General features: G+C 50.0%; 1 protein-coding gene across 1 annotated transcript; it reads left to right on the forward strand.

The window, feature by feature from the left end:
* Positions 1-18,835: 18,835 nt before the first annotated feature.
* RSPO4 (R-spondin 4) lies at positions 18,836-58,522 on the forward strand. Its single transcript, XM_065893274.1, has 5 exons — positions 18,836-18,914; positions 51,231-51,419; positions 52,121-52,261; positions 54,866-55,051; positions 58,419-58,522. The coding sequence occupies exons 1-5, from the start codon at positions 18,836-18,838 to the stop codon at positions 58,520-58,522; spliced, it is 699 nt and encodes a 232-aa protein (XP_065749346.1).
* Positions 58,523-71,260: the final 12,738 nt, after the last annotated feature.

The raw sequence follows: 71,260 nt of genomic DNA on the forward strand, positions 1-71,260 counted from the left end.
CGATGCAGGGGACACGGGTTCGTGTCCCGGTCCGGGAAGATCCCACATACCGCAGAGCGGCTGGGCCCGTGAGCCATGGCCGCTGAGCCTGCGCGTCCGGAGCCTGTGCTCCGCAGCGGGAGAGACCACAACAGTGAGAGGCCCGTGTACCGAAAAACAAAAAACAGGGCGTCCTCCTATCCCTCTCAGAGATATGGTGGAGAGAGGCATTGCAGTCCCATGGGGTCTGGCAGAGTCACTGATGTGATTGGTCACTTTGCCAGACAGCATCGAAATAAACACCCCCCAGGGAAGGATGAGGTGGCTTCAGGGTGTCCACAGTCTCGTGGGAGTGGCTCCCCACATCAGTGGGGTATGAGAAGTGGGGACAAAGGGCAGCCCCTCTCCCTCCAGATCCAATCACTGAAAACACTCTGTAATCACCGCGCAAATGAGGCGTCACACCCCTCAGACCTTACAAGGAACTAGCACGGATTCACTCACTCATTCATTTACTCATTCATTCATTCCCTCATCTATCCAACAGCTATTTTTTGAGCACCTTACCTCAAGGAGCTTCTTAATTTAATGTAGCCCAATGTATCAATCTTTTCTTTTATGATAGGGCCATATTCTTGGAGCTGGGGAGATGATGGTGGACCAGGCTGCCTCACAGAGCTAACAGTCAAAGGCGAGAGAACTTAGTCCCATCAATAACATGCGAAGTGAGGATAACACTAAAGGGAACAGTGTAGAGACAGACAAAACCAGATTTATTTGGCAGGGGCGAGGTGTGAGAGGGTGTCTCACTATGGGTCCCTGGCATCCTTTTTTTTAAATCAAATTGAATCAAATATTCTAAAATGTACCTACACTAAATATATTTTTAGCCATAACATAACTTGAAAGAGTTTAAACCTTTTACTGGCTATGAATAATTTATTTCATTAGCAGTTGTCTAAACTTTATGGCAGTTGGCATGCACCCCTGGGAATGCTTGCAAAGTGAAAAAAATTAGAACCTACAAAGGTTTTTCAACTCTAACTTGAGATGTTAAATGAACTGGAGTTTTGAGTAGGATTTTATGTGAGCAGAGATCTGTGGCCAAAATGCCTTGGAAACTTTCCTCTCCTGGGGCCACTCCTGGGCTTTCTCCTGGGTGGGAAAGGTGGTATGGGACAGTCTGGAGTAGTAGGGGCAGTACTGGGAGCCTGAGGCCAACACAACATTGGTGGAGGGGGGGGGCACCATTCTGGAGCAAAGTTCAGCATCCAGAGGATGCAATGGGTAGAGGGACTTCCCCTGGACTGGGGATCGGGGGATGGTTAGGGGGTGATAACTGTAGGACTAGGGCTGGCTCTCAGGGCAAGCTGTAATCTTGGCCGGGGCCACCTCTGACCTACAGCCTATGACAGCTGCAGTCCCTGGGAACAGCAGGAGGCATTTCTCTGCCCCTTCCTGCAGCAAAGATTGCCTCTGGCTGTCATCAGGAAGGGCGAGGCATGCCAGGCCCATCCCTCGGCCTGAGACCCAGATGACTTTTGGAAAGCAATCCTACTTGCATGTGCTAGAGAAATAAGGATTTTAAAAAAATTATTAGTATCATCGTGGATCAAGAGCTATAGGGCTAAGCTCAAACCATGCAGGTTTTTAAAAATAAATAGAATAAGTAAAGTAAATTTTAAATTAAATAAAATCTAAATTTAAGAAAAGAAAATCATTATCAAAATTTAATAAAAAGGAAACCCAATGGTTCCTAAATACAGGAGCAAATGCTCCCCATCACTCCCAATGAAGAAATTTACATTTGAAATGTACAATGGGTTTGACAAGGACAGCTATTTAATAAAGCTATTAAAGTACATCCCTAAAAGTTAATTACAAAAGGAAAAGTAATACCTTTATGGTGGAGAAAGGACACCACCTTCACCCAGTGATCAAAGTTAACACTAATAAGGGGACAAATTGACACCATGAATTTGCTGATGTAATACACGGGAAAGGATACACCACCACTTCTAAGGCATTCTGCCAAAGAGGCATAACCTGAGTCTGATCACGAGGAACAGTGCACAGACCCAAAGTGAGGGATGTGACATTCTATAAAACAACATATTTATATTCTTCAAAAATGTCAAAGTCATAAAACACAAAGGAAGGTCAGAAACTGTTCCAGATTAAAGAAGACTAAAGAGGCACAACAACTAATACAATGGGTAACGACTGCAGCTTGCACTGGAAAAAAAAAAATTATAAGGGACATAATCGGAACAGCTGACAAAGTTGGAATACAGACTGCAGATTAGATGAAAAGTACTGGGTGAGAGACTGGCCAGTGGGGAACAGGAATTCTGCTACACTGGTTGGAGTGTCAGGCCATTTGGCAACATTTAGCAGGTTACAAACACATATCCCCTTTGCCGCGCTGATTCCAGTTCTAGTTTATTCTGCACATACTCATATTTGCAAAATGATGTCTGCATAAGGACAGGCATTGCAGCCTTTGCAATAACAAAAGACAAGAAACAACTTAAACATTCATCCAATTAAATAAGTGATGGCACATCTAAACCATGGAATTCATGCAGCTGTGAAAAAGAAAAAAGGCGGATCTCTAAGTACTGCTGGCCAGGGTGTGTCGCAGCAGGTGAAATGCAAAACACTGAAAAGTAAGGTACCATTTGGTAAAGAAAAAAGGGGAGGAGGGAATGTATGTGCGTATGCTCACAAGTGCATAAACCACTTCTGAGTGGAAACACAAGAAAGAAGCTGAAAACAGTTACCACTTAAATCTTAATTTACAGACAAAAGGAACTGGTGCTCAGAGAGGTGAAGTGGCTCACCCAAGATCACACAGCCAGTGAGCGACTCACAGAGCTCGAATCTGACTTGTCTAACGGTCCTGTCCCCTTCCCACCCATTCCCTAATAAATACACCCCCCTTATTAAGTGATGACTCACATTACAGAAACGTCTTCTAATTAAATTTGAAAATAGGAAAAGCATTTGGAATGTACTCTGAGGAGGCTAGCCTTAGCAGAATTACTTCCATACCAAGAATTTGTTCCCCCGCTATGTAGCAGCTGGATTTTTTTTTTTATTCCTTGATGAGTGGGATGTAAGAAGCACAGAAGATGACCAGTTTCCACCCTTGGCTTTCTTCCTAAGCTGCCTCGAACCCTTTGTACAATAAGGACATAGAAATCAATTGATCGATCAATTAAGAAACCTATTGATGAATTAATCCCCATTTTCACCAGATGTGCTTATTTGGGAGAGTTATTGACCCAGTATGGACACAGCAAAGTCCTAGGCTCTATTCCCCAAAACACAATGACAATCAGGGGGGAAAGCTGGTTCGTTTTACAGCCAACAGTCTGAGAACACATCTGTTGTCAAGCTCCAAGTCAAGTTACTAAAATTGTGGAGGAAAAGATGGGCTCTTTCCCTTTCCTACCATGCAGAGATGTAGTAAAATAAGCTGAATGTCACTATCCCAGCTCCCTCCTCTGTATGCTGTGTGCAGGATGTACCTTCACAGAGCCTCTTGTTTCCCCATCAAGAGAATAGTGGATTTTGCCGGGCGGTTGTGGAGTTCGCCTCCAGAATTGGCCATAAGCCTACAAGTGTCTCTCACGCTGAGTCCAGCACCCAGTAAGAACTCAAACTAATTTTTTGAAAGATTTAACTGAGTAGAGTTGAAAAGGTAGAATATGGGTGAGTTTGGTGCCATGTGACCTCAAGCAAGCTCATGACCTCTCTGAGCCTCGACTTCCTCTTCTGTAAAATGGATTCGATGATGCCAGCTTCGGAAAGTGGTGAAGATGGAACAGGTTAAGGGATGTGAACAGTGCTCAGGAATGGTTGGCCCCTCCCCTTCATTAACCAGCGAAGGACAGACTCGTCTCCTGTGGAAGCTGATGCCCAGGTCTCAGCCTCGTAGGCCCCCATCTCTGGCACCAGCTCCAGTGGCAGTTGTGAAAAGCACTGGCTGGTTGCTTGAGGGAGAGATCTAAATCAAACCAAAATGGTCCTGGATCCCCAGCCACGGATTCTTTGTTGGAACTTTGTGATGATTCAGAGAGGCAGCCCAGTAGTTAGAAGTAGCACTCTGGAGCCAGAGGGACCAGAAGCTGAGCCCTAGCTCTGTGCCTGACTTGAGCAAGTTGCCTCCTCTCTCTGAACTCCGGTTTCCTCATCTGAGAAATGTAGATAATAATCATTTCTGGCCCTTAAGGGTGTTGTGGGGGTTAAATGAGACTGTGTGTAAAGTGCTTAGTGTGGAACCCTTCACTGGGGAAATCAGCTGCCATGTAGTGAGGAGACTCAAGCAGCCCTGCAGAGGGGCCCACGTGGAGAGGAACTGAGATGCCCAGCCGACAGCCAGCACCAGCTTGCTGGCTATGTGAGTGAGCCACCTTGGAGGCAGACCCCCTGGTCCCAGCCAAATCTTCAGGTGAGTGCCGTCCCAGCTGACATCTGGACAACAACTTCCTGAGAGACCCTGAGCCAGAGCCGCCCAGCCAAGCCATTTGCAAGTTCCTGGCCCTTAGGAACTGTGTGAAATAATAATTGTTGGTGTTTTAAGCCAGGGGTCAGTGAACTTTTTCCGTAAATGTCCAAATAGTAAATATTTTAGTCTTTGTGGGCCATGTGGTCACTGTCATAACTACTCTGTTATTCGAGAGCAAAATCAGCCATAGATAAATGTGGCTGTTTTCCAATGAAACTTTATTTATAATAAAAAGTAGTGGGTCGGTTTCAGTCTCTGATCCATAGTTTGCCAACCCCTGCTTTAAGCCACTAAAATAAATGATTCATGCATTTCTCACGGTGTATAAAAATGGTCCCTTTCTTCTTAGAGTTGATGGTCTTACCTGGAATGCCATCTCCTGTACATCCTCTCCACTGGATTGCTCAGACCTCAAGGGAGGGTCTGTGCTGATTCACTTCCATTCTTGGCTCTCCCAGCTCTCAGAGAAAGCGCTTACCTAACTATTTGCTGGAGAAACAAACCACGTAAAACTCAAGACACTATCTGTGCCACAAGTAGGAAGCAGACACTTAGGGCTGTGGGAACACTCCAAGGACTAATGTAGTCTGCAAGGCTTCCTGGAGGAGGTGATTTGAGCTGAATCTTGAGGGTAGATACAACTCATTAAGCAAAGGACAATCATTTCAGACCAGAGGGAACAGCATGAGCCCAGTGTGGAAAGGCAGACACGTGTGGTGGGGTCAGTGCATTGAGGGCCTTAAAGGCCAGGCTTGGATGTCATCCTGGAGACCAGGGCTTCTCAAATAGGGGCTCCACAGATGGGCTCTGGGGAGAGATGCTGTCACTTTCATAAAATTCTGTGACCCAGAGACAATGGGTCCACTGGGGGAAGCCACTGAAGCCACTGAAGATTTGTGTTTTATTTTTAAACAGAAGAGGGTGAGTTGTTTTGGGTTTCCCGTGAAGCAGACACAGAGATGGGGAACCAAGCAAATGGTTAATTTGGGAGGTGACTCCAGGAAGCACTGTGAAGAGAGGGAAGTGAGGCCTGGAAGGAAAGACAACCAAAATAATCCAGCAGGTTGCTGATGTGGGCTATGAGAGCTCAACCCCAACTGGTCCTCAGCCGGGGACCTCTGGGAGACAGTGAGAGACACAACAAAGAGGCATCCCAACTGAGGGCTGGGAGCTGCATATCTACCCATCAAATCCTATTAGTCATTGGCCAAAGGTGCGGGGGGACCCTTGATTCCCCAGCACCTCTGGCCTCGGGCAGAGAGTTGCAGATGTTTTGGGAAGCCTCCTTGGGCATGGAAAGGCGAGCACCAAGGGCACACTGACACCAAAGGGACAACGACAGCTTGTGATACAGGCGGGGTGACACACGCACAGTAGTGTGTTAGAAAGAGTAACTGAGCAGCTGTGGAAGGCAGGCAGGCGCTGACGGGAGGAAGTCAGAGGCTGAGGCCCGGGGAAGTGGCCACAGCAGACACTGCAGCCCAGCCCTGCTGGGGCTGGGGATGGAGGAGGGGGTACCAAGGACCAGGCCTGGCCCCACAGACCCAGTGAAGAGGTGGATCGGCCCTTCCCAGGGTCGGAAGCCAGGAGGGGAGGAGGCTGAGTCAGGTTCCAGACACCCCAGGTTTGACATGCCCACAGGGCTTCAAGTGGAGAGGACCAGCCGGGCAGACGGAGCCTCATGTCACAGCTGGGGACGGGGTTTGGGAGCCCCCCGGAGGCAGAGATAGGAGAACAGAGCTGAAAACTGACTCAGGAATGTAGCTAGGTGAGGGAAGAGCAAGAGGAGTTAGAAAAGAAGGAGAAAAGAGCACAGAAGGGCCATGGGAAGGGCAGCGTGTCTGACCTGATGCGTGGGAAGAGTTTGGTCCCTGAGTAAACAGGGAGTGGAGGGGCCAGACCTCCAGAGAGGGTGGAGAGAGAAGAGGATGAGAAAGCAGCCACCACACAGGTGGGCAGAACTTCTAAGATGTTTCATGACAAGAGGGAGAGGTGAAGTGAAGATCAGAGCAAAGGGGAGAGAGAGGACAGAGACCAGAGACAGGCAGATGGAGGTGGGGGAGGGGGAGGGCCCAGCTGGAAACGCTGAGAAAGGACCAAGGGAAGGAGGGAACTAGCAGAGGGGGTGGGATCCCAGAGGTGGGATTCAGGCTCCTTCAGGACCACGAGCAGCCACCTTTCCCTCCTCCTCACACAAAGAAGGACCAAGAGACAGACATGCAGAATACAGGCAAGCCGGGGCTGGTGGCTTCCTGCTGGTGCCTGAGGCAAGGACCACCAGGCAGCCTCCATACCCAATCTCCCTTTCTCTTGGAGAATAATATTTCCCCTGATTTTTAGCTGAGCGCATGGCTGCCCTGCATGATATCACATTTGCCAGCCTCCCTTGTGGCTGGACATAGCCATGTGGTTGTGGGCTGACCTGTCCCACCCGCTGGAGGATAGATGTGTTGGGGGCTCTCTCGGGCAGCCCCCGGGGAGCCGCGCACCATGCAGACCCCGCACCAGGCTGTGCTGCTCACATCCAGGCTGCTGTGGGAGGAGTTACACTTGCACCTTATCTAAATCATTCTTATCCCAGCTCTCTGTTCTCACACAGGATCTAGGCACCCACTGCTCCCCCAGCTGTCTGCTTTCCCTCTCCAAGTTCTCTTCCTCTGTGGCATTTTCCACAACTGGTGCATCATCTGCCTTCCTCCCCCCAGCCCCTGTCCAACCAGATTATCAACTCCAGGAGGGCAGGGACATCACCAAACCCACAGCAATCACAGAGGTGATGGACAGAAGGGGCTGGTTTGAGAGCTATTTCACAGGCGAATCTGACGAGTCATGGTCATTGTCTTAGCAGACCTGGAAATAAGAATTCAAGTGCACATTGGTTACTTGGGAGTGGACCCCAGAAAGCAAGGAAGTGAAGGAAGACAGGGAAGGAAAGGAAGTGAATGGAAGGAGTGAAGATCAAGTTGGGCAACCCGGCTTCAATCCCACTGGGAAGTCTGGAGACAGAGTCATCCCACCCAAGGGGTGAGGAAGCTGTGGGCTTATCCACAACTCCCAGTATCATCCTGGAGCGGGGCGAGGAGGAGGTGTGTTAACTTACCAGCACTCCCAGCCTGCCCGGTGGGTGGCTGGAGCCCTGGGTTCTGGACAGCAAGTACCTGAATGATGAACACCAAATGGAATGGGCAGGGCACCCAATGACAGAGCCGGAGAAATGGCAGGACGGAGAGACTTGGGACTGGATGCCTTTGCCAAGAATTCTCAGGAGCTGAACTGGTCAGAAGTCATGAGGGATTGGTGGGGGACCATTGAGGCCCAGGTAGGGACTGGGATTAAGGGGCTGAGGAAGATCAGAAGGTTTCCTCCTCAGCCCAATTTTGGCTGAGCTGGCTGAGAAGGAGGTGGCTGAGGACTCTGTAGGCTGGGGGAGGCTGTGGGTCCTGAGGACCCTTAGGGCTGGGAGTCAGACACCAGAGAAGACAGTGGGGAGCTCTGGGAACCAGGGCTCGGAAGCTAGAGGCAGCCAGATCTGTGTTCTCTCCGTGTGACTCTCTGGGGCCTCCATTTCCCCACCTGTGAAATGGGTCATTATGAGAACTAAGGACAGAGTGTGGAAGGACCCAGAACTCCAGCCTTTCTAAGGCCACTGTCTGATCTTGTCCCTCCCCAGTCCTCCTCGAGGGCAGCAGCTCCTACTTCCTCTCTTCCCACCCACCCCCAGCCACCCGCCCCCTCCCCATCTCCTTGGGAATACACTCAGACAAGGCCACGCCTGCCCGAATCCCACCATCCTTGCCACTGCTCCACTCCCCTTCCTGCACACCCCCTCGCTCCCTCCATCCTAGTCACTCTACTTCCCTTCACTGCCTTGACCCCAAGTTCATTCCCACCTCCGACCCTTTGCATCTGCTGTTCCCTCTGCCTGGAATGCTCTCCCCAGATCTCCACACAACTCGCTCCCTCACTTCATTCAGGTCTCCGGCCAGTGTCACCTCTCAGAGAAGCTCTCCCTGACTACCCCTTGTCGCTCTCTGCCTCCTCACGCCACTCGTTTTCTTCACAGCACTCGCCTTCACCCCTGCTGGACTGTAAGCCCCAGGAGGGCGGGATCTGGACCTGTCGTGTTGTTGGTTGAGTCCTCAGCGTGTGGACCAGTGCTCAGTAAATATTTGTTGAATAGATGAATGTTTAACTTCTGGGAGCCGTTTAAGACTCAGTTCAGATATCAGCTCTTGCAGGCCTCCTTCCAGCACCTTCCCGGGGTCTCCACCACCCCTGCAACATGCCTGCGCTTTAGAATTTATCCAATTTTGTTGTAATTGCCTGCTTTCCCTCTCTGCTCCCCACCAGGCCATGAGGACCTTGTGTCTTTAACTCTCACCGCTCCCTGGCACACAGTTGGTGTTAGGTAATGAATGAATCAATCAATCAATCAATTATCCGACTCCTAAAGGTTGGAATCGAGACAGGGGATAGGGGTCAAGAAAACTTGGGGGCCCAGTGTCCCTCACTGCACTTCATGTGAAGTAATTTTTCTATCCCTAAAAGCGGCACATAATAGGGCTGCATGAAATATTTTTTGAACAAATAGTAATAGCTAACACTTATTAGGCACTTACGATGTGCCAGGCACATTTCTAAGTGCTTTGCAGGTATTAACTCATTTAATCCTCACAATAACTTGATTACCATCCCCACTTTACAGATGAGGAAACTGAGGCACAGAGGAGTTCAGCAACTTGCCCAAGGTTACATGAGTAGTAAGTAATAGAATCAGGACTGGAACCCAGGCAGTTGGATGCCAGCCTCCATGTGTCACCAAGCTCTACCGCCTCTCAGCTGACAAACAATGGATATAAATAATACTGATGGCACCACCTGCTATAATTTGCACCTTCCCAGGGTCAGCACTTGTCTGGGTGCTCTGCAGTTATCTGTTGGTCTCCAGAGTCCTCCCTGGGCATGTATTATCTCCATTTCATAGATGAGAAAAGTGAGGCTCAGATTTAAGAGTGCACAGAAAGTAAGAGGCTCTGGCTCTCAGCTCCTCCCAGAGTGGGAAAGTTCAGAGGCCTGAACCTTGGCTTTTTCCTCCACCTTTCTGCATTCAGTTCTCCCTCATCTTCCCAGAGCCAAGGCTGGTCCCAGCACCCCTGCCCCCAGCCCACCAGAGACCTGCTGCCCCCAACTATGCAAAACTTCTCTTTGTCCTTCCCTTCTCTCCCCCAGCCAATTACTGAGAGATCAACTTGATCGTGAACATGTTTTAGAAATATTTTCACTATTGTTTGAAACATTTTCCCTTTGTTTGAAAACGTGTTACAACTTCAACCGCAGGAACAAGAAAAACCCTATCCTAGCGGACAAAGGCTGTGAGTGTAAAACCAGGAACGACTGTATTAAATAATCAGAACTGAAAACCACCCAAACAATAGAACTCCTCAGAGTTCTGGCATCAGGAGGACTTGGGTCTTTGAGGCTGCCCCCAGGTGGGGTTTACAGGGTTTGCAAACACAGGAGAGGATATGGGGATCTTGCCTCCAGTAATAGGTTGTAAATCCTGCTCTGATGCCTGCACCTTCTCCAAAGGGTGCTGAGAGCAGTTTTCTTTTCCACCCTTTTCTGGGAGATGGACTGAAGCCTGGGGAAGATGGGAAATTGGATTCATACAGCAGATCCAGGATGAGGCTAGATCTGGAGTCCCAGGTTAGAGACCCCACTGGGGGCTTTGCCTGGGACCAAAGCAGGGGGTCAGTATGGGACCAAAGCAGGGGGTCAGTATGAAACCAAGATCATAAGTCAGTATGGGGCCCGGGGTATGAGTCAGTCTATAAGAAGGATCAGGGCTCAGCGTGTCACAGGATCAGGCTCAGTCGGAGGCTGGAGTCAGGGTCTACTGTGAAACAACATTCAAGGTTCTGACCAAATCCAAGATGGTAGCTTAGTCTGGGACTCAGTCCATGATCAAGAATGGGGTCAGGACTTCCCTGGTGGCACACTGGTTAAGAATCCACCTGTCAATGCAGGGGACACGGGTTCAAGCCCTGATCCGGGAAGATCCCACATGCCACGGAGCAGCTAAGCCCATGCGCCACAGCTACTGAGCCTGCGCTCTAGAGCCCACGAGCCACAACTACTGAGTCTGCGAGCCACAACTACTGAAGCCCGTGTGCCTAGAACCCGTGCTCCTCAACAAGAGAAACCACTGCAATGAGAAGCCCGTGCACTGCAACGAGGAGTAGCCCCCGCTCGCCACAACTAGAGAAAAGTGCGTGCGCAGCATCGAAGACCCAATGCAGCCAAAAATAAACAAATAAAATAAATAAATTTATATAAAAAAAGAATGGGGTCAAAGCCCCACCTGGGACCAGGATTATGATTCAGTCTAAGATCAGGGTCAAGTATCGGTGTGTGATGAAGGACCAAGGCTCAGTCTATGATGAGAGAATCAGGGTTCAATGTTACGACCAGGATCAGGATTTATCTTGGGTCCCTGAACGACCAAATAGGAGTCTATCACTTCCTGAGACCTTGGGTGAGTCAGTCCACCTACGAGGCCTCACTTTCCTCTTCTGTAACCTGGGCTAACCATAACCCGTGTCCTGAATCCTTCCATAGTTAAATGTCAGGCCAGATGAAATAGTAGATGTCAGCAAGCTTTGCAAACTGTAGGGCACTGGGCAGATGTTTATATAAACACCCCAGAGGAAACCCCAAACAAGGCTTATTGTGGAAAAATCTAAATGTCACTAAGCCTCCTACTCCATCTTCTATCCCAGTTTCTCTTCTGTCTGTAAAACTAATAATAGCTAACAGTTACACAGCATGGCCTTGTGCCAGGCACTGTTTTAAGAGCTTCATGTATATTTAATCTAATCCTCAAACAACCCTAAGAAGTAGGTATTAATATCATCCCTATTTTCAGAGGAGGAAACTGAGGCAGAAATAAGTAATTTGCTTAAAGTCACACTTAATACACAGGAAATCTCTGGTTCAAACCCAGGCAGTTTGGCTCCCAAGTCTATGCTGTGTATGGGAACTAGGGTGGGGGATGAGTCCGGGGGATTCTTCATGGAACAGACAGGGGTAAGAGATGCAGGTCAGCAAAAGGCCTAAGGATGACCCATGGCCCCCAGCAGCCTGCCTGTGCCCAGGAGGCTGAGCCAGCAGACCCCACTCCTACACAGGGACATAAAAGGCTGGGGGGAGGAGTTGGTGGGCGGCATTAAGGCATCTCTTTAAACTTGTTTGTTTATGGAAAGAAATTTCGGGCCAGCTGCTGAAAACCCTTATTTTATGGGTAATTTTTCAATTTATTTCACACTGGTATTAAAAACAACAACCCAGCCTACCATGGAGGCTGTGCTTCCACTGGGGTTGGTGAGGGAGGGGTGGCTGACTTGAAGCAGCTCCTTTGTTTGCCTGAGCATCCCAGGGCCAAGGCTGCTTGTCTTCCCTTGGGAAAAACCAGACAAAGTGAAGAAGGAAGACAGGGGTTGCAGAGGTTGTGATTTAAGAGGAGAACAAGACGAAGTCCGGTGGAGGAAGGTGGGGGGTTCAATGCCTCTCTTTTACAGATGATGAAACTGAGGTATAGACAATGGAAATTATTAGTGAAGATTTACTCTGGATTAGGCATTGCTTTTACCTGCACTACCTCAGAAGCAGTCAGGACAGAATTAGTAAAATACTGTCTTGGTTTGGGGTTGCTGAGAAGCAGACCCTGAGACACAGATTGGAGTTCAGGAAGTTTATCTGGGAATTGATCTTGAGAAACACAAGAATGAGAATAAGGAGTGAAAGAGGACCGAAAGGCAGCCCATGAAGGATGGCTCATCAAGACAGTTACCACTGGGCACAACTGGAGCTCAACCGTGCTGGAGAGTTCTGGGAGACAGCATAGAACGTGCCTCAGGCTCTCTCACTTACTGAAGGAGGGAGTGGGGGTATTTGTCCATCACTGGGTATCTCCACTCTGCTATTGAGTCTATTAGCAAAGTTTTTGTTTCAATTACTGTATTTTTCAGTTTTATAATTTCTTTTGGGTTCTTTTTTGTAACTGCTATTTCTTTTTTTTTGTGTGTGTGTTACGCGGGCCTCTCACTGCCGTGGCCTCTCCCGTTGCGGAGCACAGGCTCCCGACGCGCAGGCCCAGCGACCATGGCTCACGGGCCCAGCTGCTCCATGGCATGTGGGATCTTCCCAGACCAGGGCACGAATCCGCGTCCTCTGCATCGGCAGGCGGACTCCCAACCACTGCGCCACCAGGGAAGCCCATGTAACTGCTATTTCTTTGTTGAGATTTTCTCCTTCCATTTTTTTCAAAAGACTGTATAATTTCTTCTCAAAGGATTTTTTTTTTTGATGGCTGCTTTAAAATCCTTGTCAGATAATTCCAACATCAGAATCATCATGGTTTAGCATTGGCAATGTTAGCAAGGATCACTCTTGTTCAGCCAGTGCTGGAAGTTCCAGCCAATGCAATAAGGTAGGAAAAGGAAATAAAAGGAACATAAATCAGAGAGAAAGAAATAATAACTTTTATTTTATTTGCAAGTGACATGACGCCTAGAATTAATAAGTATTAATAAATACTTATTAATTAATAAGTAATTAATAAGACATGCAAATCAAAACTACAATGAGGTATCACCTCACACCAGTCAGAATGGCCATCACTAAAAAGTCTACAAACAATAAATGCTGGAGAGAGTGTGGAGAAAAGAGAACCCTCCTACACTGTTGGTGGGAATGTAAGTTGGTGCAGCCACTATGGAAAACAGTATGGAGGTTCCTTAAAAAACTGAAAATAGAGTTACCATATGACCCAGCAGTTCCACTCCTGGGCATATGTCCAGAGAAAACTCTAATTCGAAAAGATACATGCACCCCAATGTTCATAGCAGCACTATTTACAATATCCAAGACATGGAAACAACCTAAATGTCCATCAACAGATGAATGGATAAAGAATATGTGATATATATATATATATATATATATATATATATATGAATTTGCCATAAAAAAGAATGAAATAATGCCATTTGCAGCAACATGGATGGACCTAGATTTTATCATACTAAGTGAAGTAAGTCAGACAGAGAAAGAGAAACATCATATGATATCACTTATATGTGAAATCTAAAATATGATACAAATGAACTTATTTACAAAACAGAATCAGACTCACAGACATAGAAAACAAAACTTATGGTTACCAAAGGTTAACCAAAGGTTACCTAAAGGGGAAATGGTTACCAAAGGTTAACCAAAGGTTACCAAAGGGGAAATGGGGGTGGGAGGGATAAATTAGGAGTTTGGGATTAGCAGATTAGCCTTTATATATATATAAAACAGATAAACAACAAGGTCCTACTGTATAGCACAGGGAACTAAATTCAATATCTTGTAATAACCTATAATCAAAAAGAATATGAAAAAGAATACATATATGTAACTGAATCACTTTGCTGTACATCAGAAACTAACACAACATTGTAACTCAACTATACTTCAGTTTTTAAAAAATCAGTTGCATTTCTATATACTAGGAATGAACACGTGAGGCAGCAAAACTAAAACTACAGTACCATTCACAATTGCTTTTAAAAAAAGGAAAAGAAATACTTAGGTGTAAATCTAATAAAACATAGGCATATGCTGAAAATGACCAAACATTGATTTTTTTAAAAATCAAAGAAGATCTTAATAAATGGAGAGACATATCATGTTCATGGATTGGAAGACGCAACATAGTCAAGATGTCAATTCTCCCCAAATAGATATACATACTTAATGCAATTCTGATCAAATTCCCAACAAGATTTTTTGGAGACATAGACAAAATTACTATAGAATTTATATTGAAAGGCAAAGGAACTAGAATAGCTAAAACAGTTTTGAAAAAGAATAAAATGGGTAGGATCAGTCTTCCCAATTTCAAGATTTCTTATGAAACTACCATAATCAAGACAATGTGGTACTGGCAGCCAGAACAACGCATAGTTCATGGAACAAAATGGATAACCTAGAAATAGATCCATACAAATATACCCAGTTAATTTTTGACAGAAGAGCAAAAGCAATTCAATAGAGGTAATACAGTGTTTTCAACAAATAATACTGGAGTAACTGGACATCCACAGGCAAAAAAAGAACCTGACTTACACCTCACCCTTTATACAAAAATTAATTTGAAATAGATCATCGACTTAAATGTAAAACAATATAACTTCTAGAAGAAAATAGAAGAAAATATTTGAGACTTGGGACCAGGCAAATGTTCTTAGATTTTACACCAAAATCATGATCCATAAAAGGAAAGATTGATAAAGTGGACCTCATCAAAAGTAAAACCTCTGCTCTATGAAAGACACTGGTAAGAGAATGAAAGGACAAATTATGGACTAGGAGAAAATATTAGCAAATAACATATAGAATAAAGAAGTCTTAAAATGCAACAATAAAAAAATCTAATTAAAAATGTGCAGAAAGACATGCACAGACGTTTTTGACGAAGAGGATACACAGAAACTTGTATACAAACGTCCACAGTTGCTTTAGATTTAATAACCAAAACCCTGAAATTATTCAAATGCCTTTTGGTGGATGAATGGTTAAACAAACGATAATACATCCATATCATGGAATACTACTCAGCAATGAAAAGCAACTATTAATACATGCAATAACTTGGACAAATCTCAAGGAAATTATGCTAAGTGAAGAAAGTCTCAAAAGGACACACACTGCATGATTCTATTATATAACATAAGAGTAACAACATCATTATAGAAATGGAGAACAGATTAGTGGTTGTTAGGGTTTAGGGTGGAGGGGAGGGAGTGGGTGGGATCCTAAAGGAAAGCACGAGAGAGCAAGTCTTGTGATGGTCCAGTTAGGCATCTTGATGTGGTAGTGGCTACATGAAACTATACATGAGATAACATTACATCCCAGGAAACTCTTCAATCCCTGGCAAACCAGGAAAGTTGGTCACTCTAGCAGGGGCCATCCAGCAGCCCCTGTAGCTCTGAGGAGGAGTTTGCGCTTCACCTGGAAGAAAAGCCAGGTCCTCTTGGCTGCTTAGGAAGAAGAGCTTGTAGGGGCCAGAACTGACACAGCCAGGAGCTACTACATCAATGGGGCCAGAGTGGCAGACTGGCCAGATGTTCACCAAATGTTTGTTTTCCCCCTGAGCACATGGCTAGACTATATTTCCCAGACACCTTTGCAGACAGATGTGGCACATGACTGAGTTCTGGCCAGTGAGATGCGGGGGGACATGATCTTCGCCTCCAATATGTGGTCCTCCATGCCCTGCCCCTTCCTCAGTGAGCTTTAAGCCATGTACCAGAGAGCAGAGCACAAGCTGGAAGGAACCTCGGTCCTGGCTGTCCCACAGAGAAGGATCTGCTGATCAGGAGCCCACACTGTGAGCATAATGCATTGCAGCCATCATACCCATCTTCATTTATTTGTGACGGTGTCCGGTAGGTCCTTAACTGATGGCCCCTGGTGTGTACACCGCCTATTCTGCCATCAGCACCACCGGTCTTGATGTCCTCCCTGTGTACCTATGTTGGGGGAAGGCGACTGGATGGCAGGCTGGGATTCCCAGACAGCCCTCTACAGCTACAGAGAACCCAAGACCCTCTGAGCAGCTCAAGGTTGGGTGGGGGCCTGAGTTCTGGCTCTTAGAACCCTGGAAATACCAAATTCTGAAAGGATTGGAAGGGCCCTTGGAGAACACAAAATCCCATCCGTACCACTGAATGAATGGGGAAACTGAGGCCCTGAGAGAGAATAGGAGGTAGTTGACGTCCCACAATGAATGAAGGGATGAGTGAACATTCATTCATTCTTTTATTCATTCCACAGATATTTATTTAGCACTTTATGTGTCAGGCACAAGGATAAAACAGAAGATTCCTGCCCTCATGGAATTCACAAACAGGCAAATTACAAACATGAACAGACCTGGTGGTGCTCGGTGCTATGGACAATAAAGCAGGACCAGGGGATAAAGGGCCCAGGCATCCATTTTGTCTGGAGTGATCAGAGAGGGCCCCTCAGAGGAGGTAACCTTGAGTGGAGACAGGCCCTGAGGATATGCGAGGAAGAATTTTCCAAGCAGAGGTAACAGCAAAAAGCCATGCTGGGGACACATGGCAGAGTTTGAGAAGCAGAAAAAGGCGGTGGGGGGGGGGGGGGGGGCGGGGCGGTGTAGGTGGAGCAGAGGGAGTGGAGGGGAGAAGAGGCGAGAGGCTACAGGCTGCAGAGCTCTGTGGCTACTAAGTGGCCCCAGCCTCTGCCTGACTCCTATGCACTCTGCCCTTCCCCAGCCCTGCTCACCTGGGGGATGACCTGCTCTAGACTCTGGAGACTTCAGGACCGGTGGTGGCTGGGTAGAGGCTGACTTTCAAACTTCTTAAAGTTTGAACTTCTAGGGTCACCTCATTTCTCCAAGTACCCAAATTCCATGTATAACCTGGGAGACTCCTGCATCTGGAGAACTCATTCATTCATTCATTCTACAAACATGTTGCATACCTGCTCTGTGTCCAGCATGAGCTAGGCTCCAGGCATCCCAATATGACCTCATCTCTGGCCTTAAAGAGTTGACAGTTCAGAGGAAGGGACAGACAAATCCATAGTTACCACCTGCTGTGATACAAGCTGTAATAAAGAGACTGTGGGAGCCCAGAGGAGACACTGGACCTGGACCTGGCCTGAGAATCAGGGAAGGCTTTCTGGCTGAGGGGCATATTCAGGACTGGGTCCTGAATGAGTCAGTGGGGATGGGAATGGGAAGTAGACCTACATTCCATGGAGAGGCCACTCATGAAAGGCTCAGGGGTGTGAGAGGCTTGGAGGTGTCTGTGAAATACTGCAAGGAGTTGAGATCTGGGATTAAAGGGGTGAAAGGTGGGGTAGAGGGGAAGACAGAGATCAAAGAAGTCAGAACAAGAGGGCTTTGTAGGGTCTGGTGGATGGGGACCATGCTGGGACACCTGGGTGCCCATCCCACCTCTGCCTTAGACTTGCTGGGCTGCCTGAGCTAGGCACCTCCAATCCCGAGGTCTCAGTAGCCCCATCTGTGGAATGGAGCCATTTTGGGGGGGTGGCTCTGACATTCCACCAAGACCCCTAGGATGTTGTTTGTCAGTATTCGTGGAGCCCTACAGTAGAACAGCCAGGGCAGAGCTGCCTCACTCTCTGTGTTTCCCTCCCCCGACATGTCCTCAAATGTCCTCATTATACTGGGGACTTTACTAAGGATGAGGTCAAGGGGCTGGAGAAGGAGATGCCGGCATTTACCTCCCTTTTTTTTAAAAATCAAACTACACACACAGGATAAAGGAAGGATAATTAGTCAGCAAGAGACTGTCAAGGGTAAGTTCCTCTGTGCCCCAAGCAGTGGCTAAAAGGGTGGACACTGGACCCAGACAAACCACTGACTTGCTGTGTGGCCTTAGGCAAGTCACTTGGCCACTCTGAGCTTCCCTTTCCTCCCCTGTAAAGTGGAGCTAATCAGAATAGAACCTCGCTGGGTTATTTTGAAGATTATATTATGTGTAAAGTGCTTAGAACACCACCAAGCACATAGGCCTCAAAGTGATAGGCAGTATTATTCTTACTCTTACTGTTTTTAGTGGGCAAGGCGGCCGGAGGCAGGAGTGCACCGTTTGTTGGGGAGAAGGAGGGATTTGTCTCTGAAAGCGTTAAAATTGTACCAGCTGCTCCCATCCTGTAGACAAGGCTGGAGGAAACACAGTTCAGGTCCTGGGCCCCTTCACTGGCTAATTTATCAGGTGCTGGTCACTTCGGGGCTTAGGAGAAAGAGGAAACAGACAAAGCGGAAAAAGAAAATCCGAGGCGGAGAGTGGGGTGGAGGGAGATGCTGAGAGGAGGGGATCACCTGGCGTCCGCGCGTCTGTACCTCTGTGTGTGGCGTGGAGGACCGTACCTGTGTATGCCACGGGACAGTGCCGGGCGCGGGAACGACGCCAGAGCGCGCACGGCGTGACAGACCGACCTGGCCGGGCGACCCCCTCCAACCCCACCGCGCGCCTTCTCCAAGCGGGTTAATGCACCGCCCCCGCCTCGCTGGCTCCTCCCCGCCCGCCCCTCCCAGCCCCGCCGACGCCCTCACTAGACCTGGAGGTCGGCCCCTGGGCTGACTGCGGGTCCCTGGCGGCGGGACCGACCCCGCACTCGCGGACGCTCCCGGCGCGCCCCGAGCAGCCCCCGCGCCCGCTGTGCCGCCGCCGCCGGTAGCCGCTGGGCCATCGGGCCTCCCAGGGAGCCCCGCGCCCCCGCCCAGACCAGGCTGCCCAGATGCGGGCGCCACTCTGCCTGTTGCTGCTCGTCGCCCACGCCGTGGACATGCTCCCCCTGAACCGAAGGAAGAAGCAAGGTAGGAGGGGCAGCCGGCAGGGTGGCCGGGAAGACGCCGCGGGATAGTCAGGGGGGTCGCCCTTGGGGCATCTGCCTGCTGCCCGACGCCCGGGGCTGTTAACTCTTCCAGACTGCTGTCAATCCCACTTTACAGATGGGGAAACTGAGGCCCCAGGGCACCCGTGGGGCAAGCTGGACCAAAAGGCTCTCCAGGGAGGGAAGGAGCTGCCAGGGCTCTCTCATTGCCCCGCTCCCTATAATCACAGCATTGCTGGGCGAGGGGTGGGGGGAGTGACTTTTGCAGAGACAGGAAGCCTCAGGTGGCAGGCTAGAGGTTGCAGGGCCTAAGGGACAGAGTTAGTGGCTCAGAAATCATCCCAAGCATCCATACTGAGCCAGGAGGTGACATAAAGGGTCCTGAGCTGGGAGTCCAGATGCCCCGGTCTCAGCCCCATTATAGACCCTGATCCCCCACATCACTTTCAAGAAGCCAGTAATTTTTGGTGGGTTCCCCTCTGGTGAGGGCATGAGCTGCGTGAGCTCAGAGAGACCTGAGCTTGAAGACGTTTATTCTGGGATGACCTGGAAGACGTCCAGCCCCTCTAAGACCCTCAGTTTTTCCATCTTGACCTCCTAGGGCCACTAGGAGGATGTACCAAGGTTCAGACCATAAATGTACCTGGGGCACAAAGCCAGGGGCTCCTTGCACTCTCACCTCGGGGGTCCTGTGCCACAGCCCCTCCCTGAAGGAGTCAAAACATCCTCAGGAGGTGGATTTGAGGCTGTCCCTGCAGAGCCAGGGTTGGAAGAGCCTGGGGGACCGAGGAAGGTGAGCGAGTCCCATACCTGAGCCGGCAGCCCTTTGGCCTCCGGGTGGCAGTCTGAGAATCAACAGCCAGCCACTGTGCCCAGGGTTTTCTACTCATGGAGGGAATCCCCACTACATCCTCATGACGTAGGGCTTATCCCATTCTAAAATCCAGGTGCCAAGGCTCAGACAGGCTAAGTAACTTTGCTAAGTTGACCAGCAGGTGAATGAAGACCCTGTGTCTTCTTTCTTTGCAGCTCTGGTGTGAGGTCTGAGCTTGTATACGTGTGAAAGAGAACGAGGGTCTTCCCTCTGGGGGATTCTAATCCACCTGAGTGAAAAAGCCCTAAATGGACACAGTCACTCCTGGAGTGAAACAGGAGGCAGAGAGAGGCTGTGGGAGAATTGGGGGTGGGATTGGGTGGGACAGAGAGACTGTGGCGTGAAGGACTCCGGCTCCAGGTGTGACTGGACAGAGGGATCCAGGGAGAGGAGAGGTGGGTGGGCTTCACATGAGCTGGGGGGCATCTGGGACCTCATGGGGACACTGTTCTGTGAATGGCCCTTGTATAGTAGTTACGGTCATGGGCTCTGGAGTCAGCCTGCCTTGTTCAAATCCCTGCTTCCCCAGTTACCAGCTGAGTGACCTTGGGGAAGTCACTTTGCCTCTCTGAGCCTCAGTTTACCCATCTGACGGTCTTTTAGAAGCTCTCTAAAATCTTTCTCAGTTCTTAAAAAGACCAAAAAAAATAGATAAATAAAAACTGTCTCCTCAGCGACTCCTCTTTAAAATAGAAATAATAATCTTCAGTATCCAACTCACAGGGCAGATGTGGGTAAGACTGGATGAGTTAGTGTGTATGTTACATGAGTAGTCAAGTACAATAGTCATTCTCCTTTCCTGTCCATTGCGTCCTTTGCCTCTCATAACAGCCTAGTGGGGCTGGGGGGATGCTTATTTCCTAGACAAGGAAACAGAGATTCAGAGAGGAAAATTGATTTGTCCAGCGTTGCACAGAGGGTTAGTAGCAAAGCAGGCTTGAATCTCAATCCGTCTGACATGACGCTGAGAAGATATCTCCTGAGCTGTGTTGGTCTTCTCTTCTCAGAGCCTCACTTTCCCCATCTGAAGAGGAGCTGGTTTAGAAGATCTTTAAGATGCTTCTCAGTCAGTTCTAAAAGACACACACACACAAAGAATAAAGAAAAAGAAAACTTCCAGTCCCTCCCCCCATCCCCAGTTGCTCAGTGAGGTCGGGCATGGCTGCGCCTTACCCATTTGGTGAGGGGGCTCTTGGCACCCCTCCCCACGGCAGGTGATCTCTTGCGTCTGGGACACATGCATGTCCAGCGCCGCATCTTCAGAAAGAGGCTTGTGGCTCCATTTATCAGTCAGGTGCAATGGAGATAGCCTTGGATTTCAGTCCAACCGCCAACCCCTTTGGGTAAGTGGATTCCCCACCACCACCTGCCCGCTGCCCACAGCCTTGGTTTCCCCATTGGCACTGGGGTGGAGGTGGGGGAGGGGTAGCAGAAGGCTTCCTGTAGCATCTTCTGCAAGGTGGTCAAAGGAGTCCTGGCCAAATAGGTATGAGAGATGCTGGCTTTAGCAGATTTCTTAACTGTGGGACTTATCAGAGGATTCATAGTGAAGAGGCTGAGGGTAGAAAGTGGGACCTTTCCCAAACCAGTTACAGATTAGAGACCATTTTCCTAAGACAGCTGCTTGGAGAATTGCACATGAGACCCCTGAGGGTCTTATCAGGTTTGACATTCTGGTCTAACTGCGGCAGGAGAATGTGTTCTGAAGGCACCTATGTATTGGCAGTGTCTTTTCCTTCCTTTCCTTTCCTTTTCTTTTCTTTTTTCTCCCTCCCTTCCCCCTTCCTTCCTTCCTTCCTCCCTTCCTCCCTTCCTTTCTCTCTCCCTCTTCCCCTTGTTCATTCAACAAGCATTACAGGGCAGACCGTGCGCCGGGCTCTGTGCTGGGAACTTTGGGAGTGCCAAGGTGAACAGACCTGGGGCCTGTCCTTGAGGAGCTGCCAGTGTGGAGAGATGCCCTTCCCTGGCCCTCTCCTACCTCCCCTGCGTGCCCGAGTGCTTGGCCCAGCCTTTGGCCTCCTCTTCAAGGTCAAGAGGAACACTCGCTGGGCCCAGCAGCCGCCCAGGCTGAGCTGTCACACTCGGGGCCTGGTTCCCACAGACCCATGCTTCCTCAAGCTCCAGCATCACTGTTTTTTGATGAAACCTAATTTTTCTGTTTCCAAGACAAGAAAGACTAAAAGAAAAGGCTTGAGAATGGTTCTTGGATCTCAAGTGACTCTTACAAAACAACATGTTGATTTATTAAGTATAAATGAATCAGAACCAGATGAGGACGTTTCTCTTGAAACATGCTGGGGTGTCCCCGCAATAGGACAGTCGGGCAGGGTGAGGGGGCCCTGGTCTGTACCCCTACCTCAATACGGAGCTTCATTTAGGCAATGAGGAGAGGACAGGCCATGACTGACTTTCCCAGCGTCCAAGGCCTTCTGGGGAGGGGGCTCGGTAGAGGCAATTGTCACCCACATTCACATGGTGCCTTTAGATCCTTCTAGACCTGAGGCAGCAAAGGGCAGAGGGAGGAGCTCTGAAATTCAGGGCCCTCTCCTTCCCTGGATGTGTGATTTGGGGCAGTCCGTGTACCTTCTGCATTGGTTCCACATCTGTGAAATGGGAACAGTTGTACCTACGTCTTTGGCGTTTGGGACGCTTCACCACAGCCCCAGAGGGAAGGTGTCCAAAGGCATAGAGTAGGTGCTTCATGAGGACTCAGCCACTCCCCCTCCCATTTTACAGCAGAGCTGGATGCTCCCTGGGCTGGGGGAGGGGAGTTTCATGCAGGTTGAATCTCACCTCTGCCCTTCTCCCCTCTCTGAGCCTCTTTTTCTTTATCTGTAAAAGGACTGTGGCAGCGCCCACTCCAGAGTCCTGTTAGCGGGACTGAATATAATAATTCTCTGTAAACTGAAAAGCCCTATGCGGATGGCCAGGCCAGCAGCACCGTCCCCTGTACACAGACAGAGAAGCTGAGACACGGCAAGCAAGTACCTGAGGCAGGGGTGGCGATCGGGGACGACCCAGGTTTCTAGTCTCCGGGTCAGGGCCATAGCTGGGCCCAGAACAAGGTGTATCCCACAGACCACCCCACCCCTGCCCAGCCACCAGAGGAGACCCTTGAGGCCACTTGGGGCCAGCCACGTGCCGGGGGCTCTGTATGTGGGTTTCGACATCTGACTGACTATGGCGCTACCTGTGTTACACCTATTTCCTAGACAAGGGGTCTGAGGCTCCAAAAGGGGCAGGGACCTGCCCAGGACCTCCCAGAAGCTGAGCTGGTACGTGGACCCAGAGTTTTGGAGGCTCCAAAGCCTGTGCATAGAAAAATAAATGAATTCTGCTAGAGACTTGCCAGGGGCTGCGAGGAGGAGGCATCTGAGAAGAGCCCCATCAGAGGGCTGCAGAGGTGGCAGCCGCATAGGAGCTGGGGACTCTGGCAGGAGGAGGGGAGGGTCTGGCCGGATGGGAAGGGCCGAAGGGGCTGTGTGGCAGAGGGGGTGGAGGTCCGATGGCAGACAGGCCAGAGCCCAGCATCTCCTAGGGATGTCAGGAATGGATCCATCAGAAAAACTGACATGGACAGGATCCCTCAGCGCAGCCTAGAGAGACTGGTCAGCGGCAGTCCTGGTCTCAGCTGAGGAATCTGAGACTCAGAGGTGGGACGTTACTTGGCTGAGGTGTCACAGGATAAGGGGACCTTCTTCCCTTTGTTCCCCTGCCTCCTCTAGTCCATCTGTCAGTCCACTGTCTCTTCATCCATCTTTCCATCCTTTCATCTAGTGAAAAAACTGAAGCTCACGTCGATGCAGAGTTTTTCCATCAGCAGATGAGGGAGATAAATTTAGTAAATGCAGCTAGCGTTTAGAATGCGGAGAGGGAGTAGAATGGATAAAACAGAACAGAACAGTATAGAGGGGTCGGCAAACTGGTTTTGCAAGAGGCCAGATAGTTACTATTCTAGACTTCATGGGATATATTCTTCCTGTTACGTTTGTTTTTTACAAGCCTTTAAAAATATTAAACCAGGGCTTCCCTGGTGGCGCAGTGGTTGAGAGTCCGCCTGCCGATGCAGGGGACGCGGGTTCGTGCCCTGGTCTGGGAAGATCCCACATGCCGCGGAGCGGCTGGGCCCGTGAGCCATGGCCGCTGAGCCTGCGCGTCCGGAGCCTGTGCTCCGCAACGGGAGAGGCCACAACAGTGAGAGGCCCGCGTACCGCAAAAAAATAAATAAATACATAAATAAATAAAAGAAGATTTATTAAAAATATATATATATTAAACCATTCTTAGCCTACAGGCCATACAAAAAGAGGCCATAGCCCAAAGTTAGCCCATGGGCCATAGTTTGCCATCCCCCTTTTTAGAAGATATCAGAGTGCATTGCAAGTGTTAAGATTAATTATCATTTTGGGAAATGGGTTTCGGCTTACATATGTATGTGAATGTATGAGTGGGCGCATGTGTGTGCACATGGATGTGGGTGTGTGTGGGAGTGTGTGAATGAATGTGTGTGTACTCCGTGTACTGTGTGTGTACTGATGTAAAAATGTAATTTTTACCATTCCCCCAAAAGTGCGGAACTTTTGGCCGAGCCCAATGCAGTGCTCCTGACAGCTCCGAGAGGCGGGTTCCAGGGGATCCCAGTATTGCAGATGGGGAGACGAAGGCCCCATGCGTCACACAGCCATAGGCGTGTGAACCCAGAGAGTCTGGCTCTGGAGCCCCAAACAGGACACCGAACTGCCTTTATAAGTAGCAACTACCCTCGACACATTTTGCAAACCTCTGTTTCTTATGCTTGTTTCTAAAGGCCCAGGATCTGGCAGCCGCATCCTTCCCAAGGTGTTTTCTTTTCCCAAGGTAGATTTTAGCCGTAGGACCCATTGGGGGCCTAAGTATCCCTCCTGCATTAGACACCCTCAAGCAGCCAGTGAGCACCGGACATTACATGCTCCTTTCTCACCGACCCTCCCCCAACCCTGCCAGGTGGATGTGGTTGCCTCTCTTCCTTTACAGAAGAAGCAGGCTGGTTCAGAGAGAGAAACTGGCTTGTCCAAGGTCACGTAGCCAGTGTTCCTGATTCCAGAACCACAGGAGCAAATCCCGCCTACTATAGACTGCTCCAGAAAGTCATCTAATGCTGCCATTAACCATCCTGTCATTTATATAGCACTTTATTGTTTGCAGAGCAGTTCAACTTTCATTTTCTCTCTGGAGTTCTGGAGCACGTAGAATAATGGAATGTTAGGACTGAAAAGGCCAGTTGAGACCTTTGAGACCCCACGCTTGTAAAAATGGAGCCTCAAGTGAGGAAGTACCTCGCCCAGGATCATCTAGCCAGGAGTGGAGGTGAGGATGCAGGAAGGCAAACGTGGGTGGTGAGGGTGGCCTTGGATAGGCAGAGGAAGGCAGCTTACTCCAGGGCCTGGAATCTGGTTTAGAGCCTCAGTTTCCCCTGTGTGACTTGGCCATACTCAGTCTGCTTTGCCTTTCTCCCAGGCCTAGGAGAAATGCTAGATGAGAGGACGGAACCAAGAGGGCTTTCACAGCTTGAAGGCTGTCTGCAGAGGTTTCTTAATAACCAGAGGCCAGCCTGTGGTCCAGGAGCCTCGTAAGGCCTCCAGAGTTACCTGAGTGCCACATGGGATCTGTGGCCTGGCTGTGTGGTTCCATAAGAGGGACCTGGTGGAGGCCTGGGCCCCACACAGAGCCACCATGGCCTGGAGGGCAGTCCTTCCATCAGAGCCCCAGGCTGTGGACACTGTCAGGACGTAGATCAGCCCCAGACCCTGTGGACACCCAGGAGCATATGCCTCACGTATATATCCACACACATATATGTTCCTAAAAACATTTATTTGTTTTTTTTAAAGTACTTAATTTTCATTGGCACCAAAGGTTTAGAAAAGTCTCCTTTTGATTTAGTTTTATGGTTGAGCATTTACTCTATGCCAGATGTTACCTGTGTTGTTTTATTTTATTTGTCAATGTCAGGTACTATGCATATAAACTGACTAAATTCTCCTAATAAACCTGTGATGTGGGTACTATTATTATCCCTGTTTTACATATGAGAAAACCGAGGCACAGAGGGGTTAAGTGACTTTCCCCAGGACACACAGCCAAGTTCAAATCCTTCCTAGTCCCAGAGCCAAGCTCCAACTACTGAGCTCAGTTGCCTCCCACCCTTATTTAGTCCTCAGATCAACTTGCGAAGGGACTGTTATTATCCACGTTTTACAGAAGAGGAAACTGAACTAGGAAGAGAGGAGCATTAGTTGAAGTATGTGAAGCTGCCATTTCTGTAGGTTGGAAACAGCCAAATATTAGCGATTTCATACGTTCCCAGTACATTGGCAAGTAAGTTTGGCAAAGTCAGGATTTAAACCCAGACAATTGATTCCAAAGGTTGGGTGCATAGCCGTCCTGCCTGGCCTCCTCCCAATTCATCCAGGTGATAGCCCACGAGGTGATTTGATCCTTTTATTCTCCAGAGGCCGTCCAAGCGTAGAGAGGGCAATCGACTTGCCAGGGTCACACAGCCAGGATGGGGAGAGGTTGGAATGTGCCCCCCAGGTCTCCATAGCCAGAACCTCCTTTTCTCAACCCTGTGCAGCAGTCAGCGCCACTCGGGACACATGAGCCCTGGGGATTCCTCCAGGGTCCCGAAGGGAATGGTTTGTTCCCATTGCCTGGGTGAAGCTCACTCATCTTGAGCACTGCTGCCTCAGGCTAGGCCACTACTGCCTGCCCCTGGGATGGTTTCTTGTAATGCCGCGTGACTCATAGGGCCCCTGCTCTGTGTCCCGTGGTGGGGACTCCTCTGTGCTGCTGTGGGTGGGGGGTTCTGTTTCAGCAGCTCAGAAGAAAGGCATTCTCAAGCCTGGGGGACCCAGACTACATAGGGAAACCACTCCCTTTCCCTGCAGCCTGACTGCAGTACCCACATCCGCAGGGGTGGAGACACCCAGAAAGGAATGTCACAACTGCCCTTCTGCAGCCTGCTCTGGTGTTGGCAGGCAGGCACAGCTGTCTCTAGCAAGTGCCAGATGAGCAGTGGGAGGCTGGCTGGCTGTCACGAAGGCCACGGCCTCTACTGCTCACCAGCTGAGTGACCTTGAGCAGGTCACCTCTCCCCTCTGGGCCTCAGCTGGCTAATTTGCAAAATGGGGCATGAAACGCATCCCTAGCACATAGTGAGTGCTCAGTTAGTGACTATGAAGAGTGTCCAGTGCCAGGCAGTGGGTGTGGGATTTGGGCTGTGACAGGCCTGGGCTCAGCTCCCAGCTCTGCTACTGCCGTGATTGGGTGAAAATATTTCACTCCTGAATCTCATTGTTGTCTGTCGATACAATGGGGACGATAATAGCATCTACATCATAGGATTGCCTTGAAGGTCAAAATTGTGCATATAACCCACCCGGGAGACAGTAGATGCTAATAAATGGTGATCACAGTAATGCGTCATAGGAAGGTTGGCTCCTTCTAGCATCCAGGACATTCCAGCCTGATGTCAGACGTGCCCCCGCCTGTGTCTGAAAGTCCTCTGTAGACCTAACTCTCCAAAAGAAGGTTATTTTGGGGAGCCCAGATTCAGAGGATAGGGAGGTCCTAGGTGCTCTGTGTCTATGGCGCAGTGACTCACCCTCTCTGAGCCTCTGTTCACTCCTCTGTGAAAGGGAACCTCAGAGAACAGCAGTGAGGATGGAAGGATGTGTGTGTGTGTGTGTGTGTTGCTGGCACATTATAAGTGTATAAATGATGTGATGGCTGTTTGCGGATGAGGCCATGATGGGGCCTGACATCCTGCCCTCTGCCCATATGGCAGGCTGGAAAAACCCAGTCAAATGCTGTCTTTCAGACCCGATTTTCCTTCTTCCTCCCCTCTTGCCCCGCTTCTGACAGGCATCTGAGTCAATCAGACTTAATTCATAGCACATTATCAGCATCAGCCGAGCTGAGAGTACTCTTGTATTATTTTATTTCTCTTTCCTTATTTTTTAAATGGTTACACATTGACAATTTTTAATTTTACTCAAAATTTATTTCACTTATTTAAAATTTTTTCATTTTTATTTTATTTAAAAATTTTATTTTTAAAGTTTCAATTTTTATTAATTTTAATGTAATTTATTTAAATTTACTTTATGTATTTTTATTTTATTCTTACATTTTATTTTTCTAAGTTTTTTTATTTTATCATTTAGTTTTAAAATGCCATTTTATTTTAAATTTTTTATTAATTTTAGTTTTGTCTTTTTTGTTTGTTTTGCGGTACGCGGGCCTCTCACTGTTGTGGCCTCTCCCATTGCGGAGCACAGGTTCTGGACGCGCAGGCTCAGCGGCCATGGCTCACGGGCCCAGCCTCTCCGCGGCATGTGGGATCTTCCCGGACCGGGGCACGAACCCGTGTCCCCTGCATCGACAGGCGGACTCTCAACCACTGCGCCACCAGGGAAGCCCAATTTTAGTTACTTTTTATTTTAAATCTTTTAATTTTACTTTTTGGGTTTTTTTCATTTTAAAATTTTTGTTGTATTTTTATGTGCCCACTTTTTTATTGGGTTTCCTGAATTTTTCTTGTCAGTTTATAGGACTTCTTTGTATTACCTACATATTAATCCCCTGTTGGTTTTGACATGGAAGATATGTTTCTTCGATCTGATACCCAGCTGCTAACTTTGCATGTCCTTTGGAGAACAGAAATTGTTACTTATGATACTGTTCATGTGATCAATCCCTTGAAGGTTTTTTAGGTAGGAGGGCGTTGTTTCTGCCGTATGTTCTGAGCTTTTTGATTTTACAGAAAGTCCTCATAAGATGGTCTCATGAGAAGGGTGTGAGCCCCCGATTCTGTATCCCTTGAGCGGATCACCCTTCCCGCAAGTGATTCTTCCCTGACAAGTGTTGACAGTCCTGATGCAGCAGCCCTCAGCCCTTCCTGAGTACATTCCTGGAACTCAAATTCAGGTGACGCTTCTCTGTCCACCCTCATTCCTGGATGTCCCCTGAGTCATCGCATTTCAGCCAGCACACGTCTGCTGAACACTTGCTGTCAGCTGGCCCCTGTCCTTGAGGGCCCCAGACTGATGAAGGTGGCAGTCCCAATAGAGTGAATAGCAGAGGTGTCAGCTGGAGACCCCCGCCCCTGGGACAGGGGACGTTGGCTTGACGTCCTCCCTGAGAGCAGAGCATCCTCACAATGGCTGCCGTTCCCCCAGGGCTGCTTTGGCTGAATAGCTTCAGTTTGTAGACCATCTTATTCCCCTACATCAATAACCCTCCCTCCAACCACACCTCCCCCATTAAAAGAAAAAGAAAAAAACAGAGCACTCAGGACATTTCTGGGTAACAGACTTTATTGAAGGTCTGGGGATGCTGCTAAGGGCTCCATGGTTTCAGACTTAAGACCACTGGGTTGTTCCTGCAGCCTCCCCTCTTCTCCTCCTGTCTGACCCTGCACACAGCTCGGGGCCCCTCTTTGGCCCTGAGAGACGTATGACTTTCAGTGGCACTCCTCTGCCTTTGGAGAGCCACTGGGCATTAGGCAGCAGGGAGGGGCTGAGAGGCCATCAGGGAGGCATGGCTCCCAGCAGTTAGGAGCTAGGACTCTGGTTTGCATCCCACCTGACTCTTCACTGTGGGTTCTTGGGTTAACCACTAACCCTAACCCTAACCCTAACATCTCTGAGCCCTAGTTTTCTCATCCATGAAAATGTGTAAATGTAACCCAGCTTTGCAGGGCTGTGATGGGTTTGCAGTGATTTAACACAGGACCTGGTAGCTCAGGATCCTGCATGCTGCAGACGGCATCAGCCTGGTTCTGCCCATCTGCAGACCTGGTCCCTCAGAGGATCTACAGGAGCTCACAGAGACCAGCACCTCTGGCTGTGGCTGCTCATCTTGGTTCCAGCCCTTAATCCTGGTTCTAACTGGGCAAGAAGGATTACGGTTCCCATTTTGCACATGAGGAAACTGGGATCCACTGACAGTGGTTGTAGAATTTCCAGGCCCTGCAAGCCTAGGTCCCTCCAGCTGGCTGGGTTTCGGTGTGGTGGAGACAGTGCCCCAGGACCACGAGAGGTTTCCAAGGTAGAGCCCCACCACATACTGTGCCTGTGTCCCCTTCTTCCATTCAGCTCCTCCCTACTGGCATCACACCATTTCTTGAGCACCTACTATGTGCCGGGTGATTTTTGTGTGCATTAGTTACCCACAACCTTCGAAGATAGGACCCATTTAACAGAAGAGGAAAGCAGAATCCGGATAGGTGAAGCCACTTGCCCAGGTTTCCACAGCCCCCATACAGTCTGGGTTGGAAGCCAAGCTGGGGCTCCGAAACCAGAGCTGTTTTTCACTGTGCCAGGAATTGGTGAGCAGAACCCAGGGCAGAGCATAAGGACAAAGTTGGCTCCCATTTGATGTCCTTGGCATATGAGCTGGGCACAGAGCCAGGGGCTCTGCAGGTTATTACCTCCCTTTATCCTCCGGGCACCCCTTCGATAGCATCATTCTCTTTTGTAGCTGAAGTGTGGGGCTCAGAGAGGTGAAAGAGACTTCCCAGAGTCAAGGTGGCAGAGCTGGGATTCATACCCAAATGTGTGTGACCTGGACTCCCGCCTGCCCAGCGCTGCCTCCCTCCCATCTCCCATTTCCTGGGCAGTTGGTCTGGGGACCTGGCCTGGGCAGATGTCACTGTGACTCACCACTTATTCTCACCTTCGAGAATGACTTAGGGAACCATCCAGACAGGGCCTCGGGTTTCAGTCCAGCTTGGGGGCGGCGGTATACAGCCGGTTTAGGGAGCCACTGAACAGCAAGGCGGCTTAAAGCAACCAGAGGGAACCTTGAATGAGACCTTGTCCTGGTGGCCTGCGAAAGTCGAGAGGACACAGCAGGTCAAAGAGGCACAACCCGAGCCAGTGGCAGGGAGGAGCAGAAGTGATTCAGGCATCTCTGGAGGAGGCTGCGGGGCAGACACAGTCATGGGATTCTTGGGTTAGGTCCCCTGATTGCTGAGGACGGGTAGCTGAGGTCTGCTCACACCAGCTACCTGCTGCACCATGGGCTAGGCCACTTACCTTTTAATTCTCATAATACCCCACAAGCAAGACTTGTCCATCTGCTGCTCACAGCCAGCAGCCTGGTCCAGACCCCCTAGGTGGTCACAGGCCTCCGCCCTGGGCTCCCAGCTCCTGCCCCCTACTGTTCATTGTGCTCAGCCCCAGAGGGAGCTTTCAAGATGGCAGACACTCCTTGGCCTACACCACGCAGGGCCTTCTCATCTTGCTTCCAGGAAAACCCAGCACCGTCCACACTCCTTCTTAGCCTACCACCCAGGTCTGGGCTGATTTGCCTTTCCGACCAGTCCCTGTGCTCTGGCCTCACTGCTCTCTTGCATGCTAAACCCCTGGACCTTTGTACCTGCTGGTCCCTCTGCCAAGAACGCTTTCCTTATATGTCTCAGCGAGTCCTGTCTTGTGGCCGGGACCCTCCTCTCCTCTCCTCACTCTGTTTACTGTCATTCACTCACTGTCACTATCTCAAATGACCTCTCTCTCCTTTAGGGTGCAAACTCCCTGAGGGGAAGGGCTGTCTTGTCCACTGATGTATCCCCAGTGCCTACAACAGTTCTTGGCACATAGTAGGCCCTCGAGCACATTTGTGAAAGGAACAAGCTTTCCAGTGAGTGGGTGATTGCCTCTCTCTTACATATGAGCAAACCGAGGTTCAATAACGGGCCCAGGGAGTGAAGTGTGGAGCTGGGATTTGAAGGCGGGGTTGTCTGATCCCAAGCCTTAGGTTCCCACCTCTACTCTTTATGCCTCACTGCTGAGCAAGACTGATTGGGAGCCTCATCTATTGTGGGGAAGGGGTGACGATAGTTGTGTCACCTGGAACAGCAAGAGCCCAGCCATCCTCAGTCCCAAAGCAGGTGCAGCAGTGGGTATAGCAGGCCTGGCCGCCCCAGTCAGAGGCCAGGGACCAGGCTGTTCACAAGGCCAGACAGGGAGAGCCAGCTGGCTGGAGATAAAAAGCCAAAGGCACCCATCCAGAGACCAGGGTTCCAGCCCTGCCTTCCAGTGACCCACTGTGTGGCTCTGAACAAGTGCCTGCCCCTCTCTGAGCCTCAGGGCACCATTTGTAAAATAATACTACTATCCGTATACTACAGAGTTCAAACTTTAATAGACACTGCCCAAATCCTTTTTAAAAGTAAGCACTGGATGTTGCCAGTCTTTTAGTTTGCCTTTCTGGTAGGTCACAAGTAATATTTTGTTCTTATTCTAAACATCATTTTGAAAATTATTAGTGCAATATAGTAGCTCTTCCTGAGGTTACTGGTCCATTTGTCTTTCTTTTTTGAATTACTTGTAATATTTTTGCCCATTTCACAACCTTGGGTCGTTGCTGTTTTTCTTCTTCTTGATTTCTAAGAGCTCTTTGTATATTAAGGATGGTAATCCTTGGCCTTCTTTTGTGAGGCATAATGATCAGAGTGGACATGTAACAGAGGATCACAAACATGACATTTGCTTTTTTTCTCTCTCTGTCTCTAATTCTGTTATATCTCTAAAACCCAATCCTTAATAACTTTGGGTAGATCTCAGAGTTTCTGGTATTAAAAAGCTCAGTTTGGTGCTAAATTTTTAAAAACACAGGTCTAATTCAACGCTGTCTCCTTCCCCATCACTGACGTGGCTCCTGACTCCACTGATCTGCCCTGTGGGGAGATGTGTCGTCCTCCCTCCATTCCTCCCCTGTGTGCCGGGGAGCAGAAGAGGGATGGGGACAGGGACAGCTGTGTCTTACTTCTCTGGTGCTGCTGTGGCCTCACAAGTCCCAGCAGTGAGAAAACTCAGGGCCGCATCACCAGTGAGCACAAGGAAGCGGATGGGTCTAAACGTTCCTATGCCTCCCTCCACACCCTCCGTGTGTGGCAGGTGCCCTACCTGTGGCACGGCTGTGACTTATTAGGGGAGGAGCATGGCCTCAACCTCTTCGCATATTCCGAGCTCCCTCATATGGGTACCCCATGGTACCCCTACAGCACCTTTGGGTTGGAAATTTTGGATCAAGTTCAACAGCCTCCTTCAGTGTCCACGTGATCCGGACAGAGAATTGGCCCTCCCCTTCTGCATCTCTCATTCATTCTCCCCCCTCCCCCAATAGACATGGGAAGGATCAGCAAGTGTGTGTCCAGTCAGGGGATGAAATGCCCATTTCCATGTCTTATCGGGTTCCCTCCAAACTGTGAGTGATTCTCTTGCCACCCCACCTGGCTTTAGGGAATTGGGGAAGTGCCGTGCCCCGCCGCAGCCCCTGCTAGACAATCCTTCCTGGATCCTCTTCAGACGTCGGTTTACACCAGCTGGTAGGCAGTGGAGGGGGAGAGGATGGAGGGTGCAAAGATATCTGGCCTCCCCCTTGCTAAGTTCTGAAGGGGGTGTCTGGCTCCAATTCCATACTCACGAGGCAGCTTTCTTTAGAACACAGGGGTAAGGGGAGGGGAGGACTCAGACTTTGTTTCCACCCTTAGTCACGGGTTTTGGAGCAGCCAGATACATCTTGTTCCTTCGTTCACCCAATGGACATTTACAGAGCACCCAGTGTACCCCGGCACTGTGCATGGCACTGGGAGGCATGGGTGAACAAGACAAAGTGCCTGGGAAATTTCCCTTCCTGATCTAGTATCATTTTGCTCATCTTTCTAAAATGTTTCCACAGGTCTGTGATTTGTCTTTTAACTTTGTCCAATAAATCAAATAAAAGAAAAAAGTTTTTGTTTCTTGTTTTCACTGGAGTCTAGACAAGGGCCTGGTATATTGTAGGCATTCAAGAAACACCTACTGAATGGATGGATGGATGGGTGGATGGATGGCTATTGGGCCCTTAGAAACACTGAGTTTAACCATCCATTTGACAGATGGAGAAACTGAGGCCCAAAGACAGGGAGGGACTTGGCTGAGGACCCACAGAACTGGGAAAAGAGTCCATATCTGGTGCTCTCTCCCTTCTACAAGGTTTTGAAAGGGGGAGGGAGCCTGTGGGGAGAGACCAGACTCAGAATAGGGTCCCTAAAGATGTTCACCCCATGTCTGGAGGTTCAAACTGGATTCCCAGCTCTTTGTCACCGCTCGGAACCTCCAGTTACCCCGGGTGCTGGATGAGAGGGGCTGGGGCTGTCCCTGGAACACCGAGAGGGTCCAGTGCTGAGGCCCAGCCCCATTCCCTGATACTCACTGGCGGCAGAGCCCCAGGTTTTCTCTGCACTGGGAGCTGATAGTATATCCAAAGCTTCCTTAGGGCTTAATTGTAAGAGGCAATGAGGGTGTTTACATGGGACATATTCTAGGGGCTAGGTTCTCCGCAGTACTTAATAATAGCTACCAGTTACTAAGATTCCCTGGCTTTAAATCCCAGCTTGCCACTATGTGATCCTTAGCAAATTACTTACCTTCTCTGTGCCTTAACTTCCTTGTCTGTAAGAGGAGATAATAATACCTTGTAGGGTTGTTGCAACAGAGTCTGGCCTTGTAAGAGCTCCACACTGCTCACAGCTACCCCATTGTCGTGCACCTACCATCTGCCAAACCCTGTTCTGAGCATGTCAGACACACCAACGTACTGAACCTTCTCAGCAATGCATGAGGACAATGATTATGCCCATTTTACAGATGGGAAAACTGAGGCTTAGTTTGTGATTTAGACCCAGGCTGTCTGCTTGCTACACCATGCTGTACTGCCTCTCCTGCCATTGGTGCTGAGGGACTTTGGGGTCTGAAAGTCGTTAGAGATTATCCATGCCCTTAGGGGATGCCCCCTGAGGTGAGCAGACAAAGCCAAGAGGACTGGCTCAAGATCCTCCCCCTCACCCTATGCAAGCCTCAGCCAAAGCAGCTCAACTCTTAGCTGCCCTATTAACCGAACTCCCAGATCACATCCTATCTCGGGAAAAAGAAAGCTTCCTTGGCTGAAAAAAGTTAGAAAGTCCTCTGTCAAGACCAATCCCTTGTTTTTCTGCTGGGGACACTGAGGCTGCCAAGGTCACACAGTGAGCCTGAGTCCCAGCCGAGACGGGAAGCACGGTCCTGGCTCCTAGCCCCGAGCTCCGTTCATTGCGGGTCTTCAGCATGGTGGGGTGAAGGGGTCATTTGTGGAGCAAACTGCAAGACCTGGTACCTCTCAGTCGTGTGCATGTTAGGAATCCTGTGCTCTCAGTTCCTCTTAGGAAGTTCCCCCACCTTCCCTGGAATCCTGGCACTCATCCTCCCCACGGCTCGTGGGGGGCTCCTGGACTGGATTAGTGGGCACCATCCCCCCTACCCCCGGCTTGTGGCATCAGGTCTCCAGATTGGCTGGACATGTCCCACCAGGTCCTGACTGCTGCAGCATCCTCCCCCTCGGCCGAAGCTGAAGCTTTCACCGCCTCCCAAAGAGCCACGGGAGGCCTCCACAGCCATAGAGTGCCCAGGAACCGTGAACTCCCCACAGAGGGAAAGGGAATTAGCAGCTAGTGTTTCCTGTCCCCAGTATTGCCAGGTGCTTTATACACAGCTCTTGGGGCACTTTATAGCACCCAAGGCAGGCTCAGAGAGAGAATCAGAGAAGCAAGAGACCTGTCCGACGCCACACGGCCAGACAGCCCCACCATAGGCAAAGCCAAAACCTGTCTGAGTCCACTCCCCAGCCCACAAGTTCTCACTGAGCACCCACTGTGTACCAGGTACCGGTGCTACAGACATGAACAAGTCAGAAACACCTGCCTCAGAGAGATTCCGTGTGTGTGTGTGTGTGTGTGTGTGTGTGTGTGTGTGTGTGGTGTAGCAGGGTCTCTTGAGCACCTACTATGTGCCAGGCACTGTTTTGAGCATAATGCATTTTATCTGCAAAATAGCCCTGTAAAAGTCACTAGAAGAAGAAACTGAGGCACAGAGTATTTCTGCAACTTGTTCAAGGTCACGCACACAGCAAACCTATTCTTCTAACGCAAAAAGAAAAGGAACTGTCCTCTCCGTATTTTTTCAGAATAGCAACTGCACGTACCCAACACTTCATGACAGTTTTACGTGTAGGACAATTGCAAGACAATTCCTTACGCAATTTCACATACTTGACACTTTCACACGCAAGAGAGTTTTGTGACAATTCCACAGATAGATGGATTTTGCGACAGGTTCGCACTCCGGGCAGATTCGTGACAATTCTGTTCATGGATAATGGCGTGCCGAGCTCTGGGGGCGTGGATGCCGGGGAAGCCAGCTGGGGGTGTGTGACTGCCTCCCCTGGTCCTGGTCTCAGCCGCTGCTCCTACCCGCCCCCTCACCCACTGTGCAGCTTGCCGAATGATGAGGAATCCAGTAACAGTTCTTTTTTATTTTTTTTTGAATTTTATTTTATTTATTTTTTTATACAGCAGGTTTTTATCAGTCATCAATTTTATACACATCAGTGTATACATGTCACTCCCAATCGCCCAGTTCATCACACCACCACCACCACCACCCCCGCGGCTTTCCCTCCTTGGTGTCCATACGTTTGTTCTCTACATCCGTGTCTCAATTTCTGCTCTGCAAACCGGTTCATCTGTACCATTTTTCTAGGTTCCACATATATGCGTTAATATACGATACTTGTTTTTCTCTTTCTGACTTACTTCACTCTGTATGACAGTCTCTAGATCCATCCACATCTCAACAAATGACGCAATTTCGTTCCTTTTTATGGCTGAGTAATATTCCACTCTATATATGTACCACATCTTCTTTATCCATTCGTCTGTTGATGGGCATTTAGGTTGCTCCCATGACGTGGCTATTGTAAATGGTGCTGCAATGAACATTGGGGGTACATGTGTCTTTTTGAATTGTGGTTTTCTCTGGGTATATGCCCAGTAGTGGGATTGCTGGGTCGTATGGTAGTTCTATTTTTAGTTTTTTAAGGAACCTCCATACTGTTCTCCATAGTGGCTGTATCAGTTTACATTCTCACCAACAGTGCAAGAGGGCTCCCTTTTCTCCACACCCTCTCCAGCATTTGTTGTCTGTAGATTTTCTGATGAAGCCCATTCTAACTGGTGTGATGTGGTACCTCACTGTAGTTTTGATTTGCATTTTTCTAATAATTAGTGATGTTGAGCAGCTTTTCATGTGCTTCTTGGCCATCTGTATGTCTTCTTTGGAGAAATGTCTATTTAGGTCTTCTGCCCATTTTTGGATTGGGTTGTTTGTTTTTTTAATATTGAGCTGCATGACTGTTTATATATTTTGGAGATTAATCCTTTGTCCATTGATTCGTTTCGCTTGCAAATATTTTCTCCCATTCTGAGGGTTGTCTTTTCGTCTTGTTTATGGTTTCCTTTGCTGTGCAAAAGCTTTGAAGTTTCATTAGGTCCCATTTGTTTATTTTTGTTTTTATTTCCATTACTCTAGGAGGTGGATCAAAAAAGATCTTGCTGTGATTTATGTCAAAGAGTGTTCTTCCTATGTTTTCCTCTAAGAGTTTTATAGTGTCCGGTCTTACATTTAGGTCTCGAATCCATTTTGAGCTTATTTTTGTGCATGGTGTTAGGGAGTGTTCTAATTTCATTCTTTTACATTTAGCTGTCCAGTTTTCCCAGCACCACTTGTTGAAGAGACTGTCTTTTCTCCATTGTATATCTTTGCCTCCTTTGTCATAGATTAGTTGACCATAGGTGCGTGGGTTTACCTCTGGGCTTTCTATCTTCTTCCATTGATCTATATTTCTGTTTTTGTGCCAGTACCATATTGTCTTCATTACTATAGCTTTGTAGTATAGTCTGAAGTCAGGGAGTCTGATTCCTCCAGTTCCATTTTTTTTGCTCAAGACTGCTTTGGCTATTCAGGATCTTTTGTGTCTCCATACAAATTTTAAGATGATTTGTTATAGTTCTGTAAAAACTGCCATTGGTAATTTGATAGGGGTTGCATAGAATCTGTAGATTGCTTTGGGTACTATAGTCATTCTCACAATATTGATTCTTCCAATCCAAGAACATGGTATATCTCTCCATCTGTTGGTATCATCTTTAATTTCTTTCATCAGTGTCTTATAGTTTTCTGCATACAGGTCTTTCGTCTCCCTAGGTAGATTTATTCCTAGGTAGTTTATTCTTTTTGTTGCAATGGTAAATGGGAGTGTTTCCTTAATTTCTCTTTCAGATTTTTCATCATTAGTGTATAGAAATGCAAGAGATTTCTGTGCATTAATTTTGTATCCTGCAACTTTACCAAATTCATTGATTAGCTCTAGTAGTTTTCTGGTGGCATCTTTAGGATTCTCTATGTATAGTATCATGTCATCTGCCAACAGTGACAGTTTTACTTGTTCTTTTCCAATTTGTATTCCTTTTATTTCTTTTTCTTCTCTGATTGCTGTGGCTAGGACTTTCAAAACTATGTTGAATAATAGCAGTGAGAGTGGACATCCTTGTCTTGCTCCTGATCTTAGAGGAAATGCTTTCTTCAGTTTTTCACAATTGAGAATGATGTTTTCTGTGGGTGTGTCATATATGGCCTTTATTATGTTGAGGTAGGTTCCCTCTGTGCCCACTTTCTGCAGAGTTTTTATCATAAATGGGTGTTGAATTTTGTCAAAAGCTTTTTCTACATCTATTGAGATGATCACATGGTTTTTATTCTTCAATTTGTTAATATGATGTATCACATTGATTGATTTGCGTACATTGAAGAATCCTTGCATCCCTGGGATAAATCCCACTTGATCATGGTGTATGATCCTTTTCATGTGCTGTTGGATTCTGTGTGCTAGTATTTTGTTAAGGATTTTTGCATCTATATTCATCAGTGATATTGGTCTGTAATTTTCTTTTTTTGTAGTATCTTTGTCTGGTTTTGGTATCAGGGTGATGGTGGCCTCATAGAATGAGTTTGGGAGTGTTCCTTCCTCCACAATGTTTTGGAAGAGTTTGAGAAGGATGGGTGTTAGCTATTCTCTAAATGTTTGAGAGAATTTACCTGTGAAGCCATCTGGTCCTGGACTTTTGTTTGTTGGAAGATTTTTATTCACAGTTTCAATTTCATTACTTGTGATTGGTATGTTAATATTTTCTATTTCTTCTTGGTTCAGTTTTGGAAGGTTATACCTTTCTAAGAATTTGTCCATTTCTTCCAGGTTGTCCATTTGATTGGCATAGAGTTGCTGGTAGTAGTCTCTTAGGATGCTTTGTATTTCTGCAGTGTCTGTTGTACCTTCTCCTTTTTTATTTCTAATTTTATTGATTTGAGTCCTCTCCCTGTTTTTCTTGATGAGTCTTGCTAATGGTTTATCAATTTTGTTTTTCTTCTCAAAGAACCAGCTTTTAGTTTTATTGATCTTTGCTATTGTTTTCTTTGTTTCTATTTCATTTTTTTCTGCTCTGATCTTTATGATTTCTTTCCTTCTGCTAACTTTGGGTTTTGTTTGTTCTTCTTTCTCTAGTTCCTTTAGGTGTAAGGTGAGATTGTTTATTTGAGTTGTTTCTTGATGTAGGCTTGTATAGCTATAAACTTCCCTCTTAGAACTGCTTTTGCTGCGTCCCATAGGTTTTGGATTGTCGTGTTTTCATTGTCATTTGTCTCTAGGTATTTTTTGATTTCCTCTTTGATTTCTTCAGTGATCTCTTGGTTATTTAGTAACGTAGTGTTTAGCCTCCATGTGTTTCTGTTTTTTACATTTTTCCCCCAGTAATTCATTTCTAATCTCATAGTGTTGTGGTCAGAAAAGATGCTTGATATGATTTCAATTTTCTTAAATTTACTGAGGCTTGATTTGTGACCTAAGATGTGATCTATCCTGGAGAATGTTCCCTGCGCACTTGAGAAGAAAGTGTAATCTGCTGGTTTTGGATGGAATGTCCTATAAATATCGATTAAATCTATCTGGTCTATTGTGTCATTTAAAGCTTCTCTTTCCTTATTTATTTTCATTTTGGATGATATGTCCATTGGTGTAAGTGAGGTGTTAAAGTCCCCCACTATTGTTGTGTTACTGTTGATTTCCTCTTTTACAGCTGTTAGCAGTTGCCTTATGTATTGAGGTGCTCCTATGTTGGGTGCGTATACATTTATAATTGTTATATCTTCTTCTTGGATTGATCCCTTGATCATTATATAGTGTCCTTCCTTGTTTCTTGTAACATTCTTTAATTTAAAGTCTATTTTATCTGATATGAGTATTGCTACTCTAGCTTTCTTTTGATTTCCATTTACAGGGAATATCTTTTTCCATCTCCTCACTTTCAGTGTGTTTGTGTCCCTAGGTCTGAAGTGGGTCTCTTGTAGACAGTATATATATGGGTCTTGTTTTTGTATCCATTCAGGGAGCCTGTGTCTTTTGTTTGGAGCATTTAATCTATTCTCATTTAAGGTAATTATCGATATGTATGTTCCTATTACAATTTTCTTAATTGTTAGGGGTTTGTTTTTGTAGGTTCTTTTCTTCTCTTGTGTTTCCCACTTAGTGAAGTTCCTTTAGCATTTTTTTGTAGAGCTGGTTTGTTAATGCTGAATTCTCTTAGCTTTTGCTTGTTTGTAAAGCTTTTGATTTCTCCATCAAATCTGAATGAGATCCTTGCTGGGTAGAATAATCTTGGTTGTAGGTTCTTCCCTTTCATCACTTTAAGTATATCATGCCACTCCCTTCTGGCTTGTAGAGTCTCTGCTGAGAAATCAGCTGTTAACCTTATGGGAGTTCCCTTGTATGTTATTTGTCATTTTTCCCTTGCTGCTTCCAATAATTTTTCTTTTTCTTTAATTTTTGCCAATTTGATTACTATGTGTCTCGGTGTGTTTCTCCTTGGGTTTATCCTGTATGGGACTCGCTGCGCTTCCTGGACTTGGGTGGCTATTTCCTTTCCCATGTTAGGGAAGTTTTCGACTATAATCTCTTCAAACATTTTCTCTGGTCCTTTCTCTCTCTCTTCTCCTTCTGGGACCCCTATAATGTGAATGTTGCATTTAATATTGTCCCAGAGGTCTCTTAGGCTGTCTTCATTTCTTTTCATTCTTTTCTCTTTATCCATTTCTGCAGCAGTGAATTCCACCATTCTGTCTTCCAGGTCACTTATCCGTTCTTCTGCCTCAGTTATTCTACTATTGATTCCTTCCAGTGTAGTTTTCATTTCAGTTATTGTATTGTTCATCTCTGTTTGTTCTTTAATTCTTCTAGGTCTTTGTTAAACATTTCTTGCATCTTCTCGATCTTTGCCTCCATTCTTTTTCCGAGGTCCTGGATCATCTTCACTATCATTATTCTGAATTCTTTTTCTGGAAGGTTGCCTATCTCCACTTCATTTAGTTGTTTTTCTGGGGCTTTATCTTGTTCCTGGTATATAGCCCTCTGCCTTTTCATCCTGTCTGTCTTTCTGTGAATGTGGTTTTTGTTCCACAGGCTGCAGGATTGTAGTTCTTCTTGCTTCTGCTGTCTGCCAACAATTCTTTTTTAAAGCAGCGAAGATTTTCTGAAGGTCTCTGGCAGCTGCTTTGGGCTGCTCAGGGCCCTCAGTGCTCCCATCAGGAACACAAGTGTGACCTCCCTTAATGAATAGCTAATGAAGGCAGACCATATCTTGTGGATCCAGGGTGGGTCGTTAAGGGTTAAGGAAGCAGATATTTGGGTTGATGCGGGGAGGTATTCCAGGCACAAGCAGCCCGCTCTGGACTGTCCACCCTCCCCCGCCCAGCAGGAGGGCTGGGCAGTGGTAGCACAGCCAAGGCCTTCTCCATGCTTCAACCTCCAGGCACTAGAATCCTTTTGGTATGGGTCTCATCTGTCCACACACACCTGCCACTGTCTCAGAGACACACACATGCTCAGGGCACACGAACCCAGCCCCTCTTCTTGACATGCTGGGCTTGGCAGGGACTGTCCTCAACTTGGGCCACTTGGGAAAATATCCCTCCTATGAGTGGTAAGAGGGGCCAAGTTGCCCCTTCCAAATATCAGCCCAACCTCTCATCCATCGTCACGCCAGCAGGGACAGGCACTGTGACACAGTAGAGTTTGGGGGCTCTGTCTAACTCTGTGACTTATAGTTGTTGGCTTTTGAGCCTTAGTTTGCTCCTCAGTAAAGTAAGAAGTAGTAACAGCACCTGCCGTCTTGCTTCTTTTTTGGGGGTGGGGGGGTACGCGGGCCTCTCACTGCTGTGGCCCCTCCCGTTGCGGAGCAACAGGCTCCGGACGCGCAGGCTCAGTGGCCATGGCTCACGGGCCCAGCCGCTCCGCGGCATGTGGGATCTTCCCGGACCGAGGCACGAACTCGTATCCCCTGCATCCGCAGGCGGACTCTCAACCACTGCGCCACCAGGGAAGCCCCGTCTTGCTTCTTAAAATGAGGTCTGGGGACCAGCACGATCAGCATCCCCCAGGAGCATCGTACAAAAGCAGAATCTCAGGCCCCAGCCCAGACCTTTAGCATCAAAATCTACACTTGAACCCGAGGTCCCTGGGCACTCTGTGTGCTCCTTAGAGTTTGGGACGCCCTGGCTGACCTCACAGAGTGGTTTCTGAAAATCACGCGAGTTCATACACATATGACCCCAGGCACACCAGTGTACACATTAAACCAACAGCATATATCGAGGGATGGAGGTGTCTCTGCTTTTAATAAGCAGCCCCAAGTGATTCTGATGTGGATTTAAATCTCAGGATCACCACTGGCTGGGAAACAGCAGATGTGGGTATGAACCCTGGCTCCACTTCCAGCCTCCATCTCCCCACCTCCCCAGCCCATGGAAGTCGATGTCTGAAAAGGATTCTATGTGGATTTCAAGCAGGGGCTGGGGCAGGGCACTTCCCCACCTCCCCAGGCCTAGGTAGGTGGCAAGAGAATCACTTGTAGAGAGCTTAGAGGGGACCTGAAGGACGGGGAAATAGGCATGTCACCCCTGATTGAACACGCAGGTACTGATCTGCCCCACATCATGGAAATGAGGGGAGATGAGTACGGGATGAGGAGAAAATGAATGAGAGATGCAGAAGAGGCAGGGTCTGTCCTGCGAACACATGTACTGCCACTGTTTGGCTAATTTCCTGTCTCAGTCAAGGTCAAATGGACATTGAAGGAGGCAGTAGCCTTAGCACAGCACTGGGAACCTAGCAAGGCCTTAGCAAGGGGACCTGTTATTCTGTGTGGAGGATTAAAGGAGGTGCTGGGATACACTGGCAGCTGGGAGGCCGTGTGGCCTCGAGATGAAGCCTTCAGGTTCTGCAGCCACACTGCCTGGGTCCTCTTACTAAGTGACCTCAGGCAAGCAGCAGCCCTGCCCTGGACCTCAGTTTCCTCCTCTCTGAAATAGATATAATAAGTATACCTAAATTAATTTTGCAGCATCTCTATATGGAATGGTAAGCAGCTATAAAAAAGCATGAGTCAGTGATGTGCAACATTCGCCAGGGTAATTTAAGTGAGCAAAGCATGGTGCTAAAGAGTCTGTGGAGTGTGCTGTGGTTTATCCCTGCCCTCCTGGAGCTCACCTTTCAGTGGTGGGAAAGAGACACCAAAAATTCAAACAAACACATCACATATCAGGTGGGGATAAATGCCAAAGAAAAACAAAGCAGGGTGAGACAAGGATGCAGGGATGGGTGCTACTTCAGGCGAGGTGGTCAGGGAGGTCTCACAGAGAAGGGGACGTTCCAGCAGAGACCTGAAGTGGAGTAAGCCCTGAGGATGTATGTGGGGAGGGCATTCCAGGCAGAGGGAGGGGCAAGTGCAAAGGCCTTGAGGAGGGAGTGGTCTTGGCATGTTTGAGGAACGGCAAGGATGAGGCCAGCATGACTGGAGCAGGGCAAGCGATGATTGGGAGGGAAGGGGGAAAACGTGTTGGTGCAGACCAATTTCTGATAGATTCCATGTGGGACAGGAAGGAAAGAAAAGAGGCAGGGTGACTCCAAGATTTCTGACCATAAGTGGAGTAGCCATTCACCCAGATGGACAGGAGAGGCAGGTTTGTGGGGAAGGAGGGGAAAGGATTACAAGTTTCCATTTTGGATGTGTGCCTATTGTTACTATATTCTGAGGGTCCTACGCATTAACCCCTTGGTGTCATGCAGACACCTTAGCAAGGATTCACTGTCTGCTCCTTGCCCAAGCTCCCTCCCTGCCACCAACTTATATACTGTCATGTACTCACCTCTCTTAAAAACCTTTCTTTCTCCCACACAGACTAGCCCTGCTCTCGTCCCCACATCTGCCTCTCCAGAAAATCATCCCTGATGACTGCAGTCTGTGCCCAGCCGCTGGCTCTGAGCTCTGCTGGGCAGACATCATCAGCTTTCTTTGCAATGTATGAGCCTAGTTCTCCCAACTAGACTGCAGCCTCCCTGAGAACAGTTTTTGAGAACTTTTATTAAGCCATCATTCATTCATTCATGCATTATTCTTTCTTTTAAGAAATAGTGGGCACCTACAATGGGCAAGACTGGTAATTTGAAGGAGAATGAGCCAGGCTGGGCCCCAGCCCTCAAGTGAGCACCTCGGGGTGCCTCTCGTGTATCTCCCATGAAGCAAGTTATGACGTAATGCTCATTCATCAGCCATGAGCTGTGCTAAGTACTTTGCATGGACGAGCTCACAAGTGCCTGGGAGGTGCTTGCTACTACCATTGTCCCCATTTTGCAGAAGAGGAGACTGAGGTTTAGAATAGTGAAGCCACTTCCCTAAGATCACCCAGCCAGAAAATGGTGTTTTGTCATGCTGCAAAGCTGAGATCGTCTCAATGTCCCCACACCTGCAGGAGTCTCCAAACCTGGAGTCATCTCTAGGGCCCGTGCCTTGCTGACGATGGTGCAATCTGCCCCAGAGGCAGGAATGTGCCTGGGGCCTCTGAGCCAGCCTCCAGTGGCAGTGACTGCCTCCCATATGTGGCGGTCTGAGCAGGCGGACGGGAGCCCAGACGTTGTTTATTTCCTCTGGTTATCGGTGACATGCATCCCACACTGCCAGGCAGGGATCCGAGAAGGCACTGCCCATCACTCTCTGCATGGGGCCCCCCTACATGGTTCTGGATCCTTCTCAAGGACATAGCAGGGCCCAGGGCAGGGCCTGGCCCTCCTCAGGTTGCACTGCCTTGGGGCAGGGAGCAGCGGTCTCTTTTTCTTCTTCCCCATCTTCCTCACCCACAGGGAGTCCTTCGGGACAGCTGTGTCAAATCCTTTAGTCCACCATGACACACAATGTTCTCATGCAAAACACACTTCCCTGGGCACATCCCAATTATGAAGAAACTCTACCCCAAAAATGTTGACATCAAATTAAAAGTTCTGCACTGATTGCCAAAGCAAGTCCAAGATCACAAACACCAATGGAGGTGTGGCAGGTGGCGACAGTAACATTACTGAGACCCTCGTTAAGTGTCAAGCCTGCTCAGGTCCTCAAGGTTCTGTAAGGTTGGCCAGTGTGATTTCTATTTTACAGATGGGAAAACTGAAGCACAGAGAGATTAAGGCACTAGCTTAGGTCACATGGGCAAGGATAAAGGGTAGAGCTGGGATTTGAACTCGAGCAGTCTGGCTCTTAACCCAACTCCACTTTAAAGTGGGAACCGGTTAGCAGTGTAAATTCTCAGCCTCCCCGCTGCCCAACCCCAGACTTACTGGATCAGCAGCTCTGGGGGAAGGCCCAGCAATCTGTGTTTTTAACAAGCCCTCTAGGTGAATTTGATACGTGCCCAAGTTTGGGACCCCCTGCTCTACATTGCCTTCTAATGTGAACGAATGAAGCAGGTACAAGATAAACAGCAGCTCGAGGGGGATAACACATGGCAGCTGACCTTTGCCCTCAGTGTCAGGGGTAGCAATAGGGAGTGGGTGGGGGGTGGACTGACAAACTGGAGAGCACATGCCCCATCTATGGAACTCCAACCAAATGTTGCCCTGCAGGAATGCAGGCCCGGTGTTAGCAGGTATTCATACCTTTTCCAGAGAAGTCCAAATTCCAGCTTCTTATGTGAAATCTGATTTTTTTTAATGTTGGCAAATCTTTTTTTTTGGTTTTTTTAAGTGTGTGCTGGAGTTCTTGGCTTGGGTATTGAGGATTTTTCATTGACAGACTCACTGTGGGCTGCTGAGATGAGCCTGTCTGGGGAAAACAGGTAATTTTCAGGGTCCAAGATGTCTCCCTGTGCCTTTTGACCCCCTCAAGGAAAGCACTGCAGAGTGAAGGTGGGTGGGAGATGTGATAATGTAGAGATGACCCTGAATCCACTCAAATCCCTAAATGAAAAAATGTAGAGATCACTTGCAAACACTGAACCATTGACTCCTATCGAAACAAGGGGCTTGGAGGGCTTCCCTGGTGGCGCAGTGGTTGAGAGTCCGCCTGCCGATTCAGGGGACACGGGTTCGTGCCCCAGTCCGGGAAGATCCCACATGCTGCGGAGCGGCTGGACCCGTGAGCCATGGCCGCTGAGCCTGCGCGTCCAGAGCCTGTGCTCCGCAACGGGAGAGGCCACAACAGTGAGAGGCCCGCGTACCACAAAAAAAAAAAAAAACAAGGGGCTTGGGGTCATTTTCAGGATGTGGATGACTCTGAGGTTGGGAACTCTCGTTTCAAAGAACACAGGTCATTCCCTGATCCCAACAGAAAGAAAAACCTGCCCTTCACCCAAGACCAAATCTGCCTCCTCTCTCTCTTCCCTGAGCCCTTCACCGTCCTGAGGATGAAAGACCATCTCCCTGGAGATGGTGGTTGGTGGCTGTCCTCCACCAATGCCTGTGGCCTCCGTTTTCTCACCAGTGAAAGGAGAGGAGGGTCCAAATCCCACCATGTATCGTGACAGTGAGGGAACAGGAAAGGAATTTATATTTACGGAGAAGGACCTACGACATGCCAGGCACTAGCTGCTTGCACACACCTCATAACAAAATGTGTGGGAGTAGGGGTCGTTGCCACAGTTTTTCAGGTGGAGAAACTGAGGCCCACATTGATGAAGGTACTTATCCAAGGTCAGTCAGTGGGTGGTGGAGCCAGGATTTGAACCTGGGCACCTGGACCATAATACACGTCCTTAGGTATTTGAGGGCAGAAAACAATATAATAACAAGATATCCAATTTATCAGAAGTCTGCTGCCAGGCTTTAAGCTAAGAGTTTTCCATGTACCATCTCCTTTCATCACAACAACACTGCAAGTTAAGCATTATCCCCCGTTTTACAGCTAGAATAACTGAGGCCCAGAGAGTTAAAAGTACTTTGCCCGTGATCACACAGCTGCTGCCACATTTCATAACCATCGAGCCCCCAGCACTGGACCTCACAGAAAGTAGGGGCTCAGTAACCGTTGAATGAATGGATGGATGGATCACTCAACCTTGGGCTAATGCACGTACAGAGTTGTTATAAGCCTGCATCCCTTTGTAAACTGCCAACCCCACTGTCATTTTCCGTAACATGGACATCCAAGTCTCAGCTTGTCCCCTGGGTGCTTGGGGAAGGACAGTATGACTCAGATGTCATTCCAAGCCCCTCCAGCTGCTGGAGCAACACAAGGCCATCCTTTTTGGTACAACTGACACTTTGACCAGGGGAGGATGTTCTTGATTATGGGAGATACTGATTAAGGGAAATCACAGGGGGTGCCATCCCCTCTGATGCCCCAAGAAAGCTCGGGGAACTTGCACATCAGAGCTCAAATACTTCATTTAGAAACGTGTATCAGAGCTGCTAGAGGGCAGCAAAGAAGGCCAGCATGCAGGTGAGGTGTAGAAGGAGCCAGGGGTTTTCAAACTGTGCTCCCTACAATCCCAGGGTCCCTTGGCGTGCCATGGTCAGGCTGGGTGGGCAGTGCTTCAGGTCCCTTGGCCTTGCTGAAGCAGAGCTGCTCCACCATGATCTGTTGGGCTCCACCTATCTGGTGAGATACACCTTTTTTTTTTTTTTTGCAGTACGCGGGCCTCTCACTGCTGTGACCTCTCCCGTTGCAGAGCACAGGCTCCGGACGTGCAGGCTCAGGGGCCATGGCTCACGGGCCCAGCCGCTCCGCGGCATGCGGGATCTTCCCGGACCGGGGCACAAACCCGTGTCCCCTGCATTGGCAGGCGGACTCTCAACCACTGCGCCAGCAGGGAAGCCCGAGATACATCATTTTGATTGCAATTTGACAGGAAGAGAGCTAGCTCAAGTGAACTAGTGACTTTCTTTGGAGCTATGGGGTGAGCCAAGCCTTGAGGGACTGGAACCTGGGCTTGGAAGATGGTCAGAAACTCTGACCATCTAGGGCCCATGAAGTTTCTGGTTGCTTTTTTTTCTCTCCCTGCATCTGATTTATTTTTTTTTCTCTCTCTCTCTGTGTGGTCAGGAGTCTTTGGCTGCACGTGACAGAAAACCCTACTCAAAATGGCTTTAGAAAAGAAGAGATTTTATGGACCCTCCTAGGGATGGATCCAGGTGCACAGACAATCTCTTGTGTGGCCTCCATTCTCGGGACACTCGCCCCTCATGCGTTGCCCACCAGCTGTGGTCTACACCTTCTCAAATCCAAACAGAGTGTAAACACACACACACACACACACACACACACACACACACACACACACACACATACACGCAATCCTAAGACTAGCTCTAGCTGAAACATGTGCCTGTGTCTGAACCAGTCACTGCAGTCAAGGGGACCTGGTTCTCTGGTTGCCGAATCCCAGGTTAAATGCATCTGGACAGAGATGGTTGCACCTGAACCTGAAAGTCAAAGATGGGGCCTCTGTTAGCAAAGAAAGGTGCCACAGTTACCAGTGCTCACCAAAGCTTCTCGCACAGGCCGCCCTGCCCTCCTACAAACGTCCTTAGGGCAAGAGGCCATCCTAGACCATTGTCTGTTGGCCCACAGTCAAAATTCTCAAGAGAGATGGTCTAATTGTCCCAGCCTGGATGAACTGTCGGGCCCTGGTACAGCCTGTCCACCACTGGCCAGGGGACAGGGTCATGCAGTACAAGAATATTTGCCACGTCTGGTTCTCAGGGAAAGGAGATTGTGAGCAGGGAAGACACTTCCACAATGCCAATTACATCTATTTTGGTCTTGTTTAAATGCACATCCCTGGGCCTATATACTTTACAAGCCTCCCTGGGGATTCTTACGCACAGTCAAGTTTAAGAACCATCAAGTTTGGATCTTTCTAAAGCAGCATTGTACAAACTGTAGCTGTCGTCACTCATTATTCATAAAATTAGCATTCAGGTCTCTATACCCGCGGCCTTGGGGAAGTGGGAGGAACAGTACTGCTCTTTGTAGTGAGTTAGAGATATGATGACAAGCCTGAGTGAGGCCATCAGAATGAAAAAGTCAGAGGTGCCATTACAACATAGAGGCACTAGAGGGCACCCTACCAACTGCCGGGACCAAGGATGCAGCAGGAGGCAGAGACAACTCTACAAAACCCCGGTGATGAATGATGCTAGTTGAGACCCATCACCTGTGCGCGTGCGCGCGCGCACACACACACACACACACACACACACACACACACACACACACACACACACACACACACACACCGCACCCTCTGAGGTCAGGGGAGGGTCCTTGTTGGGTTCTTTTTTCTGCAGCATGTTGAAATATCACTCCACAAATAGTGCTGTAGCTCTAATTGGAATTTCTTTGCTGTTTGGCTACCTGACCTTGGGGAAGGCTGCACCTCCTCTGGCTTCAGCGTCCCCAGTGACGTGGCATGGGTTGTGCTGAGTGACCCCTAAGCTCTTCCAAGAGACAGTGGTTAGTAAGAGTTTTGCTTTGTCACCATCTGCGTTGCTATTACAGTCACTAATGTGGGCTTCAGCCCTACTACCAGGCATATCTGATTGGCCAGGTTTTGGTCAATGCCCACTCACTGTCGACTTGAAGGGTCAGGCCTCTATGGATTCTGTTCCTGGGGGCAGGCACCAGGATTTGCCCTTCTCCAGGGCCTCTCACAACAGGGAATTCCTCTGAAAGGAAGATGGGGCACCAATAGGAAGGGGGTGGGGGTGAGGCTGGAGAGTCAAGAATGTCCCCTACTAGGTGGCCATGGGCTCGGGTGGGCCAAAGTGTATAAGTAGTTTATTAAACAGGCTGACCTTGATGGAGTATTAACATACATGAAACAGCTTCATGTTTCCCTAATTGCTGTGTCTAAGAAGCTGCCTGGTCCTCTTCTGTCCCTTAATGACACCTGGTCACTTTCTGACTCTCCCCAAATACCATCTTCCCCCGATGGCCTGCCCTGCTGCCTCTTGCTGGGGCACCCGCCAGCAACCAGCCTTCTTGGGGAGGCAGCAGCCACGGCACTTGAGCCTGGCTACTCCTAGGGGGCCCTTGCTGCTGCGAACCCCCTTGCTTGCCATGAAGAATGTGCAGGCTCTTCTGCTGCCTCCCCCTCCCAACTTGGCCCTTCTCTCTCCTGGTCTCTTTTCTCTGCTCAAAGAGATGTTGGACGGGGCAGACCTGCAGGGCTGCCACACAGGTTCATGTCCAACCAAGGCGTGAGGTGCTGGTCACCCCTTTTTGCAGGCATCCGTCTCTGTGAGGGGTACCCTTGCCTCTCCTCCCTCTTGGTTTGGGGGTTGGGAACAGCGGGAAAGCCACAGCGCTCCACCTTCCCCAGGCTGACAGCTCCTAAGTCCCCTGAGTCCCCCTCTCTAGGTGGTCAGCTTGATCAGGTGGCGGTCAGACAGCAGAGACTCCCTATAAGCCTCGGAGAAGCTCTCTTTCCAGGGTATTTTCCACCTCTTTCTTCGCAGTTTTGAGCCCTGGTTGCCAATTCTGGAACAACAAAAAGTTCCTTTCCTCCACTTGCTATACTTGATGATTTGGGGAGCCTTTGACAATGGTGGCAGTGAGGAACGGGGTATTGTTCCGAAAGGCAGCAGGAGGGTGAGGGGCTCCTCCACAGGCATGTGAACCCCACATCCAGTCAAACATACACACTATGTTAGTGAAGATCAAGTTTGTCTGTGAGTGACAGAGGACTCCAAATAACGGTGGTATGAACAAAATAGATACTGATTTTTCTCTCATGTAACAGTCTGCACAGGCAGAAGAGGGCTGATGCAGCACTTCTACCTTCCTCGAGGACCCAGGATCTTTTTATCTTATTTCTCCAGTATCCTTAACACATGGTCTCTGCCTCATGATCCAAAATAGATGCTCACGCTCCAGCCATCATGTTCACATTCCACCCAACAGGAAGGATGAGGGGATGACAAAGGGTATGTCCCTGCCCTTTAAGCTCTCTAGAAGTTGCACACACTGCTTTACCTTATAACACACCAGATTTTGGTCGCATGACCACATCTAGTTGCATGGGAAATGCAGTCATCTGGGTGGCCGTGTGCTCAATTGCTATACCAATGAGACAGTCTGAGCTGCTCACGCATATGGTTTGACTATCTCTCTCTTCCTTTCCCCACCCTCCACCCTGGTCTGGCTGGCAGTGGGCACTGGTCTGGGGGGCAACTGCACAGGCTGTGTCATCTGCTCAGAGGAGAATGGCTGCTCCACCTGCCAGCAGAGGCTCTTCCTGTTCATCCGCCGGGAAGGTATCCGCCAGTACGGCAAGTGTGTGCATGACTGTCCCCCCGGCTACTTCGGCGTCCGCGGCCAGGAGGTCAACAGGTGCAAAAGTATGTGGCCCCTCCCTTGTCCTGTGCTAGCACTGTGCTCCTAAGCATCTCTGGCCCACATCCTACCTCTAGCCCAATGCAGCCCCAGGGGAAGTAGTACATGCCTGAGCCCAGACTCTGAGACACTTGCTTGCTTTCAGGCTGGCTGTGAAGCCCTAAGCAAGTCAGTGCCCTCTCTGGGCTCAACACTAATGGGACAGGGGACCTTCACTTCTACCCTAGTTTGGCTTTGTGGCCTTTGGCATGCTACTCACTCTCTCTGGGCCTAGCTCAATAGGAAAAGAAGCCCTAACTCCTAACTCTAATTTTCACTGTGACCTGGACAAATCATGACCATCTCGGAGCTTTGATGGAAATGGAGTGGGGAGTCCTCACTCCCAGTCCAGATTTACTGTGTGACTTTAGGCAAGTTACTTGCCCTCTCTGAGCCTCAGCTAAAATGAGACAGGAAATCAAAATAACCACGTTACCTTGGACATGTCACCTGCCCCCACTGAGCCTCAGTTCAAATGAGAACAAGAGTTCTTGAATGCAGCCCAGTTTGACCCTGGACAAGTCTGGGCTTCAAAGGACACACTGAATCCAGACCCCAGGGCTACAGAGCTTGGGCTACTCAGAGGCCCTCCCCAGTCCCAGGCAGTCCCAGAGGGTCCCCTCCCTGGGCAGCCATCTCACCAAGGGTGGCCCTGGCTGTATTACAGAATGTGGGGCCACATGTGAGAGCTGCTTCAGCCAGGACTTCTGCATCCAGTGCAAGAGGCGGTTTTACCTGTACAAGGGAAAGTGTCTGCCCACCTGCCCGCCGGGCACCGCGGCCCAGCAGAGCACATGGGAGTGCCAGGGTGAGTGGGGGCATCCCCACCCTGCCCTGTCCCCTCCCTCCCTGGAGCAGGGGCTGGTGAGGGGTGTCAGGAGACCTGGAAGAAATCATAGGAGAATGTCACATGGTGATGGGAAGCCCAACACCATGTCAGGTACACATATGAACCCTTCAATACACTAGACCCATCATAAGCACCACTATTATGATTACTATTACTACCAACATCTACATCAATATTATTGCCAAGAGAGGCCACAGAGCACAGAAGAAGAGCATTGATTTTGGAATAAGGCCTGGGTTCAAATGCTAGCTCTAAAATTCACCTCTAGTGACCTTGAGCAAGTCAGTTAAGCTCTCTGTCCCTCAGTTTCTCCAAATGTTAAAAAAATTACAATAGAACATAGAACCTACATCATGGGGGAGGGTTGTTGTAAGGGGTAAATTAATACAATTTAAAGCACTTAATATAGTAACTAACACAGCAAACGCTCAATGCATGTCATTATTATTACACATCATATTAGCTGTCATTACTGTTCTGTTTTCCCATCACTCCTTTTCAGACTCCTGTGTGAGCCCCTCCTCTGTGATCTGTCCTTACACAAGGATATTCTCCAGTGTTCTCACCTAAATCACATATCTCTGCCTATACATTCTCTCTGGGCACATGTTCACAGTCATTCCAAAAGCTGATGGCTCCTAACTCACTGTCCTCAACTGCATTTCTCCATGGGCAGCAGACTCACATCCTCACCTGCTCTATGGATGCCTCCTTCCCTCCCTCCCCATCCCCAGCCTGGGGCTTCCTCTGGGCTTCCTCCATCAATAACCAGCTCCGGGCATCACTGTGGGCTCCTCTCTCTCATCCTACATCCAATCCAATCTCGTTCTTTCACTCAGGAAATATTTACTAGAGCATCTTCTACGCTCCAGGCACTTTCAAAGTTGCTGGGGACATATCAGTGAACAAAACAGACAAAGCTTCTGCCCTTATAGACGTGACATTTTAGTGAGGAGACGGAAGACACACAAAAATAAATACAGATGTTAGGTGGTAAAAAGAACTCTGAGGAAAATGAAGGAGAATAAAGCCCCCAAACCTGCCCCACCCCTCCTTCCCCCTTTTCCGCACCCCATCCCCACACATCCCTTTCTCCCCACCCTCTGCCCATTGCTGGGATCTTGGCCACAGCCTCTTGCCTACCTGCCTCCCTCTGGTCTCACTGCCTCTAGCCCAGCTGGCTCATTTCAGAAGCAAGAGTGATTGTTTCAAAATGACAATCTGATCAGGCTTCTCTTCTGCTCAAGGCCCTTCAGTGGCTCCCATGGTCCTCAGGTAGAGTCCCCAGGCTATGGGCAGTCTGGTCCCCATCTGCCACCTCTCCACCCCTATCCTTTTTTTCATTTCCCATTTGAGTCCGTGCTCCAACTTCCCCACGAGGGCAGAGTCATCCTGGGGATTTTGCTAGGGTTATTCCTTTCACCTGGAGCACTTCTCCTTCCTGCCCCTCCCTGAGCCTGGCTGACCTCCCCAGCCCTACTTCAAGACACAGATCAGGAGTCTCCTCCTCCAGGAAGCCTTCCAGGTCACCCAGGCTGGGACCCTCTGGTCTCCCACAGCTGCCTGTTTTTCCCCATCACTGTCAGAGCACCCTGCCTTCCAGCCTGACCGCTCTAGACAGTGAACTCTGGGAGGCAGACCCAAGACCAGCAGACAGACTGGCAGGGTCTGTCTGGTTCCTGCTGCACCTCGGCACCCAGCACGGCATGTGGCACACAGTAGGTGCTCAGTCTTTGCTTCCCAAATGAATGCATCTGTGAAGGACCATCATTCTAAGGTCTGGAGAGCTGGTTTCTGGGCCCAACTGGATCTTAAACACTTGCAGTTGTTTTGTGAGCTCCTTCTCTGTTCCCTTAGCAAGCCCCTCACCTGCTCTAGACCTCAGTGTCCTAATCTGCAAAATGGGGTATTAATAGCTGCCCGACCCTCTGCCTACCTTTCAGGGACTCTTCAAAGAGTCAAATGGGAAAGAATACTATATATGTTCATATATTTTGAAAATTTCTCCCTACTAAGACCTTTTATGTCCGTGACTTCATTTTTCCTCACAACAGTCCAGTGTAGCTCCCACCTCGTACAGCTGATCAAAGGCACACGATCAAGTTCAAAATCCAGGTCCTGGCCCCGAGGGCCTCCCAGCTGACCTTGAACCTTCACTCCACCCCCACTGTAGCTCCCTCGACCCGGACACAGGGTGGCCAGGCCCCCAGGCTGTGCACAGCTGCCCCGCATGCACTTCCTTCCATCACCACCTGATGAAGTCCTCTCTCCCTTCAGCTCCTTTGTCACCTCCTCAGGGAAGCCCTCCCCTTTAAAGCCACACAACGGGTCCCTCAGGCTTCTGGCCCGCAGCAGCCTCTGCTTGCTCTAGTACAGCTCTCATCCCAGGCTCTTACAAGTAGCTGTTTAAACGTCCCCCTCTGCTGCTTGTAATAGCCTGTGACTCCTTTGCATGAGGAGATGGTGTCTTCAGGGAACTGAACCGCTCAGACCCTGCCCTTGAGCTGAGCAACACGCACTGCCGGCTGACCCCATCTGTCTGTCTGTCTCTCCACCTCACAGAGGAGTGTGAGCTGGGCCCCTGGGGCAGCTGGAGCCCCTGCACACACAACGGGAAGACCTGCGGCTCAGCCTGGGGCCTGGAGACCCGCGTGCGGGAGGCCGGCCGGGCCGGGCGGGAGGAGGCAGCCACCTGCCAGGTGCTATCTGAGTCAAGGCAATGTCCCATTCGGAGGCCCTGCCCAGGAGGTGAGCACCAGGCCGGGCACGGGGGGCAGCAGCAGGCAGGGCCCAGGGTGGCTCTGAGTGGCCTTGGGACACAGCCCCCACAACGAGTCCCTGTAAGGCTGCCTGAAAGCCCCCCACTAGCCACACCTTTCTGTGTCTTGAGCATTGCCCCCTCTGGTGTCCTCCTACTGGGGTCAGTCCCAGACCCCCTGGGAAGATCAAGCTTGCCCTTTCCAGCGGGAGTTTGCGACCCTTTCAGACTGACACCTCCTGTCAAAGGACTTGGGACGCCCTCTTTACACTCTGAAACAAAGTCATGGATAATGTGACCCACTGGCACTGGTCATTTTTTAAAAGACTCAGTGTAGTGCTTAACTATAAAAGAGAAATAAAAGAAATTTCATTACGGCAGCGCTGGGGCCCAAGGCACCAGGGAGTACTGACCGAAGTCAAATCACAGTGAAAGTGGTAGCCATCCACGGTCAGGGCCTCATGCACGGCTGTGTTGCCATCAGGGACGCAAATTCCCAAATGGCGACCAGCTCTTAGTAAAGTCCAACAAAACTGTCTGACTTCTCGATTGACACCACGCTGGCAGCCCTAGAATATTCGGTAATGGACAAGTGTTCGCAAACACTTGGCATTCACACAGGAGACAGAGTTCAACTCTGAGCTCCCTACGTGAGGCTGGAGCAGCCGTTAGAGAACTGGCTGGGATGGGGCCTTCTTCCTGGGGGACTGTCCCACGCAGCACCCCCCCAATCCCTTCCACTGAATGGCCCAGGGAACCCCTTCATTGTAACAACCGAGATCACCACAGAGTTCCAGAATACCCCAGTGGCTATGAAGAACCACTGATTTAAATAGAAGAGAGGCCACAGAGTGTGTGGGTAAGATGTAAACAGTGAGTGGTAATAATGTGGCATTAGCTGATGTTAACTGTGCACCTACTATGCACACGGCACTGTGATAATTCTCTACGTTCATTAAGTCATTTAATCTGCACAATGACGCTATGAGGTGGGTATTGTTATTCTAGTTTTACCGATGAGGAGATTAAGGCCCAGAGAGGTTGAGCCACTTGCTCAAGGGTCACACAGCTAGGGAAAGGTGGACCTGGAATTCAAACACAGGTCTGTGCGCAAAGAAGAATCTACAGCCACGGTAAGGGTGAGGGCCCTAGAGCTAGGTCACCTGGGGCTCACTGGGTCGGGGTGGAGTCAGGACTTAAACCCAGGGGCACCCCTGGTTTCAGAAAGGCTTGTGGTGTCTGGGTTGGGGGCGCAGATAACAGAGATGGAGGCACCTCGGGGCCATAGTGGACAGTTGGGGACAGAGGATGAGTTTGAGATGGGACCAGAGAAACTAAGAGACCCCAGACCTGAGGAAGCACCCACACAGACGGACAGGTGTCCGTAGCACTGTGGCCACATCTCTCATGGCATCTGAGAGCTAGTGGCTGATTGGCTGTGGAGGGATTGAGAGAGGAAAGCTGTTCCCCCAGGTAATAACAATAAGAATAGTAACAACAATAGCAACAGCAGCGAACATCCACAAAGCGCTGACCACGTGCTGGGCACTGTGCTAAGTGCTTTGTAAATATGATGCCTTTGATCCTCACAACAGCCCTGCTGTGGGCTCCCTGCGGCATCTGCTCTAATGTCCCTCCTCAGGGAGCCTTCCATGAGCTTCCCCCAACCAAGAGTCACTTTCCATCATATCACGTCACAGCTCTTAAATCTTCCTGAAATGGTCATACACATCCTTTGCTTGTTTAATGTCTGTCTTCCTCGATAGAGTGGGACCTCCAGTGAAAGCAAGCTCCTTGCTTTATTTCCAGCTCCCTCTCTAGCACCTAGAACAGGGCCTGGCACATAGTAGGTGCTCAGTCAACACTTGTGGATGGCAGGTGTGGGTGGGTAGGCAGGCCTAGGGAAGAGGTGGGGACCCAAAGCCTCTCACCCCATTTCCCACCTTCACAGCTGGCAAGGGCCCCTCAGGCAGCCCCCCACCCCATCCCCCAGATGCTGTCCTCCCCTGAGGGCTGACACAGTCAGCGGGAGCTTAGAGGGGCACCTGGCTTCAGCGCCCCTGAAGGGCCCAGGAGTGGGTGTAGGGGGCCCCAGAAGCGGGCAGCTAGGTCTCAGGGGATGACCCTGAGAAGGGAGGAGCCCTGACTCCAGAGGAGGTGGGCACACAGCTGATACTCAGGTAATAAAATTGCCCTCCCCTTGCCACTCCCAGCTCTCTAACTGCCTGACCCTGTGACCTTGGGAAGTGGTTCCCTGAGCCCCGGTTCCTTCATGTGCAAGGGGGCACACAGCTCCTGTGGGAGAAGAGTATGGGGCCAACGGTGGGTGAAAACGGCCTGGATGTGGAGACACTTTTAAAACAGAAATTTAGGGCTGGCCCTGCTCCCAGCCATGCCTCAGTCTTCTCACCTGTTGATAATAAAAATGACAAAAACAATGGGAAGAGCATTCCAGGCGGAGGGCAAAGCCAGTGCAAAGGTGTGGAGGTGGCATGACCCTGCCAGTGGCCAGGACAGTGTGAGCAAGGGGGCTGGGGCGGGTGCGGGGAGGCCACAGAGACAACATGGTCTTTTCCTCCAAGTGAGTGAGGAGTCACTTGAAAGTGATGCCCAGAACTCCAGCCCAGGCTGTGCCACTGAGTTAAGTGAGGCCCCCCCTGGGCCTCAGTCACCTCACCTGAGAAATGGGACTTGATAAGATGTTGGTGTTAGAAACTCACCCCAGCTCCACGGGGGATGGGGAGTGGGGCACAATGGGGTCAGGATCCCGAGGCAGGTCTGGGGTTTGCATCCACTCCCCACGGTGGGAACTGGGTGAGGCACAGACCCCCGTGATGGCGTCAGATGGGGCAGTGGGCCTGCGCCTGCTTCCCAGCTGTTATGCGGGTGACATACTCAGTGGGAGCATCAGCTAAGTGCTGACGTTACTGTTGTCGTTTTGAGGGCAGAGCTGGGCCCAAGCTGAGTGGGAAGGTTGGTGCCCGGACCCGGGTGAAAGGTGTTGAGTCTCCAGGGAAGAGCCCTGTAAACCTCACAGTGAGTGCACGTGGGCGTGTCATGGGCGCCCCCTCGAGGCCACCCTACGTCCCAACTGGGGTCCCAACAGTGGACCTGCAGGCCTGGCGGGGCAGATGCCCAGCATGGGTGGTGCTCAGCAGGTCAGCGCCCTCCCCACCCCGCGCCGAGGAACTGAGGGGAGTGTCCGGTTTGGGGTAAGTGATGCTGCCGTCCCAACTCCAAAAAGGAGTGATTGTCAGGTCAGCACCCTCATGTCATTCCGAGCCTGCTGCGGGGAGTGGGGGACACCCTCGTCTGTCAGGATGGCCTCAGCAACAACGCCCCGCTCTCTCGTTGCAGAGAGTAACCCCAACCTGCAGAAGAGCGGGAGAGATCGGCGCCCGCGCAAGGACCGGAAGCTGGACGGCAGGGGGGACGGGAGGCCCCGCCCAGCGCCCGCCTAGGCACGGCCCCCGCAGCCAGGCCGCCGGCAGCTCCAAGCTTTGTCTCGCGCGCTCCTCGCTTTCTTGCCGCTGCTTTCTCTTCCTTCTCTCTTCTCTTTCTCACCCACCTCTCCTCTCTTTTTTTCATTTTTATTTCCTGCATTTCTTCCACTTGTGTTTTCCCCTTCTTCCTCCCCTCCTTTCTCTTCTTTCTCTCTTTCCTTTTATCTTTTTCTTTCCTCCTGTTTTTCTTCTGTTCTTCACTGCGTCCCCCACCCCCCGACCCCCCGGCACACACACACACTAAGACAGACACCAGCTCCTGTGCACTCCACCCCTCACCCCCTCGCTCTCTGTCTCCTCCTTAAAGAAAGCAAACATTTTTTTCTAGGCCTTTCCCGGACCCTCCCTGACCCCTTTAAAGAGAAGGTGTTTCTAAGAGCAGGGCCCAGGCCCCAGCCCAGGCTTACTGAGTCCTGAGAGACCCGCTTCTGCTCCAGAGGAGACCCCAGAACCCGGAGCTGTGGGTGCCTCCAGCTCTGGCCAATCCCTGGAGGCATTTCCACAGCCCTCAGCCACCAGCTCCCCTGGGAACCCCCTGGAAGAGTCTCAGGGCTTCCTGCTGCCCCAGCTGGCCACGGAGGAGCCACGACAGGGCCTCTGGCTGGTCAACCAGCCCGTGCCCTCCTGTGTCGCAGTCACCCTCCTGGGAGCTGCCTGCTGCACTCATCAGTGCTCCCTCAGCACCCTCCCTCTTGCGGTTCCCTGGCCTCTGCGTCCTGAGCCCACGGTACATCCATGTCCTGCATCAGGTGGGGCTGTCACCCCTGGAGGAACCACCAAGCCCCTCCTAGAAGAGGCCATGGAGGCTGAAAGGAATGTTGAGATCATCCAGGCCACTCTGTCCCCCCGGGTCCTCCTGCCTGTTGTACCGCTGGGGAAACTGAGGCCTGAGAAGGGACTTGCCCAAGGTCACACAGGGAACCCAGGGCCTGTGTCTTCCACCTGTTGGTTGCCCTGCTCAGCACACCCACGGCTGAGAGGGAACTCAGGAGCCCTTGGGGAGGTGAGGAAGGAAGTTGTCAGATCAGGAGCAGGGGAAGATTCCCCCACTCACCCACAGCACCCCAACACCCCAGCCTGCCACCCCCGCACGCCAGCCGGGAGAGCAGGAGGGATCTCCTCACTGCCTGTCGTCCTGCCATCAAGTGCCTCCTTCTTCCTTTGCTCCCCTGACTCCCCAGGAAGCGGTGCTCCCAATTCACATTGGCATTTCCAACAGCCAAGAGCAGGGAGAGCGTGAGACCCCAGGGGCGCAGGGTGGCCTGGGAATTGGGGCTGTCAGCTGGCTGGAGGAAAGGCTAAAGGTGGTGAAGTGGCACATCCCCACCCGAGACAGCGCCCACCCCCAGGCCTCCCTCCACCTGGTGCATGGGGATCCCCTAGCACTGCCTCCAACAGATTCAGAGGAACCTGCCCCTTCCCAGGCCTCAGTCCCCCTCTCACCTCCCTGAGGTCAGCAAGAGCCCCTTGCCTGGCCAGGCCACCAGCTTCTCGTCTGCAAAAGTTTGTACCTCTGAAATGCTCTGTTGTTGTTTCAATACCCCACTATTTTTTTTTTTTTTTTAATAAAGGGAAAAGAAAGAAACTCGCAAATGCTTCTTGGGCATCAAGCAGGTGTTAGGAAATCATGACGCTGATGAGTTTGGAGTAGCCGAATCTAAATGATGTGGGGTGGTTTTCTCTGGAATGCCCGGGGCCAAGAGGGCCAGGGTGTGCCGGGGACTGGGTGGGGGGCATGGGGGGAGAGGAGAATTGGGCCCTCAGCCCCTCCCGGCCTCCTGTAAGAAGGGGGCTCGGCCAGAGGCAGAAGAGAGCAACCCTGCACCTTTCAGCCCCAAGATTACAGGAGAGACCCCAGGACCCTATCTGTGTGCTATGTGACATGTCTGAGGGGTCAGGGACACCTAGGAGGTGTGACAATTGCACGGAGCCGTCTAAACCTCCTGGGCTGCTGGTGAGAGGGGCCTCAGCACTGGGAGGCACAGGTCCAAGTCCCAGCCTGTCATCAGCCATCTGCGGGGCCAAGGCCAAATCATTTCCTCTTTCTGGGCCTCATTGCCCCCGTTTGATGGATGAAGAGGAGGCATAACTGGATTAAATCCATTGCCCAGCCTGGGTGGCCCAACAGCATCCTCTGGGTGCTTCCTAAAAATTCAGACTTCAGGGCCCCGCCCAGACTTAACTAATTGTGAACAAATTTCGGAACAGACAGTGAGAGCAAACGTTCATTCCAAGACAAGATCGGGGGAGAGGGCAGCTCTCAGATGACTTCCAGTCCCAGATCACTGGGTCTAAATTTGAGGGGGCTGCACTTTTGAGTCTGACCTCGAGGCTCATTAATCCGATTCTACAAAGTTTATATTCTACATGGAGTTTTCTGGTAAGATTCAAATTCTAGGATGCTGAATGTTCTAAATTCCACAATTCTAAGACACAAAGATAGGAATAGAAAGTTCCAGTCCTGCAATCCCCTGGCCATGTGCTTTCCCTCAGGGGGCCTGGTCCTCTGCCCCAACTGGGGGCTGTGGACAAGATTCTTTCTAAACGTTTTCAAATTAGGAGATAAAGTTTCTTCAGGGCCTAAGCCCCTCCTCTAACCTTTGGATCGCAGATGTTTCCCTGACCCCCAGCTCCTAACCCTCACCAATCCCAGCCTCTCCCACATTCTCCCGGGGATTTAGGCCCCTTACTGGGAAGGAGACCCTCCCAGGTAACCACCTCGTAGAGGCCAAACTCAGAGAGGAGCTCAGAAACTGATGGGGCCACCCAGCAAGAGAGGACTGTCAGGCAGAGTACGGGGAGGTTCCGGCTTCTGGCCCCTCCGGATGCTACCCCAGTGGCAGAGAATTAACAGCTTAGCCCAGGTTTAGGAGCTCCCGCCTGACCCCTCCGGCGGCCCACTCCAGCTAGGCCCGCTACGGCCCTCTCGCCCCGGCTCTGCATCCACCTGGGCTCACTCCGCACCTGCCTGTCGGGGCACCACGGTGCCCGTCCTACCCACGTTCTGTCACTAGAGGGCGTCACCCAACCAGGAACAGGCTCATAACCGAGCAACACCGCTTGCGATGGTGGCTTCGGATGACTGGCGTTCGCAGCAGCGCGGAGAGGGTCAGACCTCAGAGGTCCAGGGTCCAGGCCATTTCTTGCACAGAGGGGAAACCGACTCAGCGGAGAACCCCCGCCCAGCATCCCATAGCCAGTCTCCATGATGGCGGCAATTATGGTCCTCCTGCCAAGACACACGGCGCCCCCGCCCCCAACTCGTGGAGCTTCATGTATCTCCATTTCCGCGTATATGAAAACCATCCTATGTGGTCCTTCTGGCACAGGAAATGTGCATTCTTATAATAACGAAAATAATAGTAATGATGATAATGGTGACTAATAATGCCAGACACTGCTAAGTGCTTTCGGGACAGTATCTCATTTTCCTCGCTTTTCTCTCGCGGTGTACTAACTCCCACTTTTCTGACTGCTGCCTATGCACGTACATTTTCACATCCTTTATTTCCTGCCACCTTCACAGCAACCCTGAAAGCCAACTTATAGAAGAGGAAATTGAGGCTCAAGTCAAAGTCATTCAAAAGTCATTGATCTCATCTCTTCATCCACTCAATAAATATGTATAAAGTGCCTGGGGCTGTGCTGGGAGCTGGTGATAAGGACCCAGACCTTGTCCCTGGAGCTGTCACTCTGTGGACAAGTCCATACAATGGTGTGATAAGGCCCCCCCGCACAGGGGACAGGATCTAGGAGGAGGAACAGCAAATCTGCCTACAGCCTATGGGGATCAGGGAGCTCCACCCCCAGCACCAGAGAGCCAAGCTGGGAACTGAAGAATGAGGGAGTGTGAATGAGATGGGTGGGGAGGGTCCCAGCTTGAGGAAACAGCAGGTGCAGAGGGGCCTAGACTTTCTAAGCCTCTTAGGCTGTCAGACCCTGGAACACAGGGACACAGCCTTGGGGTCTGCTGGCTCCCTACCCTGCAGTTCATGACTCCCAGCCTCACCTGTAGAAGTGCTTTTTCATTCAACCTGCCACCCACAAGGCAGAATAGATCATCCAGCCAGACCTGCCGGTAAAGAAGCCATCTCCGGAGCGGGTCTGCCAGCCCTGGCCTTTCCAGCCCCAGCTGTAGAATCCTCCTAGCCAAGGCCCCAGCAGAGATAAGCCGGGCCTGCTCTGCCCTGTCTGGACTCTGATCCTCAGAACTCATGAGCATAATAAAATGGTTGTTGCTTTCCACCTCTAAAGTTGGGAGGTTTTGTAGCAATAGACAACAGGAGCAGGGGTTGACAGTGGGACCTTTCTCCTAGGGTGGAGGGGCAGATGGCAAGGCCACAAATCCCATCTCCATCTCTGACCTTCAGGCACGTTATGAGCCTTCAGGCGAGACCCTGTACTCTCTGTGCCTCAGTTTCCTCATCTGTAAAAGGGGAAAATAAGAGTATCCCTCCTGTTACCACTGTGAGGTTTAAATAAGTTAATATATGAGCAAGGGTTTATATACACAGTAAGTACTCAATAAATTTTTTATTATGACATATATTTTGTTTATTCACTCAACTAACATTTCTTATGCACTAAGTCTGAGCCAGGAACTGTGCCAGGCACTTAACCTTAAAAACTTAAATTCATCCTAGGTTCCTAGAGCCCTCTGAAGTAGATTTTATTATTATTCCTATTTTTTACAGACAAGGAATCTGAGGCTCAGAAAGTAAGTAGTGGAATGGGAACTCAAACTTTTGCCCTCCACCAGGCGGCCACCTCATTCATGCACAGACACCCACGGACGCATGTCCCACTCATCATTGCTCCCTTACGGCAAAAACATTCATCCAGAATAAGAATTCCAAATGGCTCTTACCTACACACTTGAAAAGATGGTCCACCTCACTCAAGTTAAATGACAATAAAATTACACAGAACTACTATTTTTCACCTGATTGGTCAAGAGCCAGAATTTCAAACCACAGGGCCTCAGCCAGGCTGTGGGCAAGCCTCTGGAGATCTCTCCTACCTTCCTCAGGGGAGGACATGGCCCAGCCTCTGCAGAAGAGTTGACGACCTCTATCAAAATTACAATGCACGTGTCCCCGACCCAGCAATCCACTTCTAGTGATTTATCCTCTAATTAGCCTCGTTCACGTGCAAAGTGACAAGTGTACATGGTACACGGCTGTTCCCTGCAGCCTGTGTGTGATCACAAAAATCTGAAAACATCCTGAACATCTCTAGGAGATCTGTTTACCATATAATGGCAGAGTTTGTGATGGAATACCATGCAGCCGAGAAGCCTGAGGAAGTGGGTGGGGTGCTGGCCTGGAGCAAATCCCAAGGTACATCGTCACCCAGGAAAGGCCAGTTGTACAGCAGGGTGCAGCGTGCACCAGGGCTGGGGTTGAAGGGCATGGAAAGGAGACTTGCTTTTCTCTTTTGTTCCTTTTGACTTTTAAGATATGGGAATATATTACCAAGTCCAAAAAATAAAAATGAAATACTTTGGAGACATTTTGCAAACTGGTCATTAAGTACTCCTAATAAAAATTCAAATGGCTTTGACATAAATTCTGAAATGAAGCATTTTCTTGGAGACACACCATTGAGTTCAGAGAGTGAGGCCCCACCTTTTACCCACAAGTGTGGGCGCCCCAGCTGCCTACCGAAGAGCGAGAGCCAGCTTCCGGGGCGAACCCCTGCACACCAGCCCACAACCAGCTTCCCCCTGTCTCTGAGGGTTCCATTTCCATTACTTGTGCAAACTTAGCGTGAAAGTCTGCTAAGGAGTTTTTCATACCAAGATTCAGGAGTGAATTATGCCTGGGCTCACTGAGTTCTTTGATCCACCCCAAAGTGGGGATGATTGAACATACCAGCAAGTTACACAGACCTGGGTGCGGATCCCAGCTCTGTGTCCAGCAGGCTGCAGGACCCTGGGCGTGTCACTTTGCCCCCTGAGTCTCCCTTTCCACAGCTTCAAATGAAGCCAAAAGCAGTAACACCCACTGCCAGGGTGGTAGAGGATAAAATGATATCAGGTATGTAAAGTCCTGACACACAGAAGGACTTAGTGATGGTAGCTTTTGATAATATAACTCCATACAATCTTTCATTTGCTCATCAATATCCCAGACTCCAAATAGTATCTCTCCTTCAGCATACATGCTCCTCCTCCAGGAAGCCTCACTTGATCCATCCTTCCCCAATTGGAAGTCCCCTGCCTCTTGTGATGCCCTCCTCCTTCGCTCTTTCCACACCCTTGTCTGTCTGATACCCTGGGAGCGGCCTGAGTCCTATAACTGTTTTGGCCACGAGAGGGCAGCACTTCCCAGGAAGACAGAGAAGCAAGGCCCCGACTTCTAGGGTCAGTGGCTGGAAAGCTCACACCTATGAAGCTTGACTGTGTGCCAGCACCGCGCTGAGTACCCTGCCCGCTTTATCTCATTGCAGGAAGGGGTTGCTATGGCCATCCTTCCATCATGCCCACTTTATCTTCTTTTTCATATTTTCTTACAGTGTGGGTGCCAAGGAAGTTGCATTGATCGTTCTCCATTCCTGCAAACCCCTCTCTTTCTTTTTTATTTCCCTCTTGACGCTCCTGCCCTTCCCCTTCCCCTCCCACACAGGCACCCACTCTAATGAGTCCGGTCTGTGTCCTTGAATACTCATGAATCCTTGTGAACCACATGGGGATGTTTTGTGGTTTCTGTGGTTTTTCATTTACAGAAATGGCCTCGGGCTACAGATTTCTATCTTCTTTTCTACCTGTCATCCACCTGGTGTTTCATAGCTGCATCCCTGCACCTCACTTCCCCTGGCATCAGACGTAGGTTATCGTTGACTGCCCCCTTCCTCACGTCTCAGCACAGGAGAGAGACCCAACGCCTCTTAGTGTCCCCTCCTAGGCCTGCGGGAGAATCTCTCTGGGCTTTATACGCAGAAGACGGGTGGCTGGGTCTCTCCTGCTTACTGTCCCTAGGTACTGCGCCAGTCCAAATGCCAGCAGAACATGAAACTCCCATCTCCCACACCCTCACTAACTTGGGAGTTCCTGACTTCCTAATTTTTGCCAGTCGGATAGGTATAGGCAGAGGGGATGTGTCCCTGACCATTTAACCTGCAATTCTGTGATTACTGCTGAGGTTTACAAGCATTTATTCACACACTTGTTTGCTACATTCTCCCCCATTTTACAGGTCATACAATTGAGGCTCAGGCGCCCAGGAAGTAGAAGGTGGAGCCCTCCCTTGGGCCACCTCTCTAACAATGGCAACAATGCATTCATCGCCCACTCAGTCAACGAATGTTTGCTGGTTCCTTGATGATCTTGGGGGACTGTGGTCAGGGGCGATGGCTGTGTTAACTCAACAACAGGCAAGAGGATCGAGGAGCCTATGAAAAGGGGGTTCGGGGAGGGTGGGCCTCACTGCTGGATGAGCAGGGCGGGTGGAGGGGCACTGGAGGGATCTGGGGACAGCCAACATGTCCATTGACGTTGACAAGAACAGAGGAGGACGCAAGAGACCAGGAGTCAACCAGGAACAAGGATCCAGAGCGCCCCTTGTGCTATGTCAGGGCTGGTACAAACAAGCTCACGGTGGCCACAAGGCCCAACCTATTGGCCCCCATGGCCCCTCTGACCTTGTCTCCTACCCTCTTGTGCTTGCCCACTTAAACCACACTGGCTTCCTTTGTTCCTTCAACACACCAATCTCATTCTGGCCTCAGGGACTTTGCACTTGCTAACCTCTCCGCCTGGAATGCTCTCCCTCTAGATCTCCACGTGGCTGGCTCCTTCTCTTCCTCTAAGTCTCTCAGTTCAAATGGCACCTCTTCAAAGAGGCCTTCCCTGATAATCTTATCTAAATACCATGCCCCTCCCCACAAGTCATTCTCTACTTAGTACCTTTGAAATTTTTCTTCATAGCCTTTACGGTGATTTAAAGGATCTTGTTTATCTAATTCTTGACCCCTTTACATCTTCCCCCTCACCTGGATTCTGACCCAGTTTCACAAGGCGGCCACCAGACTTCCCCCTTCTCCCCCTCCTCCAGGCCCCGTCACTGCTGCAGCCCTAACTGTACATCAGTCACTTTACACATAGTCTCTTGAATCATCTTACCCACTTTCGGAGGCTGGGTGACGGCCCCATTCTCCAAATGAGGAACCTGACCACAAGGGAGAGCAGGCAGCCGGTGGCCGCAGAACTTTCCAACCAGGCCCTGAAGGCCCCACCCTGATCTTACCCCTCTCCTCCTTCACACAGCTGTGCTCTCTGCCCGCAGCCCCCTTCCCCCTCCTCTTCGCCTAGCTAAAGCCATCATCCTAGAGGTTTCAGCTCTCACTCTGCCTCCTCCTGGAAGCCTTCCTGAGAGCCCCCCAGGCAGGCCAGGTGCCTCTCCCATCAGCTCTGCTCCGACTTCCCTGTGAGTTTCCTTGCTCTATGTGTCTGTCTCGCCCCTAGACTGGGAGCCCCGTGAGGGTAAGGCCTGGGTCTGACTCAGCTCTGAGTCAGCAGCCACTGCCTGTGCCATCCATGGGTGGCAGCAGATCAGCGTCCAGCCACGGCCCTAAAGCCCCAGAACACAGCCTCGTCCGGTCAGTGAACCCCCGCTTCCCAACCCCTACTGCCCTTTAGAGCCCTGCCCTCACTCACACTGGGAGGATAAACAAACCAGTACCACCTCTATTTCTGTGGGGCATTTGGAAGTACTTATTAAGTTTACAAACACATGTATGGTCTCCTTAGATATTTTTCAATACTAAAATATTCAATATTGAATTTATTACTGTCTTGTTGGAATATAACTTATTCCAGGAAATAAAACTCATCCCTTTGAGATGTAAAGTTTATTGCGTTTTAACAAGCAGATAGTCATGTAACCACCACATCAGGGTCTAGAACTGTTTCATCACCCCAGAAAGTTCTTTCCTGCCCCTTTGCAGTTGATCTCCTCCCCCTCCCCCACCCGCCCCGGGCAAACACTAATTGGATTGTTCTCTGGCCGTTTGGTTTGCCTTTTCCAGAAGGTCATGGAAGTGAAATCATGTAGTACATAGCTTTTTAAGTCTGGTTTCTTTCACCCCACATCTTGCCTTTGAGACTCCTCTGTATTTTGCAAATCTTTTCTCCCAATCCGTGGCTTGTATTTTCATTTTCTTAACAGTGCCATTAGAAGAGAAGTTTTTGATTTTGATTAAGTCAAACTTTTTTTTTTCTGATTCGTGCTTTTTGTGTCTTGTCTAAAAAATCCTTGTCTAACCCAAGTTCACAAAGATTTTCTCCTACTTTTTGTCTGGATATTTTATGGGTTTAAGTTTGACATTTAGATCTACGACCCATTTCAAGTTAATTCTTGCGTATGGTGTGAGGTATAGGTTAAAATAATTTTTTTTACATATGGATGCAGAATGCAAATGTATAAAATGGATATTCAATGCAACCCTGATTGGAAAAGTAAAATATCGGAAACAGCCTAAGTGCCCATCGCTTGAAGACTGGTTGAGTACATGTTGACACACTCATGCAGTGAAAACACTAGCAGACTCAGGGCTGGCACTAGCCACCAACACCGTACAGGTGTAGGGGCTGTGCACTGCTGGACTCCGTTCCGATTTGTCAATGTCCATGCTAAATAGTTGCATGATACTTTGACTATCACCTTGGTCAGGCGTCAAAAGGAAGGGGGGCCTCTTCATGGAGCGTGTAAAAGACCTCTAGAGGGAGTTTTAGAGAACAAAAGGACAGTGCAGAGTACTGTGTGAAGTCTGCCATCACTGGGTAAAAAAAAAGAACCCCGTGTATTTCCTCACAAATGCATAAAGTACCTCTGGGCAGATTCACAAGGAATTGGTGACAGGGTTGCCTTGGGGAAGGAGAGTCTGGGTGTCTGGAGGACGGGGGTGGGAGAGAGGCTCACTTTTCACTATGTCCCCTTCCTTTTGTACCTTTGAGATTTTGTACTATGGGTATGAATTATACATTCAGAAAATAAGTATGAATAGAAAATAAAAGCCAAACTCAAAGTCCTTACTTTTCCAGGGGTGCTCGGTCTGGAAGATTCTGCCCCAGGTGCACAGCCCTTCACAGTTTGGGAAACCCTCTCATACTCCTCCTCAGGTTTCCCAGCACAGGACATCCCTGCCAGGCCGGCGTGATGGAGAATGATTGCTGAGGGAGAATGCCTGCTTCTCAGAAGGAGAAACTGAGGCTCTGACCAGGGCCAACATTCCTGAGGTCACCTGGCCCAAACCAAGGTACATTGTCAGGTATCTACCAGGACCAGAGGGGCTGAGAGCCAGGGAGGAGGACTGCAGCCTTGCCCCGCAGGGACCCAGACCGAGTCACTTAAGGTACTGCTCGGAGCGGAGCCCATCTGGAAGCCATTACCACCGCCCACCCCGGGCTGCAGCGGCGTGTGGGCAGGGCCCGGACTCTGTGTGCATCTGTTCCTCATCAAGGCTCAAGCTCTGGACTGGGCTCCAGCCCTGGAAATCCCATTTTCCAGCCAGGCCAGGCCACCCTCACACCAGCCACCCTCCCCACCAGGACCTGAACAAGGGTCCTGAGAGCTGCAGGAGATGGGTTTCCAGCTCCAGGCTGCATGTCCCATTACCTCTCAGAGCTTTGGGTTCCTGTCGCTGTAAGCCAGTTCATACAGAGCACTCGGCACATCAGCGTTCAATAAACAGTAACTGTTCTTGTCTCCTGATACCCCTCCACGTTTCGTTCCTGTACGGTACGTGCTCAAATATCAACAGCTAACGTGCCCAGCACTGTTGTGAGCACCGTGTATGTACTAACTCTTCACAACAACCGTCAGACCTAGATGCACCTACTAACTTGGCTTTTCTGATGACCCAGCTGAAGCTCAGAGATGTTGAATAACTTGCCCAAAGTCACACAGCCAGCGATGGGCATAGCCGGGATTTGAACCCCAGGCCACCTGGCTGCAGAATCCCCACTCCAAAGCGCTCCCGACACCACTTCTATACACCCAAACCTCTTCTCCACTGATCTCTGATTCCTGTGGGTGCCTGTGACAGTGTCGCCTGAGATGGAGATGAACACTGATCTCAACGCATGATGGCTGACTGAGAGACGAGAAACCACAGCACAGCCAAGGGAGGATGCTGGACCTCCAGTCACCTTGAAGGAGGAGGAGAAAGCCAGCGAGGCAGGGAGGCTGGGGCCTTCCAGGGCGGAGGGGTGGGGGCGACAGTCACCCTCATACACAGGCTGGGCGAGCGAGTGTGCTAGTCTAGAGCGGCCTGCTGGGGAGGCGGGATTTGACGGTACCCGCACGCGTTAAGAGCACGTCAGCCTGGTGTCCAGGGATCTGCCTTAGAGAAATGGCGCCGTCTGGATAAAGAGGCACGAATGAGGGCTGACCCTGCAGCCCTTTCACAAGTGTAAGGATCTGGGCTGCAGCCCAGAGGTCCACCAGGGGCACTGGCCCCACTGACCGCGGCCCAACCACACTGCGGCAAACGACACCGTGGTGGAAAAGCCTGACACAGGGGTCCCAGCCCCGCTGTGTGCGCTGGTCAAAGGGGCTTCGGGGCAGCGTGCGCCGGGAACAGCAGAGGGGTGGGGTCTGTGGGCACAGAGTTGGTGGGGGCGGGAAGGGGGCCGTGAGCGGACCGACTGACAGGATTTTAACTCTGCTTTACACCCTTCTAGAACTTCCTTCACTGAATCAGTCATTGTTTTCTCAGAATAAGAGAAAGAGAGAGCAGGCAGCACGGTGCCTAACACACAGAGGGGGCTCAACTGAAACGGGCGGAGGCGTTCTGATCCCCTGGCGGCTGCTGAGCAGGGAGAGCTGTGAAGAGGGCCGGCCCTCGGCAGCCCCTCCCTGCGCTGTGGCCCCAAGTGCCTGATTGAGAGCTGGGTCTATGGAGGTGGCGAAATGGCCAAGATGAGGGGACAGCAGGAGTCTGAGGGCTGAGGTCTTATGGAGGATTCATCGACGCTGGCAGTGGGTCGGGTAAGGTTCTAAGCATGAAATCTTACATTATCATCCCCATTCTGCAGATGGAGAAACTGAAGCCCGGGAGTGACCCATGGGCTGCCCACCTCCCCCTCCACTCACACCCTCTGCTCACAACCCTCCATTCACAGCCTCCATTCCCACCCAGCCTGAGCCCTGAGCCAGGAGTCTGAAGCCTGGCTTGCGATCAGCTCAGGCCTCTGCTCCCTTGTCGGTAAGCCCCTTCCAGTGCTGGGTGAGGGCAGCCAGAAGCCGGGGGCCAGTCAGCCAAGAAGACTGGAAGCCATTAGGGTCTAGTCTCATTTTTAGACAGAGGTGCCTTCTGCATGTTAATCAAGCGGGGCATGGAGAGACTAGCCCGAGTTTCTGCTCTCCAGTGGGGCTGAGGCAAGAAGGAGCATCCCCTCAGGAAAGGGGAGGGAAGGATGGGAGGACGGGACTGCAGCCAGGGTCGGGTAGGGAAGCTCAGAGAATGTGGGGAACCTGGTCCCCTGGGCCCTGACTAAGACCTCCCAGAGGCAAAGCTGGGCTTGGGGCTCATCTTCACTTCCCCCCCCGCTCCCTCCAGGCTCTCAAGAAATTGGCCTGAATAGTCCTTTAGGCCTCAGGGATGATTTTTGGTCCTGACTGCTCCTCGTGGTGGAAACAATCTTGGGTCCCAGCAGAAGGGAGTTGGGCAAGGAGAGTGGCAAGGCTGGAGAAG

Source organism: Phocoena phocoena, chromosome 15 (genome assembly GCF_963924675.1).
Source record: "Phocoena phocoena chromosome 15, mPhoPho1.1, whole genome shotgun sequence".
NCBI classification, from domain to species: Eukaryota; Metazoa; Chordata; class Mammalia; order Artiodactyla; family Phocoenidae; genus Phocoena; species Phocoena phocoena.

Excerpts from the sequence above, each read along its gene's own strand:
- RSPO4 (XM_065893274.1), top strand. The coding sequence starts at position 18,836 with ATGCGGGCGCCACTCTGCCTGTTGCTGCTCGTCGCCCACGCCGTGGAC. Across the intron at positions 18,915-51,230 it reads GAACCGAAGGAAGAAGCAAG|TGGGCACTGGTCTGGGGGGC; the intron begins GTAGGAGGGGCA and ends TCTGGCTGGCAG. Across the intron at positions 55,052-58,418 it reads TCGGAGGCCCTGCCCAGGAG|AGAGTAACCCCAACCTGCAG; the intron begins GTGAGCACCAGG and ends CTCTCGTTGCAG.